This window comes from Phyllobates terribilis, unplaced genomic scaffold (genome assembly GCF_046119375.1).
Source record: "Phyllobates terribilis strain yellow unplaced genomic scaffold, ASM4611937v1 Scaffold_81__1_contigs__length_6697587, whole genome shotgun sequence".
NCBI classification, from domain to species: domain Eukaryota; kingdom Metazoa; phylum Chordata; class Amphibia; order Anura; family Dendrobatidae; genus Phyllobates; species Phyllobates terribilis.
Window position 1 is genome coordinate 3,547,597 of NW_027362841.1, and position 72,089 is coordinate 3,619,685.

The following is a 72,089-nucleotide window of genomic DNA, read 5'->3' on the forward strand; positions in this document are numbered from 1 at the left end:
GGAATGCATGTCATCCCTCATCCCCAATCCTGGTATGCATGGCACCCCTAAGCCCCAATCCTGTTATGCATGGCACCACTCATCCTCAATCCTGGTATGCATGGCTCCCTCACCCCCATCCTGGTATGCATGGCACTCCTCATCCCTATCCTGGTATGCATGGCCCCTCATCCGATTCCTGGTAAGCATGGCACCCCTCATCCCCAATCCTGGTATGCATGCCATCCCTCATCCCTAATCCTGATATGCATGGCACCTCTCTTCCCCAATCCTGGTATGCATGGCACCCTTCATCCCCAATCCTGGTATGCATGGCATCCCTCACCCCCCAATTCTGGTATGCATGGCTCCCTCATCCCCAATCCTGGTATGCATGGCCCCCTCTTCCCCAGTCCTGGTATGCATGGCACCCCTCAACCCCAATCCTGGTATGCATGGCTCCCTCATCCCCAATTCTGGTATTCATGGTACCCCTCATCCCCAATCCTGGTATGCATGGCTCCGTCATCCACAATCCTGATATGCAAGGCACTCCTCATCCCTATCCTGGTATGCATGGCACTCCTCATCCCTATCCTGGTAAGCATGGGCCCCTCATCCCCAAACCTGGTATACATGGTACCCCTCATCACTATCCTGGTATGTATTGCACCCCTCATCCTCGTATGCATGGCACTCCATCACTCATCCTGGTATGCATGGTACCCCTCATCCCTATTCTGGTATGCATGGTACCCCTCATCCTGGTGTGCATGGCACCCCTCATCCCAATTCTGCTATGTATGGCCTCCTCATCCCAGAAACCTGGTATGCATGACACCCAATCCCTCATCCTAGTATGCATGGCACCCCTGATCCTTATCCTGGTATGCATGGTACCACTCATCCCTATTCTGGTATGCATGGTACCCCTCATCCTGGTATGCATGGCACCCCATCCCTCATCCTGGTATGCATGGCACCCCGCATTCCTATTCTGGTATGCATGGCACTCCTCATCCCCTAATCCTGGTATGCATGGTCCCCTCAACCCCCAATCCTGGTATGCATGGTCCTCTCACCCCCCAATCTTGGTATACATGGTCCCCTCACCCCCCAATCCTGATATGCATAGTCCCTTCACCCCCCAATCCTGGTATGTATGGTCCCCTCACCTCGCAATCCTGATATGCATTTTCCCTCACCCCCCAATCCTGGTATGCATGGCACCCCTCATCCCCAATCCTGTTATGCATGGCACCCCTCAACCCCACTCCGGTTATGCATGGCAATACTCATCCCCAATTTGGTATGCATGGCTCCCTCATCCTCAATCCTGGTATGCATGGCATCCCTCATCCCCAATCCTGGTATGCATGGCACCCCTAATCCCCAATCCTGTTATGCATGGCACCAATCATCCTCAATCCTGGTATGCATGGCTCCCTCACCACCATCCTGGTATGCATGGCACTCCTCATCCCTATCCTGGTATGCATGGCCCCTCATCCGAATCCTGGTATGCATAGCATCCCTCATCCTCAATCCTGGTAAGCATGGCATCCCTCATCCCCAATCCTGGTCTGCATGGCCCCCTCTTCCCCAATGCTGGTATGCATGGCTCCCCTCAACCCCAATCGTGGTATGCATGGCTCCCACATCCCCAGTCCTGGTATGCGTGGCTCCCTCATCCCCAATCCTGGTATGCATGGCTCCATCATCCCCAATACTGGTATGCATGGCTCCCTCATCCCCAATCCTGGTATGCATGGCTCCCTCATCCCCAATCCTGGTATGCATGGCTCCCTCATCCCTAATTCTGGTATGCGTGGCACCACTCATCCCCAATCCTGTTATGCATGGCACCACTCATCCCCAGTCCTGGTATGCATGGCTCCCTCATCCCCAATCCTGGTATGCATGGCTCCCTCATCCCCAATCCTGGTATGCATGGCTCCCTCATCCCCAATCCTGGTATGCATGGCACCCCTCATCCCCAATAATGTTATGCATGGCACCACTCATCCCCAATCCTGGTATACATGGCTCCCTTATCCCCAATCCTGGTATGCAAGGCACCCATCATCCCCAATCCTTGTATGCATGGCACCCCTCATCCCCAATCCTATTATGCATAGCACCTCTCATCCTCAATTCTGGTATGCGTGGCCCCCTCATCCCCAATCCTGGTATGCATGGCACCCCTCATCCCCAATCCTGGTATGCATGGTTTCCTCATCCCCAATCCTGGTATTCATGTTACCCCTCATCCCCAATCCTGGTATGTATGGCTCCGTCATCCACAATCCTGATATGCAAGGCACTCCTCATCCCTATCCTGGTATGCATGGCACTCCTCATCCCTATCCTGGTAAGCTTGGTACCCCTCATCCCCCAAATCCTGGTATGTGTGGCCCCCTCACCCCCAATCCTGGTATGTGTGGCCCCCTCACCTCCCAATCCTGGTATGTGTGGGCCCCTCACCCCCCAGTCATGGTATGTTTGGCCACCTCATCCCTTTCACGCTGTACACACATGCAAAAAAATAATCACTTATACTCACCTTTCTTCCCTGTGCTCCAGCGCTGCTGTGCCCTGTTCTGTTGGAGGCTGGGGGAGGAGTGTGGCGCCGGGGTACGTGCATGCCCATACCACACTGTCCGGTGCCATTTTGCTGAAGACAAACTGCAAATGTGTCTTCAGTAAAATGGCGCCAGATAGCACTATGCACATGCGCCTATCCGACGCCTCACTCCTGCCCCGGTCTCTGGTGAAGAGCAACGCTCCTCCTGGTCAGGTAAGTATGTAAGTATGGCACCAGAGATCGCGGTATGCATTCAGTGTCTACGCATACCGCGATCTCCGGCGCCATACACACTCCTCTTACCTGTAACAGCTGGATGCGGCCTTCTGTCTGAAGCCAGACTGTGCGTCGCGCATGCACAGTCTATAAAGGCATCAGACAGAGACACGCATCTCCCGTTATATTATAGATTGTCATGTCATTGACCAAAAACCCAAGCTCAGGACAACAGTATCTATAATATAAAGGCGGATGCGTGTCTCTGTCCGAAGCCTCGATAGACTGCGCATGCGTGACGCGCCTGCAGAGTCTATACCCCCCACAGAGGCACGCATCCCCATCCTAAACGAGGATGTGGATTGTGGCGCCAGAAATCGCGGTACGCATAAGCACTGAACGCATACCGCGATTTCCGGCACCATAACAACTTACCTATCCGGGAGGTCAGTTGCCACGGCATCTCTTCAGGCAGAAGGCCGGGATCCACCGTCGGTACCGGCGCATGCGCATAGCGCACTTCCGGCGCCGTTTTATTGAAGACACATTGCAAGGGTGTCTTCAACAGACACATTGAAGACACACTAGCAGTGTGTCTTCAACAAGATGGCGCCGGAAACCGCGGTCTGCGCAGGCGCTGATCCGGCGTCAGTGCTCTCCCCCGCCCTCTTCTGACATCACTAATCATTTAAATATCTAACGCACCCCCACACTTCGCCGCCATTTTAAAAACAGAAGATTTCTGCGTCACACAGCGCCTCCAGTCTCTAGATTAAAAAAACAAAAACATTTTGTAGTATATATAGATACATATATTACAAATATATCTATATATAAAGAAGATACTATATACAAATATATATATCTATATATACTATATAGAATAGTTATCAGAGTACTCCAACACAGTCAGCGGAGCAATCCCGCACAAAATACGTCAGCGGAGCAATCCCGCACAAAATACGTCAGCGGAGCAATCCCGCACAAAATACGTCAGCGGAGCAATCCCGCACAAAAAACCTCAGCGGAGCAATCCCGCACAAAATACGTCAGCGGAGCAATCCCGCACAAAAAAACCTCAGCGGAGCAATCCCGCACAAAAAACCTCAGCGGAGCAATCCCGCACAAAATACGTCAGCGGAGCAATCCCGCACAAAAAAACCTCAGCGGAGCAATCCCGCACAAAAAACTTCAGCGGAGCAATCCCGCACAAAATACGTCAGCGGAGCAATCCCGCACAAAATACGTCAGCGGACCAATCCCGCACAGAAAAACGTCAGCGGAGCAATCCCGCACAAAATACGTCAGCCGAGCAATCCCGCACAAAATACGTCAGCGGAGCAATCCCGCACAAAATACGTCAGCGGAGCAATCCCGCACAAAATACGTCAGCGGAGAAATGCAGCCACTTTCTACTGAATATAAAAATCTAATAAGTCAGCGGAGCAATCCAGCCACTTTATACTGAATATATACGTCAGGGGAAAAATCCGGCCACTTTCTACTGAATATAAATATATATAATACGTCAGCAGAACAATCCGGACACTTTTTACTGAATATATATATATACAGTTATATGAAAAAGTTTGGGCACCCCTATTAATCTTAAGCTTAATGTTTTATAAAAATTGGTGTTTTTGCAACAGCTATTTCAGTTTGATATATGTAATAACTGTTGGACACAGTAATGTTTCTGCCTTGAAATGAGGTTTATTGTACTAACAGAAAATGTGCAATCTGCATTCAAACAAAATTTGACAGGTGCATAAGTATGGGCACCTCACCAGAAAAGTGACATTAATATTTAGTAGATCCTCCTTTTGCAAAAATAACAGCCTCTAGTCGCTTCCTGTAGCTTTTAATGATTTCCTGGATCCTGGATGAAGGTATTTTTGACCATTCCTCTTTACAAAACAATTCCAGTTCAGTTAAGTTTGATGGTCGCCGAGCATGGACAGCCCTCTTCAAATGATCCCACAGATGTTCAATGATATTCAGGTCTGGGGACCGGGATGGCCATTCCAGAACATTGTAATTGTTCCTCTGCATGAATGCCTGATTAGATTTGGAGCGGTGTTTTGGATCAATGTCTTGCTGAAAGATCCATCCCCTGCGTAACTTCAACTTTATCACTGATTCTTGAACATTATTGTCAAGAATCTGCTGATACTGAGTGGAATCCATGCGTCCCTCAACTTTAACAAGATTCCCGGTGCCGGCATTGGCCACACAGCCCCAAAGCATGATGGAACCTCCACCAAATTTTACTGTGGGTAGCAAGTGTTTTTCTTGGAATGCTGTGTTTTTTTTGCCGCCATGCATAATGCCTTTTTGTATGATCAAACAACTCAATCTTGGTTTCATCAGTCCACAGTACCTTCTTCCAAAAATAAATTGGCTTCTCCAAATGTGCTTTTGCATACCTCAGCCGACTCTATTTGTGGCGTGCTTGCAGAAACGGCTTCTTTCGCATCACTCTCCCATACAGCTTCTCCTTGTGCAAAGTGCGTTGTATAGTTGACCGATGCACAGTGACACCATCTGCAGCAAGTTGATACTGCAGCTCTCTGGAGGTGGTCTGAGGATTGTCCTTGACTGATCTCACCATTCTTCTTCTCTGCCTTTCTGATGTTTTTCTTGGCCTGCCACTTCTGGCCTTAACAAGAACTGTCCCTGTGTTCTTCCATTTCCTTACTATGTTCCTCACAGTGGAAACTGACAGGTTAAATCTCTGAGACAGCTTTTTGTATCCTTCCCCTGAACAACTATGTTGAATAATCTTTGTTTTCAGATCATTTGACAGTTGTTTTGAGGAGCCCATGATGCCACTCTTCAGAGGAGATTCAAACAGGAGAACAACTTGCAAGTGGCCACTTTAAGTAGCTTTTCTCATGATTGCATACACCTGGCTATGAAGTTCAAAGCTCAATGAGGTTACAAAACCAAAAAAAGTGCTTTAGTAAGTCAGTAAAAAGTAGGTAGGAGTATTTAAAACAAGAAAATGATAAGGGTGCCCATACTTATGCACCTGTCAAATTTTGTTTGAATGCAGATTGCACATTTTCTGTTAGTACAATAAACCTCATTTCAAGGTAGAAACATTACTGTGTCCAACAGTTATTACATATATCAAACTGAAATAGCTGTTGCAAAAACACGAATTTTTATAAAACATTAAGCTTAAGATTAATAGGGGTGCCCAAACTTTTTCATATAACTGTATACTACGTCAGCGGAGCAATCCAGCCACTTTCTACTGAATATATATAATACGTCAGCGGAGCAATCCGGCCACTTTCTACTGAATATAAATATATATAATACGTCAGCGGAGCAATCCGGCCACTTTCTACTGAATATATATATATATAATACGTCAGCGGAGCAATCCGGCCACGTTCTACTGAATATAAATATATATAATACGTCAGCGGAGCAATCCAGCCACTTTCCTCTGAATATATATAATACGTCAGCGGAGCAATCCGGCCACTTTCTACTGAATATATATATATATAATACGTCAGCGGAGCAATCCAGCCACTTTCTACTGAATATAAATATATATAATACGTCAGCGGAGCAATCCAGCCACTTTCTACTGAATATATATAATACGTCAGCAGAGCAATCCGGCCACTTTCTACTGAATATAAATATATATAATACGTCAGCGGAGCAATCCAGCCACTTTCCTCTGAATATATATAATACGTCAGCGGAGCGATCCAGCCACTTTCCTCTGAATATATATAATACGTCAGCGGAGCAATCCAGCCACTTTCTACTGAATATAAATATATATAATACGTCAGCGGAGCAATCCAGCCACTTTCTACTGAATATATATAATACGTCAGCAGAGCAATCCGGCCACTTTCTACTGAATATAAATATATATAATACGTCAGCGGAGCAATCCGGCCACTTTCCTCTGAATATATATAATACGTCAGCGGAGCGATCCAGCCACTTTCCTCTGAATATATATAATACGTCAGCGGAGCAATCCAGCCACTTTCCTCTGAATATATATAATACGTCAGCAGAGCAATCCAGCCACTTTCCTCTGAATATATATAATACGTCAGCGGAGCAATCCAGCCACTTTCTACTGAATATATATAATACGTCAGCAGAGCAATCCGGCCACTTTCTACTGAATATAAATATTTATAATACGTCAGCGGAGCAATCCAGCCACTTTCCTCTGAATATATATAATACGTCAGCGGAGCGATCCAGCCACTTTCCTCTGAATATATATAATACGTCAGCGGAGCAATCCAGCCACTTTCTACTGAATATATATAATACGTCAGCAGAGCAATCCGGCCACTTTCTACTGAATATATATAATACGTCAGCGGAGCAATCCAGCCACTTTCTACTGAATATAAATATATATAATACGTCAGAGGAGCGATCCAGCCACTTTCTACTGAATATATATAATACGTCAGCAGAGCAATCCGGCCACTTTCTACTGAATATAAATATATATAATACGTCAGCGGAGCAATCCAGCCACTTTCCTCTGAATATATATAATACGTCAGCGGAGCAATCCAGCCACTTTCTACTGAATATAAATATATATAATACGTCAGCGGAGCAATCCAGCCACTTTCTACTGATTATATATAATACGTCAGCAGAGCAATCCGGCCACTTTCTACTGAATATAAATATATATAATACGTCAGCGGAGCAATCCAGCCACTTTCCTCTGAATATATATAATACGTCAGCGGAGCGATCCAGCCACTTTCCTCTGAATATATATAATACGTCAGCGGAGCAATCCAGCCACTTTCCTCTGAATATATATAATACGTCAGCGGAGCAATCCGGCCACTTTCCTCTGAATATATATAATACGTCAGCAGAGCAATCCAGCCACTTTCCTCTGAATATATATAATACGTCAGAGGAGCGATCCAGCCGCTTTTTTGACTATATCAAACGTCAGCAGAGCTAAATATTTTAATTAAAGTTTACAACCTTATTCGTTCCGTAATTCCATTATAATGGCCCCCAAACGCCAGCAAGTTCTTTCTGAGGAGGAAACTCAGGCAAAAAAATCAAAAAGGGCTGAAGCTCAAAAGGTTGGTAGAAGTAGGGGTAAAAAACAGCACCTTAAATTGCAGCGTGAAAAAAATACTGTCAGAAGAAAGGCTGCCCGTCATAATCTCACCCCAAAAAAGCGTCAACAGATGCGCAACGCTGACGCTGAGAGGCATAGGTCTGCCCCAGAGAGGCATAGGTCTGACCCAGAGAGGCGTAGGTCTGCCCCAGAGAGGCATAGGTCTGCCCCAGAGAGGCATAGGTCTGCCCCAGAGAGGCGTAGGTCTGCCCCAGAGAGGCATAGGTCTGCCCCAGAGAGGCATAGGTCTGCCCCAGAGAGGCGTAGGTCTGCCCCAGAGAGGCATAGGTCTGCCCCAGAGAGGCGTAGGTCTGCCCCAGAGAGGCATAGGTCTGCCCCAGAGAGGCGTAGGTCTGCCCCAGAGAGGCGTAGGTCTGCCCCAGAGAGGCGTAGGTCTGCCCCAGAGAGGCGTAGGTCTGCCCAAGAGAGGCATAGGTCTGCCCCAGAGAGGCGTAGGTCTGCCCCAGAGAGGCATAGGTCTGCCCCAGAGAGGCATAGGTCTGCCCCAGAGAGGCGTAGGTCTGCCCCAGAGAGGCGTAGGTCTGCCCCAGAGAGGCGTAGGTCTGCCCCAGAGAGGCATAGGTCTGCCCCAGATAGTGTGACAGACGCTGAGCTTCAGCAGCATCGCAGCGCCAATGCTGAGAGACACAGAGGAGCCCGTACTAAACAACCTGCCCGCTGGGGTAAAAACGGAAGATCTCGCAACACTGCTTTGCTTACTGAAAACTTCAATGAAGACGACATTGGGGCATGCTATCTTGGCCCAATGAACAACAAATGCTCATTTTGTAATACCAACCATTTGCAAAATGAAATTGCAACAAACTGTTGTCATAGTGGAACCATCAAACTGGAAGAAGTGTGAATGCATCCCTATATTACTAATTGCATGAAGAGATCAGAACCAAACTCCAAGAATTTCATGGAAAACATAAGATCATACAATAGTGCAAACGCTTTTGCATCCATGGGCGCACAAATTGACCAATCAATTAACAGGCGATCAGGTCCTTTCTGTTACAGAATCCATGGGCAAATTTACCATGCAACATCTGCGTTGCACCCTAACCAAGGTGAATCACCAACATACGCCCAGTTATATATTCTGGATTCGGCACAATCCAGCCAACAGTGGATGCATTCGTAATCTTATGGAAAATCTACAAAGAATTCTGGAAGATATCAATCCTTTCTCCAGAGAATACAAAAATATGTTGCAATTTGAACAAGAAGAAATGCTAAAAGCAAATCTAGAAAACCGAATGCCAATTGAATATAGCATGACTTTCGTGAGAGAAAAAGTAAATACTATGCACCCCGGCAGAATCAATGCTCCAACTGCCAGAGGGGAAATTGCTGCCATTTTCCACAGCACAGATGGTGCACCCCCAAAAAACCGTGACATTACCATTCATCCAAAAAGTGGAATTTTACAAAATATATCTATTCTGAGTAGACTCTGTGACCCAATGAGCTACGCTTTGCTTTTCCCTTATGGGGACTCTGGGTGGACTACAGAACTAAAAAAAACAGTTGGTCGAGGAAATGTGACTCCACTTCAATGGTATTCATACCACTTTGCCATTCGTGATGGTACTTTAACCAGTTCCTTAATGCAGGAAAGCTGACACACCAATTTATGGTTGATGCCTATTGCAAAACTGAGGTAAACCGTTTGAATTGGGTGCGCACAAATCAAAGTACTGTAAGAGCTGAAGAATATGACGTCCTTCACCAATTCATGACCAACCACCGTTTCATGAACATAAATATCCTACCTGGAAAAAAAGTCATATTGCCATCGACTTTCCAAGGAAGTCCAAGAAATATGGCACAAAACTACCAAGATGCCATGGCAATGGTCAGGAAATATGGCAAACCAGACCTATTTGTAACAGTAACGTGCAATCCAAAATGGAGGGAAATCAGGGAAAACTTACTTCCCAGTCAGCAACCATGCGACAGGCCCGATTTAGTAGCTCGAGTATTTAACATGAAACTAAAATTGCTACTTGGAGACCCAACCACATACCACAGATTTGGACGTGTTAATGGTATGGTGTATGTAATTGAGTTCCAAAAAAGAGGGCTCCCTCATGGACACATATTGGCATTTATGGCCCCGGAATACAAAGCCTGGGAAAAAGAAAGAATTGACAAAATTGTTTGTGCAGAGCTCCCGCACAAAGACACGCATCCGAAGCTTTATGAAATTGTACAATCTTGCATGATACACGGTCCATGTGGTCCACTTAATCCAAATGCACCATGCATGGACAATGGAAACTGTACAAGGTTTTCCCAAGGATTTCTCTTCCGAAACTAATAGCAATGTAAATGGATCCCCTAAATATCAACGCCGGGATGAGAACAACTTTGTTGAACTTGGTGGAAACAGGGTTGATAATAGATGGGTTGTACCTTACAATCCTTATCTTTCCTTAAAATACAATGCTCACATAAACGTTGAGATTTGCAGTTCTACAAAGTGTAAAATATTTGTTCAAATATGTTTACAAAGGGCATGATTGTGCAAATCTACAGTGTGTTACTGCTGCCACAGAACAAGAAGCCACGGTTGAATGGGATGAAGTAAAAAATGACTTAGAAACTCGATATGTAAGTGCACCTGAAGCATGCTGGAGACTCAGGGAATATAAAATGCACCATCAACCTGACCATGTGGAAAGATGAAATGTCCACCTTGAGGACAAGCATACAATATGCTTTATAGCAGGTAAAGAAGCTGAAGCTGTGCAGCGGAAAAACACCAAGTCTAAACTTCTTGCTGGGTTTAAACTGAATCGGGAAGATCCTAATGCCCAACAATATTTCTACATTGAAATCCCTGAACATTTCACTTGGGATGAAAAAAACGTTAAATGGAAACCACGTTGCAAATGTCATAAAACCACAATTGGCAGAATGTTTAACGTTAGTCCATTAGACAGAGAAAAATACTTTCTCCGAATTCTCCTTCTCAATGTTAGAGGCGCAACATCTTTTGAGGATCTCAGAACAACTGAAGGAAACCGTTTTGCTACTTTCCAAGAAGCCTGTATTGCAAGAGGGTTAACTGATGATGACTCTGAATGGGATACTCGCCTAACAGAAGCTGCCACTTATCAAATGCCAATACAACTTACACAATTGTCTGCATTTATTTGCATCATGTGTGAGCCGTCTAATGCTGCAGCATTGTTTCAAAGGCACAATAAAAATCTTATGGAAGACTATACCAGACGTTTCCCTCATGTAGAAAAGGCCGTCTATATGACATTACATGAAATTGAGCCTGTGTTACGGACACATGGAAAGTCATTACAAGATTTTGGCCTACACCTTCCTGTTGGCAAGTACGATGATCCAATCAATTCTGGCAAATATTACGACCCTGTTGCGGAAAAGGCTTTGAGGAGAAATTCCAAATGTTAAACCCAGGACAACGAATGGCTTTCGAAAAAATCAGAGAAGCTTTTGAGATTCCAACTTGCAACAACGTCTATTTTTTATTGACGGACCTGGTGGAAGTGGTAAGACATTCCTGTATAATACAATCATGCATTACGTTCAGAGCAAAAATGAATTAGTCTTGCCATGTACATTTACAGGCATTGCTGCTACTTTGCTGGAAGGAGGCCGAACTTCCCATAATCTGTTCAAACTGCCTATACCAATTAATGAAACGTCGACGTGCAATATTCGTCATGGCAGCAATACTGCCAATGAGTTGAAAAACACCAAACTCATAATCTGGGACGAAGCTTCTATGGCTCCAGCTCATGCTGTAAATGCAGTTGACACCTTCTACAAAGAACTCATGGCTGAAGATCCAAAAGTTCCCTCCAAAAAAACGTTCGGAGGTGCAGTGTCTGTTTTTGGTGGAGATTTTCGACAAATCCTTCCTGTTGTACCACATGGCACCAGAACCGAAATAATTTCAGCATGCATGAAGAACAGCAATTGTTGGAGGAATATTGAAGTCCTCAAATTGGACCTAAACATGCATACCAATGAGGACAATGTCCCCCAAGAACATCAAGGCTTTTCCCAATGGCTTTTAAACCTTGGAGATGGAAAACTTCAAGAACCAGGACTAGAGGAAGGTATCTTTGAAATTCCTTCTGTCTGCATTGAAAATGGATGTATTGTTGATGCTGTCTTTCCTCAAGTCATACAACCAGAAGGTAAAAGCATTGCAAACCGTGCAATCCTAACTCCAAAAAACCAACATTCACATGAACTGAATGAAAATGTTCTTAGACGAATTCAGTCTGAATTGAAATGCTACACCAGTATTGATTCCATTCAGCAAGATACTGCAAATGCTGAGGAAGCAGCAAACTATCCGATGGAGTTCTTAAACAGCTTAACGCCTGGTGGTATGCCTCCTCATAGATTACATTTGAAAGTTGGAGCAGTAGTCATGCTATTAAGAAACCTTAACTCAAGAAGAGGTCTTTGCAATGGCACCAGAATGGTTGTGAAGCAAATTATGTCAAAAGTCATTGACTGTGAAATCCTCAGCGGATCATTTAAAGGTACAAGGGTATCATTCCCAGAGTTATTCTGCCCCAAGCCATCCTCATCTTCCTTTTACTTTAAAACGAAAACAGTTTCCCTTAAGACTGGCTTATGCTATGACCATCAACAAAAGTCAAGGGCAAACACTGGATTCAGTTGGCATATATTTGCCATCTCCAGCCTTCAGCCATGGCCAACTTTATGTCGCCTCTTCAAGGACAAAATCCTTCCAACAAGTCAAAGTCAAAGTTTTTGCTACTGATCAACGAGGCAACTTAAAGAAAGACCACAGAGTTTACACCAAAAATGTTCTTTACACAGAAGTTTTTGCACAATAATTTTTTTTTCCAGCTAATAGTTTAATAAAATGTAAAATGTTATATATAACAGTGAATGTGTCTTTCTGTTCAAAGTCAAAATGGGTGGCGGCTGTGCAGTGTGGTGCCTGAGTCAGAGCGTGTGCACACTGCACTACGATGCCATTTTACTGAAGACACTGTGTGTGCAAATTCCCAGACACAGTGTCTTCAAGAAAATGGCGCCAGATATTGTGAGATGCGCACACGTTGACTCAGGCACTATTTTATGGGAACAGCACATACCAGGATGGGGGCACAGGATGGCAGCAGCACATACCAGGATGGGGGCACAGGATAGCAGCACATAGTAGGATGGGGGCACAGGATGGCAGCAGCACATACCAGGGTGGGGGCGCAGGATAGCAGCATATACCAGGATAGGGGCACAGGATAGCAGCACATACCAGGATAGGGGCACAGGATCTCAGCAGCACAAGACCGGATTGGAGCACAGGATTAGAGCAGCACATACCAGGATGGGGGCACAGGATGGGGGCAGCACATACCAGGATGGGGGCACAGGATGGGAGCAGCACATACCAGGATAGGGGCACAGGATGGGGGCAGCACATACCAGGATGGGGGCACAGGATGGGGGCAGCACATACCAGGATGGGGGCACAGGATGGGAGCAGCACATACCAGGATGGGGGCACAGGATAGCAGCACATACCAGGATAGGGGCACAGGATGGCAGCAGCACAAGACCGGATTGGAGCACAGGATTAGAGCAGCACATACCAGGATGGGGGCACAGGATGGGGGCAGCACATACCAGGATGGGGGCACAGGATGGGAGCAGCACATACCAGGATAGGGGCACAGGATGGGGGCAGCACATACCAGGATGGGGGCACAGGATAGCAGCAGCACATGACAGGATGGGGGCGCAGGATGGGAGCAGCACATGACAGGATGAGGGCGCAGGATAGCAGCACATACCAGGATGGGGGCGCAGGATGGGGGCAGCACATACCAGGATGGGGGCACAGGATAGCAGCAGCACATGACAGGATGGGGGCGCAGGATGGGAGCAGCACATGACAGGATGGGGGCGCAGGATAGCAGCACATACCAGGATGGGGGCACAGGATGGCAGCAGCACATACCAGGATGGGGGCGCAGGATAGCAGCACATACCAGGATGGGGGCGCAGGATGGCAGCAGCACATACCAGGATGGGGGCACAGGATGGGAGGAGCACATGACAGGATGGAGGCCATATACCAATATAAATGCTCGCCACCCGGGCGTAGAACGGGTGGTTCAATAGCTAGTACATTATAGGTGAAGTAGACTCAAAAGACCAAAGCAGATTCAACCTTAAAGAACGAGTCATTACTTCTTCTTTTACCCATGAGCCCCGCACGTCATGTCCAACTGCCCCAATGCACATTTCGAATCTTCCTCAGGGGGTGCCGGTGCGTGCGTTGGGGCAGTTGGGCATGACGTGCGGACTCACGGGTAAGTGCCTCATTCATTACCAGTATACTTATCTCTAACATTCAAGAAGTTGTCCACTACTTTATGTATCCCCCCCGGGGCCCCTAAGACTTATTGTGAATACCTTCTGTTGCTGATAATGCCTGTGAGCGGCGCTATCGGTTGCCTCTCACAGGCATCACGTGACTCCGCGCTGACGTCATGACAAGTGAGGCGTGACTCAGCACTGGGGTCCCCGCGGTGGCCGCTGGGTTGTGGGTGGGGTTACCCCCGCGTCACACCTTGCATCCACCGCGCGCTTTCCCAATGAATGGAGAGAGGCAGAGCGCGTGGTGGATGCTGGGTGTGACGAGGAGGGGTAACCCCGCCCACAGCCTGGCGTCCACCCTGGAACCTGGAAGACAAAGACCCCCGGCTGCTGCCAGCACTTGTCGTGACATCAGCGGATGTCAGAGCCGGCTGCAGCCGGGGGTCACATGATGCCTGTGAGCGGCCAGTGATAGCGCCACTCACAGGCCGTATATGCAACAGAAGGTATTTACAAGAAGTCTTAGGGGCCCCGGGGGGATACATGGGGGGGATATAAAGTAGTGGACATCCCCTTTCAGCCATGGCGCTCTGTTTTACCACCTGTGTGCCTGTTTTTATGTAATCTCCACCTATATGATGTGTGCTGCTCCTCTTTATTGATTTTGATTTAATTATACTGAGTTAGGACCTAAGCACTATAATACTGTTGTGGGGTCTATGTGATATTGCTATATCTATGTCAGATATGTAATTGGTCTGGCACCCCCACTAAAACCACGTCCCCTCCCCCACCCCCCACCCCCCCGTCCAACTAATCTCATATATGTGTGTCTCTCTTGTGATTAATACAATTGATATTGATATTTACTTTATGATTGAAGTAGTAATGACTCGTTCTTTAAGGCTGAATTTGTCATGTCATTGTATCATAACACAGGATAACAAAAAAAATGGTGGTAGCCCATGCAAGTGCTGCACTCACTCTTCTGCTGGTGCAGTCACTGTGTACATACATTACATTACTGATCCTGAGTTACATCATGTATTATACTCCAGAGCTGCACTCACTATTCTGCTGGTGCAGTCACTGTGTACATACATTACATTACTGATCCGGAGTTATATCCTGTATTATACTCCAGAGCTGCACTCACTATTCTGCTGGTGCAGTCACTGTGCACATACATTACATTACTGATCCTGAGTTACATCCTGTATTATACTCCAGAGCTGCACTCATTATTCTGCTGGTGCAGTCACTGTGTACATACATTACATTACTGATCCTGAGTTACATCCTGTATTATACTCCAGAGCTGTACTCATTATTCTGCTGGTGCAGTCACTGTGTACATACATTACATTACTGATCCGGAGTTATATCCTGTATTATACTCCAGAGCTGCACTCACTATTCTGCTGGTGCAGTCACTGTGTACATACATTACATTACTGATCCTGAGTTACATCCTGTATTATACTCCAGAGCTGCACTCACTATTCTGCTGGTGCAGTCACTGTGTACATACATTACATTACTGATCCTGAGTTACCTCCTGTATTATACTCCAGAGCTGCACTCACTATTCTGCTGGTGCAGTCACTGTGTACATACATTACATTACTGATCCTGCACTGATCCTGAGTTATATCCTGTATTATACTCCAGAGCTGCACTCACTATTCTGCTGGTCCAGCCGCTCCCTCTCTCCTCACACACATATTATACATATATACACAATAATAACTACCTACACCATGACATCTGGTCCGGTTACCAAACAAATAATAACAATATAATAAACAATAACCGACAAATTATATACAAACTAATATATACATTCTTTTTTTTTATTATTATTTTTTTTTATTATAAGTAAAATAAATACTAACTATACAAATATATACAAGACAAAACAAAACACCCCACACTCAAGCCCACCAGTCCCTCCCCGGCACTGACCTGAGAGCTGGTCCTGCGCCTCATGCCTCAGTCCAACGTCCATAGGCCAGATCAGGCAGTGCCAGTTTTTCACCCAAATAACCAGTGTCCCAAAAGATGAACCCACCTCCCCCTTTTCCCTCCACCCAACCTAACACCTACACCCAAACCCATATATACAATATATACAGAAACAAACAATACAATAACCACAACTGACAAAGCCCAAGTTCGGCGCCTGCAGCCCTACATCACTGTCTACTGATCAATAAAACAAAAATCTATGGTGTCAGCAGCAGCCCACCACCAGGAGAGGCGATGACCAGACTAGGGCACACTAAAAGAAAAGCCCCTCCAGAGGAGAGCTGCCCTCCGTGTACCCAGTCTCTCATACTCCAGAGAACGCACCTTCACCAGGTCACCGAGTATGGTCCTAAACACATCGTCCACTGGGAGGATTTTCCGCTGCGTCGATACTAAGCACCGTGCGTTCCACGTGTCATACCTAACCACTGCGCTAACTAGAAATAAGGTGCAGCGGTCCCGACCACCCAGGTCCCCGAATGCTCCATAGGCCCATTCCGCATAAGAGAGACCGACCAGCCGGGGCCAGCCAATGGAGGCGCCCACCCTGTTGTACACTTCTGTGTTAAAGGGACAACTAAGCAGGAAGTGGTCCATGCTTTCAAGCATGGTACCACAATGCTCCCGAGGACAGTTCCTGTCCTCAGAGCTCCTACACTTCAGATTGTTCCTCACACACAGTTTCCCATGGAAGCAGCGCCAAGCCAAGTCCCAAACCTTCGAGGGGATCCTGATAGAATTCAAAAGATGCAGACCCACCCCAAGATTCCGACTTGGGCAATCCCTGAGCGCCAGAGGCCTCTGAAAATAGGTCAACAGAACCCTTTTGTCAAGGAGCTTCCTTGGCAGAGTCCTGACCTCCCACATTCCCAGACCCCACCAGCGAATTACCTTCAGAACCACGGTAGCGTAAGCCGGGAGATGTTCATGCGGTGTGCAGAGATCCTTCACTTGCCCTCCTGTCTCCCATTCCTGGAAGAAAGGCTGAAACCATCCCTTACAGGAGAATACCCACGGAGTAGCCCTCTCTTTCCAGAGGTTTGCAATATTGATCTTAATGAAGGTATTCACAAGGAATACCACAGGGTTGACCATACCCAACCCTCCTAGTCTCCTCGTACGGTAAGTAACCTCCCTCTTGACCAGGTTCAGTCTATTCCCCCATAACAGTTGAAAGAACAAACTGTAGACCCGAGTCCAGAGAGGCTCTGGCAAGATGCACACACTGCCCAGATAGATCAGCAAAGGGAGCAGGTAAGTTTTGATCAGGTTTACCCTCTCCCTTAGGGTCAAAGACCAACCCTTCCATTGGTTCACCTTCTGAGTGGCGATCTCTAGCCTGCTGTCCCAATTTTGTTTGGGGTAATCCCCCTGGCCAAATTCGATGCCAAGAACTTTTGCAGAGACTTTGGGTTCTGGAAGGGTGTCCGGGAGATCAAAACCAGGATCTCCTCCTCCCAGCCAGAGACTCTCACACTTATCCCGGTTGATCTTAGACCCGGATGCCTCCGAGTAGCGATTTACCTCTGACATCAGCCATTCTGCCTCCCCATCAGAGGAAACAAAAACGGTGACGTCATCGGCATACGCCACCACTCTCAGAGTGGCTTCCGGTGCTGCCCGGTCCATCCCGATCCCAGCCAACGGTCCACGCTCCACCCTCCTAAGAAGTGGGTCAATCGCAAACACGTACAGTAGCGGGCTCAAGGGACAACCCTGGCGAACACCACACCCAACCTCAAAAGAGCTGCCAATCCAACCGTTCACAAGCGGGAAACTCTCTGCCCCAGAGTACAAGGTCTTAAGCCAATCAACAAACCCCCCCGGCAGGCCATACCTCAGAAGGACAGACCAGAGGTACTCATGATTAACCCGATCAAACGCTTTTGCCTGGTCCAATGACAGCATGTACCCCTTCCAGTGGCCAGCCCTACCCTGCTCCATCGCCTCTCGGACACAGAGTACAGCACTAATTGCACTGCGGCCCGGAACAGAGCAATGCTGGGCCCCCGAAAGGAGCTGGGGTGCAAATTTCACCAGCCGATTAAACAGCACCTTTGCCAAAACCTTCCTGTCTGCATTCAGAAGCGCTATGGGAGGCCAATTCTCAATGCAAGATGGGTCCTTACCCTTTGACAAGATGATCAGGGCAGACCTCCTCATTGACTTTGGCATAGTGCCCGAGGAAAGACACTCATTGAATACCTCAGTCAAGAGGGGAACCAAGGCGTCCTTAAAGGTCTTATAGAATTCAGATGTTAAGCCATCCGGACCGGGAGATTTCTTCAGGGCAAGCCCTTCAATCGCCAACTTAACTTCCTCTTCCCTGATCATCTCTGTCAAAACGCCAAGAGAGGGGTCTACCCCTGGTTCGGGGACGGCTTCAGCCAGAAAAGCCGACATCTCATCCCAATCCAGATCCCTCTTCCCCAAGAGGTGCGAGTAGAAGGATCTGACGACCTCCAGGATCCCTGATCTGGATCTTTTCAAGGACCCCGCAGTGTCAACCAGTCCTGTAACAACTTTACTATTCACTGACATCTTGCAGTTTCTATAAGGGTCGGGCGAGCGGTACTTCCCGTAATCCCTCTCAAAAACCAAAGATGCGTGTCTATCATACTGACACCTCATTAGCAAAGATTTCACTCTGGAGATCTCCTCGCGGCTACCTCCAGTTGAGACAAGATGCTCTAGTTTCCTCCTCAGGCCCTGATACAGGTGGTACCTGTCCAGGCTCCAGAGTCTCGAGAGCTGGCGGAAGAATCTCGCCACCCTTTTCTTGAACATCTCCCACCACTCTGACTTACTACTACAAAGATCCAGTAAGGGTACCTGGCTCTGAAGAAAATCCTCAAAGGACTGTCTTATCTCCGCTTCTACCAAGAGAGACGAATTGAGCCTCCAAAAGCCTCTTCCTATCCGGGGAGTCTCTGTAACATTCAGAAAAAACAAAATCAAACAGAGATCGGAGAATTCCACCTCAACAGCAGATACTGCTGAAGAGACGGCTTCCTCCTTTAAATAAAACTTGTCTATCCTGGACCTACAGTTACCTCTATGATAGGTGAACCCCTCGTGGACTGCGGTGAGCCGGATGTGGACATCTACCAGGCGAGCTTCACTAGCTACACTATTAAGGGCGACGCCATCATAAGTCAGCTTGTCTCTGGAACCTCCTCTATCTCGGGGCCTCATGACAGTGTTAAAGTCCCCTCCAAAGACGACCTGCCGACTCGTAAAAAGGTAGGGCTTGATCCTCATAAAGAGACACTTCCGGTCCCACTTAGATTGGGGACCATAGATGTTAATGAGCCAGAGCTCTTTTCCCTTCATGAGGACATCTAATATCAGGCACCTCCCCATTTCTAACTCAATAACCCGTCGGCATTCTACCGGTGCGGTAAAAAGGACCGCCACTCCGCTATACGGCTCGGCCGCAAGAGACCAATAGGAGGGCCCAAGTCTCCACTCCCTCTGCCATATTTGGCAGCCTGGTCTCTTGCAAAAAGAAAACGTCAGCTTCAACCCGGCTGAGAAAATCAAAGGCCGCCAATCTAGCCATATTTGACTTAATGCTGGCGACATTAATGGACACCAGCGTCAACGGAGTGGGTACCGCCATCATTGGTGATTGAGTTAGATAGCTTTCTTCTTCCCACTCCCCTTATCCTCTGCCTCAGAGGAGGAATCCTTCCCCCTCTTTAATGATACAGAGGTGTCCATTCCCACATTTTTCCTTCTTTTTTCGTCCTTGTCTCCGGACTCTGGGCCAGTCCCTCCCCCCAAGGACCTTGCATCCCCATGAGAAGGAGACTCGGCGCCCCCTGTAAGCTCCGCCGAAGCCAGAACCTCACCCTCAGCCTCCTCTTCTGAGGAAGAGATGTTATCAAGGGCTTGGAAGCGGTTAGAAAGACCAACTAGAGGGGAGTCAGTTTTACCTTCCTTAGGTACCTTGGTCAGAGCGGGAGAAGATATTTTATCTCCCTTCTTTCTCTTCTTTTTGGTGCCGAGCTTACGCTTGTTCTCTAGCCACCGCTTATTGTCCTCATCCATACTTTCATATTGGGAGGATTCTGAGGCAGAGGGGGTTTCCTCCCTGTGGATCCTCCTGACCTCCTCATCAAACTCATCATCCCTCGGGGCCTCAGCAGCAACACTGGCATCCAGGACAGGGGCCGCCCCCGTAGCCCGGGGCTCGCCCCGCTCCCTCTCCTGTCTGCACTTGTCTAGACGCCTCAGCTGGGCAGGCATCTTTTTATTGTTTTTCTTCCCTGGCCCCTCAGCTCCCCCACCCCTGCTAGTCCTCTCCCCAGCAAAATCGGCCTCATGGCTTTCTCCCACCGGGGTCTCGACTGCATTAGCGAAGGAGCGAGGACAACGGCTGACTGGGTGACCTAACTCACCACACAGGTGGCACCTAATCTCCACACAAGAGGCAGCAAGATGACCGACACCCCCACACAACGCACATTTCTGCACAGTGCAGTTTGCACTGAAGTGTGTAGGGTCGCCGTACCTGTGACAGAGCTTTGGTTGCCCCAGGTAGAAGACCAGGATACGATCCCTACCCAGGAAGGCAGATGATGGAATGTGGGCAACCGTACCACCTGAACACTTAAGTTTTACCATAAACGTCCAGGCCCCTGACCAGATACCAAACTCGTCGTGGTTTTTATTTGGCATCTCCACCACCTCTCCACACTGACCAAGCCATAATCATCAACATTAACAGAAATAAACACTTGAAATAGATCACTCTGTGTGTAATGACTCTACATAATATATGAGTTTCACTTTTTGTATTGAAGAACTGAAATAAACTAACTTTTTGATGATATTCTAATTTAGTGAGATGCACTTGTATATTACCTCTCTTATCTGAGATTCGTGTACAGGAGACCTATATCAGTTGGGATAGCGTTTTACAGGCATCTAGTCAGGGATTATTGCATTGTACTCCGTGCTTGAAAAAAACTATTCCCTATTGAGAACGCTGTTAGCTGCTTTTAAAATAGGGACAGGTGCTAGATGGTATTATCAGCTGGAAATGAGTGTTCATTCTGGATGTGTTTGATCATATCTCACACACCACATGGCCAGATAAGGTAGCAAAATGTTAAAATGACATTTGCGGGTGAATGCATTTTTCACCGTTGAAAAAAATGCAAAAGTGCAAAAACACATCAAAAACGATAAGTGTGAACTTAGCCCAAGGTCTGGAGGTGCATTTTTGCTTTTGGTTATTTATTTGGCTTTATATACAGTGGCAAATCCAACCAAAACAAAGCAACGAAAAAGGAGCCAATGGTTTTAAAGATATGCATCAAAATTTATTAGTACATAGATGATCAGACAAAAGCAGGAATCAGTGTGGAAAACACATGAGGAATAGAAACCCGCAACAACCCTCTCCACATGGCGGACACATGCAGGACCAAACAGTACAATTTAAGTCGGATATAGACTATCTAAGTATTTGAGGAGTAACACCATACATAGATGATATGTCAATACATATTTTCAAGTACAGCACCTATACTGGACTAGAATACCCATGCTGTTCTATACTGCTGAGTGTACGTTCCCTATCATATGCCAGATATAACCATAAGTGACCTGCTAAGTCACTATATATACATACCAGAGATATCAAGCTTCAGCAGAAGACAGTCAGGGAATAGTCAAAGATTTAGAGGTCCGTCTAAGGTCGGCACATGCGGAGCAGAGAAGCCCCGACGCGCGTTTTGGTGGTTCCCTTCGTCAGGGGGCATGTTTGCTGCCTCGCTGTCACTTGCTTATATTGGCGCCAGGCACATTTAAAGACCGGAAGTGATATCAGCGTCACTGCGGAGACCAGGACGCCAGCCGGCATCCGCGTCATGTGACAGCAGAGGGGCGGGGCATAAGCCCTGATGCCACACACCGCTAGAACACAAAGACCGCGGGACCGGAAGTGACGTGTGCGTCACCATGGGGATCCGGACGCCGGCCAGCATCCGCGTCATGTGACAGAAGCGGGGGCTACAGAATAGCCACAACACCTCATGTCACTGGGACACGGAAAGCCGGCCGGCGCACAGACCCACATAGTCAGCACATTTGCCTGACTGTCTCCTTCACTAGACCAGGTATCATCGCATCCCTCTCATTGAAATAACGAGAGTCAGTTCTATAAGGCCATGATGCCACATATCAAAGATTGTCTAAAAGATAAAATAAAGAAAGAGGGGAAAGAAAACATGAACTGGGGGGGGGGTACCCAGAAATGTAGAAATTTTTCCAAATTTATTAAAAAAGAAAAACTTAAATATCACATGGTCATAAGTATTCAGACCCTTTGCTCAGTATTGAGTAGAAGCCCCCTTTAGAGCTAGTACAGCCATGAATCTTCTTGGGAATGATGCAACAAGTTTTTCACACCTGGATTTGGGGATCCTCTGTCATTCTTCCTTTCAGATCCTCTCCAGTTCCGTCAAGTTGGATGGTGAACGTTGGTGGACAGCCATTTTCAGGTCTCTCCAGAGATGCTCAATTGGGTTTAGGTCAGGGCTCTGGCTGGGCCAGTCAAGAATGGTCACAGAGTTGTTCTGAAGCCACTCCTTTGTTATTTTAGCTGTGTGATTAGGGTCATTGTCTTGTTGAAAGGTGAACCTTCGGCCAAGTCTGAGGTCCAGAGCACTCTGGAAGAGGTTTTCATCCAGGATATCTCTGTACTTGGCCGCATTCATGTTTCCTTCAATTGCAACCAGTCATCCTATCCCTGCAACTGAAAAACACCCCCATAGCATGATGCTGCCACCACCATGTTTCACTGTTGGGATTGTATTGGGCAGGTGATGAGCAGTGCCTGGTTTTCTCCACCCATACCGCTTAGAATTATCACCAAAGTTATCAAAAAGTTCTATCTTCATCTCATCAGACCAGAGAATCTTATTTCTCATAGTCTGGTAGTCCTTCATGTGTTTTTGAGCAACTTCTATGCGTGTTTTCATATGTCTTGCACTGAGGAGAGGCTTCCATCGGGCTACTCTGTCATAAAGGCCAAACTGGTGGAGGGCTGCAGTGATAGTTGACTTTGTAAAACTTTCTCCCATCTCCCTACTGCATCTCTGGAGCTCAGACACAGTGATCTTGGGTTTGTTCTTTACCTCTCTCACCAAGGCTCTTCTCCCACGATTGCTCAGTTTGGCTGGACGGCCAAGTCTATGAAGACTTCTGGTGGTCCCAAACTTCTTCCATTTAAGGATTAGGGAGGCCACTGTGCTCTTAGGAACCTTGAGTAATGCAGAAATTATTTTGTAACCTTGGCCAGATCTGTGCCTTGCCACAATTCTGTCTCTGAGCTCCTTGGGCAGTTCCTTTGAGCTCATGATTCTCATTTGGTCTGACATGCACTGTGAGCTGTGAGGTCTTATATAGACAGGTGTGTGCCTTTCCAAATCAAGTCCTATTGACGCGCCCCTGGGCCTGTGTCGCGCTGCGTTGTGCATGCGGGAGCTTACCCGGAGCCGGATCTCTTGAGGGTTGTAGTCTCGTGGCGGTGATCCGGTCCGTGCCCAGGGAGTCAGACTAAGTGGCGCTGTATTAGCGGTAGATGTTGGACGACTACGCCACCCGTTGAGTACAGCTAAGGAGCTGCTGCTGCAGGGCAGACCGCTGAGGCCGGTGGTAGGATTGTGCAGCGTGATAGTATAACCCCCAACGGGAGGGGTATGGCCTCAGGGCAGCCGACGTGGATGATGGGGGTAGCAGGAACCACTCAGAGACGGTACGGTGTAGTTCAGGGTCTTTACTGGTGACAACGATAGACCCTCCCGGAGTACTGGCTAGCGATTGGGGCCTGGTCAGTCCTTGAGCAGATGGGATCTCCCCTGGCCAGGCGGAGTTGTAGGCCTCCCAAACTAACGATACTCTTCTGGCTACCTTGCTAGAAGCGGGTATAAGTAGCCCACGTCCCTGAGTGTACCGTGTGGTGCTCACCCGTATGGCCGGTGACTCGGGGCCTTCTAGTAGCTTCCGCTCCACGACGGCGGTGCTGGTCCCACGCGTGTGACCGTGCCTTCGGGTTTCTTGGCCAGAGGACCTGCAATCCCCTGCCGTTCGGTTTCTGCTGCTGGATAGGAGTTAGTCCCCACAGCCTCGGACTCCGGGTCCGGTGATAACTTCTCAGTCAGGGCGAGCTCTGCAGCTGCCAGCCCCTGACTCCTTGTAGCACTGCTCCCACAGAGCTCCTGATGTTCTTTCCTATATCTGCTTCTCTTCTCTGTCTCTACTTCTTCTCTACTCCTGGCATGGACCAGGAGCTGGGCCCAGCCGGAGCCACAGCTCCCTGTCAGCCCTCCTGGCTGAACTCTCCCTCTGAACTCTCTAACCCTGCCTCAGCCCCAGGTTTATATAGGGGAAGTTCTTCCCCTCCCAGGACTGGGCAGGAGGTGTGGCATGCATAGGATTCCTGACCAAGAGACCTCCCACCTGCTCTCAGACATAACATTGCTGTTACTGTGGAAACCAGACCCCTGGGGTGCCACATTCCCCCCTAGTGAAATTTAGTACTCCGGGACTAAACATATTTTTAGAAAAACATAACAAGGTATAAACAATAATAATACAATAAGAAAAACACATAAAGATGGTTACGGCGTGTCCGCAACCGGGTGCAGTTTTGAAGAAAAGCAAGGTGTCCATTTCACCAAAACAGGGAGACGTAACCAGGTAGGGGTCTGTCCTGCCCCGAGTCCTTAACAGTCTTTAGTCCATTCCTGGGTTACGCTCCAACCATGTACAAAGGATTCCCGGCAAATCCACCAAAGACTCCCATAAATTACTAGAAACACATAATTATTTACAGGATATGGCCGCTCTCAGTCCTCGGCCAGTGGGGATAAGGAATGGCTGCTCACAGTCCTCAGCCTGGTTTAAGATAGGGGCACATGGGGAACAATTCACTAATCCCAACGGGGACCATATTTTAATTAGCAGCAGTCCTTGTACCCTTACGGGTAACTATTTACAGCTCTTTATTCACGCTACTTCCCTTCAGTAGCTATGTCCTCTTTGTGCTCCCTCCTGAGGGTAGTCCTCAGACCCGTCCGGGTCCTCTTGGCTTTCCTCGTATTGGTAGCACTGCAGCTCCTCCTCGGTTAGCTGGGTTAGTATCTCTGCGACAGTCCTCCTCTCAGGTGGCCAGGACTTTACCTCCCTTTGGGCTGCCCCGGTTAATTGGGCCACCAGGATGCTCACTTTTTGCTCCCCTGTGAGGGGATACACCTGGAAGAGGCTATCCAGCTTTTCTCTAAAGTCATGCAGGGTATGTGACTCCCCTGAGTACTGGGGTAGCCAGGCTGCCCCCGGGATATAGGGCATGGTGAAAGGCATGACCGCAACAGCGGTGGCGCTGGCGGGGGTTGAAGCGGTGAAGCTCTCCTCCGTATCCGGCATCCTTCTCCCCCCTAGTGGACCGTGGCCTACCTTGCGATGATCCTCTTCCGTAGGCCGCGGCTCCGCAGTGGATCGTCAGGGTTGAGGACCTTCCGTCGCGCTCCTGTGACGTCGGCGTCTGCTGGGCTCCTTCCAGGACCTTACGCAACGTCCGGACGTGAGGCGGGGCTTCAGTTCTCGCGCGCTTTCGGAGTCCACGCCCCTCTTCTTCCCGCGCGGCGTCCTCAAGATGGCGTCCAATGGCGGGAAAACTCCACGTATGGCGGGAAGAAGGCCGAAGATGGCGCCGGATGGCGGGAAAACTCCACCGATGGCGGGAAGGAAGCGGAAGATGGCGCCGGATGGCGGGAATCTTCACCACAGGTAAGTTTGAACAGTCTTTTTCAGGCACGCAGTACCCGGTGGTTGCGGGCACGAAATCCTGCCGACTACGCCAAAAGTTGACGCGCCCCTGGGCCTGTGTCGCGCTGCGTTGCGCATGCGGGAGCTTACCCGGAGCCGGATCTCTTGAGGGTTGTAGTCTCGTGGCGGTGATCCGGTCCGTGCCCAGGGAGTCAGACTAAGTGGCGCTGTATTAGCGGTAGATGTTGGACGACTACGCCACCCGTTGAGTACAGCTAAGGAGCTGCTGCTGCAGGGCAGACCACTGAGGCCGGTGGTAGGATTGTGCAGCGTGATAGTATAACCCCCAACGGGAGGGGTATGGCCTCAGGGCAGTCGACGTGGATGATGGGGGTAGCAGGAACCACTCAGAGACGGTACGGTGTAGTTCAGGGTCTTTACTGGTGACAACGATAGACCCTCCCGGAGTACTGGCTAGCGATTGGGGCCTGGTCAGTCCTTGAGCAGATGGGATCTCCCCTGGCCAGGCGGAGTTGTAGGCCTCCCAAACTAACGATACTCTTCTGGCTACCTTGCTAGAAGCGGGTATAAGTAGCCCACGTCCCTGAGTGTACCGTGTGGTGCTCACCCGTATGGCCGGTGACTCGGGGCCTTCTAGTAGCTTCCGCTCCACGACGGCGGTGCTGGTCCCACGCGTGTGACCGTGCCTTCGGGTTTCTTGGCCAGAGGACCTGCAATCCCCTGCCGGTTGGTTTCTGCTGCTGGATAGGAGTTAGTCCCCACAGCCTCGGACTCCGGGTCCGGTGATAACTTCTCAGTCAGGGCGAGCTCTGCAGCTGCCAGCCCCTGACTCCTTGTAGCACTGCTCCCACAGAGCTCCTGATGTTCTTTCCTATATCTGCTTCTCTTCTCTGTCTCTACTTCTTCTCTACTCCTGGCATGGACCAGGAGCTGGGCCCAGCCGGAGCCACAGCTCCCTGTCAGCCCTCCTGGCTGAACTCTCCCTCTGAACTCTCTAACCCTGCCTCAGCCCCAGGTTTATATAGGGGAAGTTCTTCCCCTCCCAGGACTGGGCAGGAGGTGTGGCATGCATAGGATTCCTGACCAAGAGACCTCCCACCTGCTCTCAGACATAACATTGCTGTTACTGTGGAAACCAGACCCCTGGGGTGCCACACTATCAGTTTAATTAAACACAGCTGGACACAATGAAGGAGTAGAACCATCTCAAGGAGGATCACAAGGTAATGGACAGCGTGAGACTTAAATATGAGTGTCTGAGCAAAGGGTCTGAATTCTTATGATCTTGTGATATTTCAGTTTTTTTCTTTTTTAATAAATTTGCAAAAATTTCTATATTTCTGTTTTTTTCAGTCAAGATGGGGTGCAGAGTGTACTTTAATGAGAAAAAAGAATGAACTTTTTAGAATTTACAAAATGGCTGCAATGAAACAAAGAGTGAAACATTTAAAGGGGTCTGAATACTTTCCGTACCCACTGTATATATTTATTCAGGATGTGGGGGGGGGCGCGGTCCCGGGCCCATCAGACTATAGTTACCCCACTGTATGTACATATATATACAATATTCATTTTTTAGAGTTAGGCATATAACAATTTTTTTTTTGGTTTTTTGACTTGTTTGCATTCTGTGCAATTTAAGGGTGTGGCATGCCTTTTGTTGAGCTGATTGGTATATATGTAGCTTACCACGGGCCTAGGTGGTCTGGAGTTGGGACCCGGTCCTATTTGTCTACCCTTTTATATGCATTACTTCAACTTTGATATACAGTAAGGTTTTTAATATAGGCAGTATAGGTACCGTCCCAATTTAGGGTCACCTTGCCGCTGGTGGGACGGCTTGTATACTTTTTTTGATCAAAAATAGTTCACTAAGTACCCTATATTTATTATGCAATTTTGCTTTACATTTATATATAATTATGGTAGGGTATGAGATATATTTTTGTCTTGCTTCTTTTTTGCTAGTGTGAACATGCCTCTGTTTCTTGTATGTCTGCCATCTTAGACCTCAGTTCACATTGTCTGGTTTTTTGACTTGTTTGCATTCTGTGCAATTTAAGGGTGTGGCATGCCCTTTGTTGAGCTGATTGGTATATATGTAGCTTACCACGGGCCTAGGTGGTCTGGAGTTGGGACCCGGTCCTATTTGTCTACCCTTTTATATGCATTACTTCAACTTTGATATACAGTAAGGTTTTTAATATAGGCAGTATAGGTACCGTCCCAATTTAGGGTCACCTTGCCGCTGGTGGGACGGCTTGTATACTTTTTTTGATCAAAAATAGTTCACTAAGTACCCTATATTTATTATGCAATTTTGCTTTACATTTATATATAATTATGGTAGGGTATGAGATATATTTTTGTCTTGCTTCTTTTTTGCTAATTTTTAACAACTGCATACCAATTCCGTCTTGTTTCAATGGCACTCTCATACATATACAGCGATGGGTGACATTGATGCCTGTTCCCCAGGTAGCACATTTTAATCCCCCAACTGGGGTTATAAAATCCTTGGGGATTAATTTCATAGTGCTTTTATGAATTTTTTTTTATATAGTACTGTCCACACTGAGTATTTAATTCTCCCCTCTTTTCCTTCCTTTTTTTACTGTCCCATTTTACCATTCTTATTTGAATAAAAATTAATGAAAAACTAAAAATAAATACAATTGTTCACGTCCCCCACTCAGCAACAGCGCTTCCGGCTGGAACATCACTCCGGACGGGCACAGGAGAGGGGCAGATTCGGGATGTTGCTCCCGCAACATTTCCACCTTGCCAGAGGACCCTACCATAGTCATTACCATGGAGTGGGAGCTGGAGGACTGCTAACAAAATTGTATTCATCTGAATGCTGGAACCAACGGTGCTGTACATACCTAGAACAAATTAACTCAGCTGTCTCCCTGCGGTGGATCAGGGGATACCTTGTGTAATATTAAAGATTTTCCTGCAAAAATTGCTGAATATTCACAATTATTTTCTATTAGTCATTATTATAGGTGGAGATTGTCTTACTGACCCCACAGCCCTGGTGAGAAGGGTGGTCTCTAGAATACAGAAGGTCTTATTATGTCACAGTGGGGATGTGACCCCTGGGCTCCCCAGGACGCCCAGCACCGAATCCAATTGGTTCCTGTGCATAAAACTTAGGTCGAGCCACATTTAGGTAAAAGGGTCCGAGTCTATGGATAAAATCTATGGATCAGAACATGTTTTTCCTACATTGACCATCATTTTTAGGTGTAACAGAATCACTGGTCCTCTCCTCCACTTTTGGCCGAAGTCTGGAGGATTACTGGGAGACATGGAACAGATGTTCTCCTGTTTGTAGCCCACCCATCAGACATGTATGTCGTAAACAACTGACACCCCATAAATGTCAGGAGGACTCTATTAAATACAAAGGGACATTAATCAATTTAAAAGTTTTATTTTTAAATTAAGAATTGCATGGAAGGACGAGGAGATGTTCTTGGAGGAGCCTCCTTCTTCAGCAGATGTTCCTTGCTGGTCAGGAGGCCACATGTAGATGGTGCCAGTCCTTCCATACAGGTACAGCATTGATGGTGGATGTGCTGTACTTTCCTCAGGGTGCTAGACGTGGCGGTTTTCTGCCCTCGCGATGTTTATGGAGCCGCGGTGACAGACACCAAATAAGCAGCTTTCTCGGATGGAGTGAGCAGCCCTGGATAGTCCACGCCGGCAGGATGAGATCACCCGGCGGAAGAGAGAACCTATGAGAAGAGACGTAACACTGATGTCAGTAACAGGACTCCATATCAGAGGACACGGCTGTGCGGTCACTGTGGCCGGACGGCAGAGGAATCATCCATACACAGGTACGGGGGGATTGTCCGCCATCATACATGTGACAATCCCACCACTGACTGATCTGCTCCACGGCCGACACCACACAACATGGGGCTTATTGTCACACTCACCTCTTCTCCTTTCCCCTTCTTCTTCTCTCTCTGGTTTTTGTTGTTTTTTCGGTTTTCTTTTCCCCTGAACTGGAAATTCGAATAAAAAACAAGAAAAAGATGTTGATTATAATCTCCTAAGAGATGAGCTTTGTATGGTTCTATAGGATGGTGTTATTCTCGTGGCTTGTAGCCCTGGTAATCGATTATTGCCCCATAATGGGGGAAATATGTCACATATACATAACATCAGCAGAGGGGTGAGAATTAGATTACCCAGAGAACTGATTAATATGAAACCTGCCATGTGGGGTCTCGACAAGGAGCTATGTCCCTTCTTACCATGACATTACTTGTAATGTGCCACAGTGTTGCCTTATAATCAGTTACATAAACCTCAGTGTAACAATGAGGCCATAAAGGGGTCAGTATGGGCCATATGGGGCCGTGGGCGCAGGATTCGGGTCAGTTTGGCAGAAGACTGAACGGCCCCTTAGAACTTTTAACGCATAAAAGAATGGAGATTTTTACAGAATGAACTGCTCATCGCTTTATAGGGAGAAAAAAGTAGTAATTTTCTGATCCTTTATGTGCACATTCACATTACATGTTTTGACCACAAACTGTGATAGGATGTCATATAGACCTGTACACACCTGACAATGGGGAGGACTCGCTGTAATTAGCAGTGAAACACTGCTTGTCTCCATCAGGTTTAGAAGGGGAAGATTCTTGCTGCCTGTTTGGTAGAAGAAAAACATAAATTACAAGCGAAAACAATACAAAATGGACGAACACCCGTCTGCAAGGCCGGTTAGGACATTTGGATAACATGGAGGAGGCACCCTGCTCAGGACCCACTTCTATCAGTAAGAATGGAGAATCGCTAGTAATATTGGCCTGTAATGAACTGGAAATGATTGACTGGTTGCAATGATCGGCTGTTATCGCCGGCGTTATCACAAGCCAGAACCACAGTGATCATCAATCATGGGGTGGTGGCGCTGGATATAGTGCTGAGTTACACTTATCTTACAGTTGATCTTCTGATATATCAGATCCAAACCTGATAATAATAATAATTTACTCACATGTCTGAGTGTTTTGCACTCTCTGGGGAATACACTGGAGGTGGCTTCAGTTCTTCATCGTTCATCACCCTGGTATTGGTGGAACAGAGCTAAAACATAGAGAAAAATAAAATAAATGTATATTTAAACTTTATTTTAATTATAAGTTTTATAGATCTTACCGGTCACACTTACTTTAGAAAGCCTTTGAGACGATGATATAAAGTTCAGGCTTTCTGGCCAGTTATTATCCTCGCTTGTGTCCCCCTCATCTGAATCAATAAGTTCGTAATTGCTACATTGAGCTGAAAAGCACAAGTGTTATTAGAGATTATTAGTATGAGACCCGATCACGGAAAGTCACCATTTTATCACTAAAAATGATTGGGACTGATTGTCACAAAATATGAAAGACAAGACACACAAAAGCTTTCTGCAGATGACGTCTCCTTCTACTTACGGTCAAAGTAGCCAGTGTCCTCTTCTGACTCAAAGTTAGGAATGAAATGTGGCTCTTTACTTAGAAGACTGTCAAAGTCTATGCCACATAGGAATGGATGCATTTTGATCTCTTTCGCTCCTCCTGGGAAAGGAAGACAATAAAAAGTGATCTAGACATTATCAGATAGACAGCTCCATATCTGAATAGTTTATGTTACTCTGAACTAAAGACGTAACAGAGCTGATGTGAAGAAAAGTTGCTGAAAGTAAAGCAGAAAACCTCAGTGCTGATCCTCAGGGGTGTGATCATTTGTCTGCTCACAGATGTGTAATAATTCATTATTAATACTATTATATACATTACCTGTCCCAAGTCTATGTGCCGGATCTTTTCTGAGCAGCTCAGTGATGATGTCCTGAGCATCAGGTGGAGGAGTGCGATTATCAAATGTCCAAGTTATCTCATCTGTTATATTAAAAGAAAATGTTACAGAAAATAAAACCTCTTCATTTACTTTATTAAAACAAAAATCTTTTGGATTAACACAACAAGTAACTAAACCACAGAACCAATCTAAGCAAATAACAATGACACCACACCGCATTCAGATTATTTTACTTACCCCTTAATATACTGCAGTAAGTCTCATATTTGGAATCCCCATGAAATGGTACACGGAATAGAAGGAATTCGTGTAGGATGATCCCTACCGACCACCAGTCCACAGGCCGCCCATAGCCTTCCTGTAAGATGACTTCAGGGGCGATGTATTCAGGGGAGCCAGCAATCTGGAAAGCAACAGAAGAAGGAGATGAGGAGCTGAGAAAATAATTGTGACGAATAACATCAGAGGAAAACGTTTTCTAGATGAGAAGATATCAGAGAAGAAGAAATAGATGAGAAGAGTAAAGAACAAGATCCTGTAAGTAAAGCCGACCTCATCATCACGGAACTCTCTGGTGACGTCCTCGGTTGGAGCCTCGTAGGTTTCTGATGTTGGTCTCATGAGGCCGAGTTTGGAAAGTCCGAAGTCCGTGACTTTAATATGACCAGATGCCGATACCAGGAGGCTGTGAAAAAACAGACGGTGTCAGCCCCAAGTAATAACCCATAGACTTTATGATAATCTCTAACTTTCTTCCTCCTAGAGGGGGCACTTACTTCTCAGGCTTCAGGTCTCGGTGCACCACACCAAAGCTGTGCAGGTATTCCACAGCCAGGACTGTTTCTGCAATGTACTTTCGGGCCAAGGGGACAGGTAAAGGTCCATAGATGTTCATAAGACTGCCACAGTCTACTCCTACAGGAGAAAGCAAATATGACAGGAGAGGGTTTGTTACAATGTAAATTACACCTGATGCGTGTAAATGAGAAATAAGCGGAGACATTGGGGCAGGATGTCACACATAGAGATATACTGTGTAATAATGCAAAAGAAAAACAATGGAGCGTACCCCAATAGTAACTAGGACTGCGCTGAATGTCTATGAAGCAAAACCACAAATGTGCAAAAGCTGCAGAAATAAGTGCAAGGAAACAACGTCCCATATAAAAATGTGAAGCTATACTATGTATATAGATGTGTATGTGCAGTGTGTGTGTATATAGCTGTGTATGTGCAGTATATGTGTATATAGCTGTGTATGTGCAGTATATGTGTATATAGCTGTGTATGTGCAGTGTGTGTGTATATAGCTGTGTATGTGCAGTATATGTGTATATAGCTGTGTATGTGCAGTGTGTGTGTATATAGCTGTGTATGTGCAGTATATGTGTATATAGCTGTGTATGTGCAGTATATGTGTATATAGCTGTGTATGTGCAGTATATGTGTATATAGATGTGTATGTGCAGTATATGTGTATATAGCTGTGTATGTGCAGTATATGTGTATATAGCTGTGTATGTGCAGTATATGTGTATATAGCTGTGTATGTGCAGTGTGTGTGTATATAGCTGTGTATGTGCAGTATATGTGTATATAGCTGTGTATGTGCAGTGTGTGTGTATATAGCTGTGTATGTGCAGTGTGTGTGTATATAGCTGTGTATGTGCAGTATATGTGTATATAGCTGTGTATGTGCAGTGTGTGTGTATATAGCTGTGTATGTGCAGTATATGTGTATATAGCTGTGTATGTGCAGTATATGTGTATATAGCTGTGTATGTGCAGTATATGTGTATATAGCTGTGTATGTGCAGTGTGTGTGTATATAGCTGTGTATGTGCAGTATATGTGTATATAGCTGTGTATGTGCAGTATATGTGTATATAGCTGTGTATGTGCAGTATATGTGTATATAGATGTGTATGTGCAGTATATGTGTATATAGCTGTGTATGTGCAGTGTGTGTGTATATAGCTGTGTATGTGCAGTGTGTGTGTATATAGCTGTGTATGTGCAGTATATGTGTATATAGCTGTGTATGTGCAGTGTGTGTGTATATAGCTGTGTATGTGCAGTATATATGTATATAGCTGTGTATGTGCAGTGTGTGTGTATATAGCTGTGTATGTGCAGTATATGTGTATATAGCTGTGTATGTGCAGTATATGTGTATATAGCTGTGTATGTGCAGTATATGTGTATATAGCTGTGTATGTGCAGTGTGTGTGTATATAGCTGTGTATGTGCAGTATATGTGTATATAGCTGTGTATGTGCAGTATATGTGTATATAGATGTGTATGTGCAGTGTGTGTGTATATAGATGTGTATGTGCAGTATATGTGTATATAGCTGTGTATGTGCAGTATATGTGTATATAGCTGTGTATGTGCAGTGTGTGTGTATATAGCTGTGTATGTGCAGTATATGTGTATATAGCTGTGTATGTGCAGTATATGTGTATATAGCTGTGCATGTGCAGTATATGTGTATATAGCTGTGTATGTGCAGTATATGTGTATATAGCTGTGTATGTTCAGTATATGTGTATATAGATGTGTATGTGCAGTATATGTGTATATAGCTGTGTATGTGCAGTATATGTGTATATAGCTGTGTATGTGCAGTGTGTGTGTATATAGCTGTGTATGTGCAGTGTGTGTGTATATAGCTGTGTATGTGCAGTATATGTGTATATAGCTGTGTATGTGCAGTGTGTGTGTATATAGCTGTGTATGTGCAGTATATGTGTATATAGCTGTGTATGTGCAGTATATGTGTATATAGCTGTGTATGTGCAGTATATGTGTATATAGCTGTGTATGTGCAGTGTGTGTGTATATAGCTGTGTATGTGCAGTATATGTGTATATAGCTGTGTATGTGCAGTATATGTGTATATAGCTGTGTATGTGCAGTATATGTGTATATAGATGTGTATGTGCAGTATATGTGTATATAGCTGTGTATGTGCAGTGTGTGTGTATATAGCTTTGTATGTGCAGTGTGTGTGTATATAGCTGTGTATGTGCAGTATATGTGTATATAGCTGTGTATGTGCAGTGTGTGTGTATATAGCTGTGTATGTGCAGTGTGTGTGTATATAGCTGTGTATGTGCAGTGTGTGTGTATATAGATGTGTATGTGCAGTATATGTGTATATAGCTGTGTATGTGCAGTATATGTGTATATAGCTGTGTATGTGCAGTATATGTGTATATAGCTGTGTATGTGCAGTGTGTGTGTATATAGATGTGTATGTGCAGTATATGTGTATATAGCTGTGTATGTGCAGTATATGTGTATATAGATGTGTATGTGCAGTGTGTGTGTATATAGATGTGTATGTGCAGTATATGTGTATATAGCTGTGTATGTGCAGTATATGTGTATATAGCTGTGTATGTGCAGTATATGTGTATATAGCTGTGTATGTGCAGTGTGTGTGTATATAGCTGTGTATGTGCAGTATATGTGTATATAGCTGTGTATGTGCAGTATATGTGTATAAAGCTGTGTATGTGCAGTATATGTGTATATAGATGTGTATGTGCAGTATATGTGTATATAGCTGTGTATGTGCAGTATATGTGTATATAGCTGTGTATGTGCAGTATATGTGTATATAGCTGTGTATGTGCAGTGTGTGTGTATATAGCTGTGTATGTGCAGTATATGTGTATATAGCTGTGTATGTGCAGTATATGTGTATATAGCTGTGTATGTGCAGTATATGTGTATATAGCTGTGTATGTGCAGTGTGTGTGTATATAGCTGTGTATGTGCAGTATATGTGTATATAGCTGTGTATGTGCAGTATATGTGTATATAGATGTGTATGTGCAGTGTGTGTGTATATAGATGTGTATGTGCAGTATATGTGTATATAGCTGTGTATGTGCAGTATATGTGTATATAGCTGTGTATGTGCAGTGTGTGTGTATATAGCTGTGTATGTGCAGTATATGTGTATATAGCTGTGTATGTGCAGTATATGTGTATATAGCTGTGTATGTGCAGTATATGTGTATATAGCTGTGTATGTGCAGTATATGTGTATATAGCTGTGTATGTGCAGTATATGTGTATATAGCTGTGTATGTGCAGTATATGTGTATATAGCTGTGTATGTGCAGTGTGTGTGTATATAGCTGTCTATGTGCAGTGTGTGTGTATATAGCTGTGTATGTGCAGTATATGTGTATATAGCTGTGTATGTGCAGTATATGTGTATATAGCTGTGTATGTGCAGTATATGTGTATATAGCTGTGTATGTGCAGTATATGTGTATATAGATGTGTATGTGCAGTATATGTGTATATAGCTGTGTATGTGCAGTATATGTGTATATAGCTGTGTATGTGCAGTATATGTGTATATAGCTGTGTATGTGCAGTATATGTGTATATAGATGTGTATGTGCAGTATATGTGTATATAGATGTGTATGTGCAGTATATGTGTATATAGCTGTGTATGTGCAGTATATGTGTATATAGCTGTGTATGTGCAGTATATGTGTATATAGATGTGTATGTGCAGTATATGTGTATATAGCTGTGTATGTGCAGTATATGTGTATATAGTTGTGTATGTGCAGTGTGTGTGTATATAGATGTGTATGTGCAGTATATGTGTATATAGCTGTGTATGTGCAGTATATGTGTATATAGCTGTGTATGTGCAGTATATGTGTATATAGCTGTGTATGTGCAGTATATGTGTATATAGCTGTGTATGTGCAGTATATGTGTATATAGATGTGTATGTGCAGTGTGTGTGTATATAGCTGTGTATGTGCAGTATATGTGTATATAGCTGTGTATGTGCAGTGTGTGTGTATATAGCTGTGTATGTGCAGTATATGTGTATATAGCTGTGTATGTGCAGTATATGTGTATATAGCTGTGTATGTGCAGTATATGTGTATATAGCTGTGTATGTGCAGTGTGTGTGTATATAGCTGTGTATGTGCAGTATATGTGTACATAGCTGTGTATGTGCAGTATATGTGTATATAGCTGTGTATGTGCAGTATATGTGTATATAGCTGTGTATGTGCAGTGTGTGTGTATATAGCTGTGTATGTGCAGTGTGTGTGTATATAGCTGTGTATGTGCAGTATATGTGTATATAGCTGTGTATGTGCAGTATATGTGTATATAGCTGTGTATGTGCAGTATATGTGTATATAGCTGTGTATGTGCAGTATATGTGTATATAGCTGTGTATGTGCAGTATATGTGTATATAGCTGTGTATGTGCAGTATATGTGTATATAGCTGTGTATGTGCAGTATATGTGTATATAGCTGTGTATGTGCAGTATATGTGTATATAGCTGTGTATGTGCAGTATATGTGTATATAGCTGTGTATGTGCAGTGTGTGTGTATATAGCTGTGTATGTGCAGTATATGTGTATATAGCTGTGTATGTGCAGTGTGTGTGTATATAGCTGTGTATGTGCAGTATATGTGTATATAGCTGTGTATGTGCAGTGTGTGTGTCATGACATGATTATATTTAAATATGTCCTTTTTTTTTTTTTAAATAAATGTGTATTGTTGTTCATGAGAAAACAATAAGGCATCCCCTAAAAATAAGCCCTAACCCATCTTTTGGAGCAAAAAATTGATATAAGACCCTGTCTTATTTTTTGGAAAAACCCTGTACAAACTGTAAAAATTCAGTCAAACCCTCCTTTATCTATAGTGAAAATTTCTGCCACATAATCATTTTTCTGGCCTGTTGTTAACAGATAACTTATAGTAAAAGCAGTGTGGACATGTAACCATCTATGTGGTCACATTCTGCTTATGGAGAAGGTCCTAGAGATGAGCAGACCAGCGCTGGATATAGATACGATGGAGATGTCCTACCTGGTACATACTCCATGACCATGCACAGATGACGTGTGGATGGAAAGGAGCACAACATGGAGGCCACGAAGGGACAATCTGCGAATGTTAGGATGTCCCTCTCTAGAAAGGCCCGTTCAAGTCTTACTGGATCTTTCAGCTTCTGCTTGTCCAGTTTCTTCATGGCGTATAACTGTTTGGAGTCTTTTTGGCGCACTAAGTGGACGGTTCTGTAGAGGAAGAAAATCGGTGGTTTATAATGTATTCTTACTAACAGTCTGTCTATAGACCTCATCACATCTCCTGTACTAATGGTGAATACTAGATGAGCTGCCGTCGCTACATAGATGATCTCCACTGGGAGGTCCTCATCCATGCCCCATCGTAAATGAATTGAATAATGACAATTAGATGTGCACAGAAGAGATGAGAGAATAAAATACAATGGATTAGAATTCTACTCAAATTTTACATATATCCGCATTGGCCAAAATGGTGAAATTTTTGTAATTCTCTTCCTCATGGATTCGGCAAAATGGTGAACATTGGCTACTATTTTCTAAACCTTAAAAGTCCGTCAAAATGTTAAAAAATAAACAAACTCTTACACTTACCTCTCTGGCTCCTCTATCTCAACCTTTTGGTCCTCACTGTACTTTCAAAGCTGCTGCCAGTGCTGAAGAACAAGAAAATGTCTAAGGCTGAGACAGGACTTCTGGCATTGATGACGTCTAGGAAGATTCTGCACAAACGCATAAAAGGTCATGGTGGCATGACATTGCAAATCTTCCTGCTCTTGCATAGAATCCTCCTGGACCTTCTCCAAGCTAGAAGTTCTGGCCCAGCGTGAGCGGCAGCAATCTGAAGACGCGGTGAGGATCGGACAGATGAGGCTGAGAAGCGGAGGGGTCGGAGAGCTGAGCAGTAAGGTCAGTATGAGTATTTTTTCCATTTTGTACATCTTACATTTATTAAGATCTGGGGTCTGGAGAGAACCCAGAGCGTAATAAGAGATATTACATTTGCCGAGTGATAACTTCTACGTCAATCACATTTCCCAGGAAAGTCTGCACGAAAGGCGAATGTGAATTATGCCAGATCCGCTCTTCTCTAGAGAACAGGGATGTGGACTCCAATAATTCCTCTATGGTAACACTGTACGGGCACAGAGACAGAGGGATCGTCATAAGGAGCCCTAGAAACCGAATATTATGCCGACATCAAGCTCACCCAAAAGCTCCACAGCTGAACTGTTTGATCTGTTCGTAGTCGCTCTTACAAGGATTTCTCCCTGGGTTCAATGATCCGATCAAGGCCTAGAAATAATAAGAAATGGCATTAAAGCATAAAATCTGCAGAAAGATAACATCTGTGGATGCCGGACCCCCACAGACAACATTATGTATATGGGATATCCCCCATACACAGACATCACTGTACTGCAGGGGAGGAGACAGGAGATCACACAGCGGGGGCAGGAATAATAATGCCGCCATCACACACAATAGATCTGATCTACAAGAAGAATAGGGATATCCCCTCGTCATATGGGGGATAATATTATATGTGTAATTCACCCCCGTTACCTGATCATACACAGACGTCTCCACTGATACTTACACTGACAGATTCCTGGACCTCGGGGGTCTCACATATTCCACCGTCAGTAATTGCCGGCACAGATATTCCTATAATAATGAGGAAACGTTTTGTATTAGACGATATCAGTACATAATATATAACATCCATATTAAGAAGGAGATGAGACGGGCTCTGTACACGGTGTAATACTGGTATATGGGATTCTGCACACAACGCATATATTTATGGCTCCTCCATAGATGGATATTCTGGACCATAAATGGCCATTGTTCAGGATCTGATTCATCCTAGAACAATTACATGATTGGGGACCTAGGAGCCTCCTTGTACATGATGGAGAAGAGCACAGAGGAGAGAAGCAGAATTACCTGCGCCCCCTCCATTATAGTCTATAAGGGGCTCCGGAGCCGTCACCAGCCTCATACAGAGGATGGAGAGTAAATCTACATGTTCTCTGCCGTTCTCTATAATATCTCGATATGTGAATGTAAGAATATTAGATGATTGCTCACCTTCCATCAGATCAGTGTTCAGCCCCTGCTGACTGGTATTAGGGTCCGGGATAGTCAGGTTTTCCCCCTCTTCAGAGTCACCTTCTGATGTTTCCTGTTCGTCACAATATGTACAATTAATGTATCATTTCACAAATACTAAATCACCGTATACAGTCCGTCCTCGACTTAGAAACATCTGACTTACAAACGACTCCAAGATACAAAGGGTTGATGATGAAAAAAAAAGCTAATATTCACCACTCTCCTCTCCGGCCGCCCCGCTGCTCACCACCTATCGTCCAGTCCTCTTCTTTCCAATGTCATGTGCTACTTCTCCGGTCTCTTCACTATAGTGCAGGACTTCTGGCCACATTCAAGACCCAGATTTCACTGCTCATCATAAGGTCATAAGGACGAGACGGGAAGTCCTGCCCCATAGTGAAGAGGCTGGAAATGTGGCACACTATGATGGAATAAGAGGACCGGGTGGCGGACAGCGAGCAAAATATTATTGTTTTTTTTTACTCTTTCCATTTTACATTCAAATTTGGGTTACAAACAAAACTATAGGATATATCTAGTTCATAACCCAAGGACGGCCTGTACATAAGGCAGGAAGGACTAAACCTGGATCTATGGGATAATCTCATTACTGGACGGACTCTACATAAGGCACGAAGTACTAAACCTGGATCTATGGGACAATCTCAGTATTGGACGGACTATACATGGCCGCTCCCTCCAGAAAATCAACATGAATATATAAGGGACTTGTATCTACAACTGTTCTCTAATAACTTGTATTGTCAGAACTGCAGTATTTAGAAGAATGAAGATTGTGATGATGAAGTGAGACAGAGGTGGAAACACAACCTCTGCATCGCTGAGTACAGAATGTCACTACAGAGGGTTGAGCTGCAGAGACAGGCTGCCATAGAACATCCTGCGCCTCTGACATCATAAATCTGCCACTCTGCTATTTGACGGCTAATCTGGAGAAGATTAGACCAGGACGTGTGATATAGAAAGTGATGGATCCTTACCAGACGCTCCAGTGAGCCGGCCGGACGCTCCAGTACATACAGGACATTTTGTGCCAGTTGTATAATAAAGGCCAATTCTCCACTTGTGGATTTTTCTTCAGCCTATAAAGATGGAAATAAATAGAAAAGGAAAATCATGAGAGAACATGGAGGAGGCCGATTATGTCACCACTTTACTCCTGCGATCTGCTCTACAATTACTACATATCTAGTGACTTAGTGCCGGTTATATATTATATTATTATCGGCCTAAAGAACTATTTTATGTGAATAAACTTATATTCTGTTATTATAACTTTTCGATGTTTTATGCAGATTTCTGCCACTTACCTGTTGCACCAATGTCCTGATGTTCTTCTGTAAATGCTCAAGATATGCTGAGCTTATACGACCTTGCTGATATTTGGTCAGGCAGTCTCTCAACAGCTCCATAACCAGCCGGTAAGTGAAGCTGAGGACGCCATCGGGTAGCGGCAGCACAATGTCAGGGGCATAGGTGGTAAGAATCCCCTGCAGCAGTGCCAACACCTGAAAATTGTCTGAAGGAATTTCAGACATTTCAAATAAATCCAAATAAATCCAAATCGCAGTCAGTAAATCACTAGCTATGTAGCTAATCACCAACAACAATGACACCGGAATGTCAAAGTGACACTGGAGCTGTAAACACTGGCACAAGTAATGGTGGTGCATTATGATGTCATAATATCATCACGGAATGTTGAGATGTTACCATATATGGAGCTTCTCTCCATAAAAGGAAGTTGCCTAGCAACACAAGCAGCAACTCTATAGGCTGTCGGCAGTGAGCATTGTCAGAGGTAAAAATAAAGCAAGTGTCAGAGGCAAGCATTAATAAGCTATTAAAAAAAGCCCTGCATCCACTCCTATGTCACTAGGTAAAAAAATAATGACTCTACTTCTTTGGTGAATTATAACCCCCAGAATGCCCTGGAAGCTTCAGAAATTCAAGAAATGCTGTGAGTTGTGGTTCTCTCCAAAGGCAAAAGGATTGTAGTCAACCACATGTGACATAAATGGCCCCTATGGGATCTTCAAGGGTTTGTTCAGCGCCGCTTACTTCCATACTGGGAGGTGACATCACGTCTACAGATACATGATGGGACGGTGTAAGTGTGGCCGCCATCATGCCTGTGACTTGGTAGGTTCCTCAGACGGCAGCTCACTCACCTCCCAATGTGGAAGGAAGCGGCCGGAGAACACTTTTAATCTATAAAAGAAATCAAGATTCCACCAAATCCGTGTAGAATATTTTTTGTTCTTTTCACTACACAAAAAAAAAATGATGAAAACATCTCATGTACCGCGCACTGTTACCCATAAATATTGTAGCTCGTTCCATTAAAAAAAGCTCTTGCCTAAATCTAAGCAGAAAAATGAAAGTTATGGGTCAATGATTAAAAAAGCAAAATAAACTGGATATCTGTGTAATTGTATCAACCTGCAGAATAAAGATAATTTGTCTACAGTGAGCGGCAAAAAAAAGGAAAATAAAAAAGTGATGGAAGATTTATTTATTTATTCATCGTCACTCATATCATACCATTAAAAAAGAAAGAAACTGTAGTGGTGGTGAATTCTGATGTCATAATAGCGGTGATGTCATCATGGAATCTTGTGAGGGAATCTTATATGGAGCTTCTCACCTTATAAGGAAGTTGCCTAGCAACAGTGAAGATGGTAAAACCATAGGGTGAGCATCAGTGCTTGTATGTAAGAGGGAGCTGTGGGCACCGGGCTCTTCTCATCAGTGAGGGGATTTATAAATATATTTATTAATATCTGTATACACAATAAAAATCATAATTACGTATTTATAAGAAATCCGGATTCAGGATCTAAAAGAAATATCTTTACTGAGGGTCCACGGACTGAAAGTCAGAAGCCCACGCCTCACCACCCCCCAACTTCCCAAGATGGGGGTCTCTACAAATATGACCCTGCCTGCACTCCTTATTAAAGAAATAGAAGAACTGGGAGGACTATTGAGTTACACCTTAGATATAGACAAAACTGAGACCTTATTATTAAGAAGCCCTTCAAAGCCACTATGGACAAAGAGATTCCAGTTCTGCTGGATTGAAACAGCGCTGAAATATTTGGGGATATACAGTGACATGTTAAAGTTTGGGCACCCCTGGTCAAAATTAATGTTATAGTGAACAGCTAAGCAAGTTGAAGATGAATTGATCTCTAAAAGGCCTAAAGTTAAAGATGACGCATTTCCTTTGTATTTTAGGCAATATATATATATATATATATATATATATATATATATTGAAGTTGAAAAGAGGATGGCTTCTAAAAATGATAATGATCCTAAGCACATGTCACAATCCACAATAGACTTCAAAAGGAGCAAGCTGAAGGTTTTACAATGGCCCTCACAGTCCTCTGATCTGAACATTATTGAAAATCTTTGGCTCAACCTCAAAATAGCAGTGCATGCAAGACAACCCAGGAATCTCACAGAACTGGAGTAAGGCTATGTGCTCATGATGCAGAAATGCTCCAGATTTTTTCCTGAGCATTTCTGCATCTCCCTGGCAGAAAAAACGCATGCGGATTGTACATGCGGATTGTACATGCGTTTGTTCTGCCAGGGACAAGCGTATGTCCCGCTTTTTTCACATGCGATTTCGCATGCGGAGTAATAAGCGCTTTTCCAACCAATTTTAGCATCACTTGGAAAAGTGCTTGACAACTTGGTCACACTATATAAATCTATGCAACCGTCATGAATTTATATAGTGTGACCAAGTAATAGTTAAAAAGAATGGTAAAAAAGTAAACATTATACTTACCTTCTGATGGCCCCCGGTCTCCTTCTCCGGTGCGTCCAGTGTGTTTGGCAGCTCACAGTGGTCTAAAAGGACCTTTCATGACGTCATTTAGTCATGTGACAGGTCACGCGACCGTCGACGTCAGCGGTCACGTGACCCTTCACATGACTAAATGACGTCATGGAAGGTCCTTTTAGACCATTGCGAGCCGCCGGGGACCCAGGACACACCGCTAAGGAGACAGGGGGCCATCAGAAGGTGAGTATAATGTTTTATTTTTTATTTTAAATTCTTTTTTTTTGCAGGTACCATGGTACCCAGGTCTGGATGAGAGTCTCCTCTTCTCCAGAACAGGGTACCATCCGCACATTGAGTCGCTTAATATCCTCATGTGCACATGTAGTCATGTGGATATTATACGATTCAATTCAAGTCAATGGCGGTACGCAAAATTAATGGTAGTGCTGCGGATTTTTACGCAATGATAATCCGCAGCAGAAATTTCCACAGCACGTGCATAGCACATGCGGATTATCATTTGGGAACATTGCAGACCTTCTACCAAGCGTTTTTTAAGCATTTCCGCGGCGGAATTGCAGCTGTGGAAACGCTTAAAAAACGCATCGTGGGCACACAGCCTTATAATCCAAGGAAGAATGGATGAAAATCCCTCAAATAAGAATTGAAAGACTTTTGTCTGGTTACAAAATGCGTTTACAAGCTGTGATACTTGCAAAAGGGGGCGCTACTAGGTACTAACCACACAAGGCGCCCAAATTGACGAAATTATGGCAAAATATCCAAATATAAGCCAGTTATATCACATCTGTCATCATCATTAATCTAACAAAACAAGACTGGGACCCCAAATCATTCAATGGCTTTCCAAAGTGAATATAATGAAAGGACAAGTATCCTTGAATGATACATTTCTCTATGCCCTTATAGACAATACTAAACACAAACTCCAATGACAAAATATGGAATATGGATGATCCAAATCTAACTCATTCAAACATATTGGATTCTTTAGTTCAAGCACAAAAATATCTTCAATCATCCAGGTATCTAGAAAAGAGGCTAAAAGTTTGTCCCAGGTCGTACCGGACCCCCTCAAGGGGATATAGAATGGGACTATACACAACAAATAACTCCAAGAGCAAATCTTTATCATTGCTTATGGGGATGTCCAAGTATCCAAACTTTCATTTGCAATGACACACTTCACTAATTTTGTACCACAAGGTCATCTATGATTCTATCTTTTGTTACATGAACCCAGAAATGTATCAATATAAGAAAGGGGCGAATAAATTGTTACAGGAGTGAAATCTGTTATTCACACCTAGGTCCAGAAACAACCACAGCCCTTCAAACTGTTTCTGTAAAAAATGTCATCATATCTATTCAAAACGGTCTGGGTAGAAGCTTCATTATCATTACATAAGGAAAATAAGCTTAAATATTAGAACAAATTCATAGACTGCACAAATGTTATTCAGTTTGTTTCTGTTGAAAACTGTTTTTGCTCCCACTTACTGCATAGTGCATTGCATGTTTACAATTTATTGACGCTTTTTTTATTTTAATGTTGTATTCCAATAAAAATATTTCAGGTTCTATAAAAAGAGCTTGATTATTGTATCATAATGATGATTAAAAGCCTGATGTTACCATTTTACTACAGTAAATTTATCACTTAAACATGAGCTATGTATGAGGGAGTTGGACTCTGGGAAATTGAGGAGTCGGACATTTCTCTTATCGACTCCACAGCCCTGCTATAAACACTGGTATAAGTAATGATGGTAAATTCATGGAATCTTGTAGTAATGTCATCATGGAATCTTGAGATGTTGCCTTATATAGAGCACCTCACCTTATAAAGAGGTTGCCTAGCAAGAAATAAGGCAGCAGTACTACAGGCTGAGCATCAGTACCAGATGCAGACATGGAGGAAAGAGCTGTGGGGGCTTTACTCCTCTGACCAGTGGGGGGATTTTTATGTTCTAAGATAAATCATTTATATCTGTTATACACAGTAAAATGTATATTATTACTAGTGATGATCAAGCACTAAAGTGCATGGGAGCTCGTTGCTCGAGTCAAGAAAATCATAATGCTTGGGTGCTCAACCCAAGTAGTGAGCCCAATGTGAGCCAATGGGAAACTTCAGCATTTTTTCGGCACCCCGCCCCCTCCCCGGGGTCTGGAGGGGGCCTATAAATTGGCCATGATATGGGAACAGCATGGGGAAGACCCCTGGAAGCATCTCTGTCTCCCAGGCCACTGCTGTGAACAATATTGTCAGAGTATTATGCCACTTTTTTACGGACTCACAATAAATCATACAATTACGAAACCAAAATGGATTTTCCAACAAAAAATGTTAAGGAACATCCTTTCCAGGGTAATGACTTATATATAAGGCAAAATAAATAACCAAAAACAAAAATGGCTCCTCCACACCTTGGGCTATGTTCACAAGTAGCGTTTTTGATGCATTTTTGCACTTTTGCATTGCTTTCAATGGTGAAAAATACATTTATTAGTAAAAGAAATTTTAACATTTTACTACCTTATCTTGTCATGTGGTGTGTGAGACATGATCGGACAAATCCTGTTATATTTATGAAGGAGGGACTGTCAAAAGTCACAAAGCCTATATTTACAAGGTCATTAGGCGGCTCTTGCTATTGATAGAGGGCCAGCAGTCTATCCTCACTATTGTTAGAGAGCCATCAGCCGGCTATGCTTTGTTGTTCCCATTATAAAGGAGTGGGTCTCCTATACTGTTATTGCATATGCAGTGACTGCAATGGCTGCCAAAAATTAGGACACACTTCAATACCCCTTTGAAGAGACGTAGAGGAGGGCCTTATTAAAAAAATGTTCCCATTATAAAGTAGTGGGTCTCCTATACTGTTATTGCATGAGCAGTGACTGCAAGGGCTTACAAAAATTTGGACGCACTCCAATACCCCCTTTGAACAGACGTAGAAGAGGGCCACATTAAAAAAAATGTTCCCATTATTAAGGAGCGGGTCTCCAACACTGGTAATGCCTATGCACTAAGTGCAAAGGCTGTCAAAATTTAGGACGCAACCAAATACCCGTTTGAAGAGACGTAGAGGAAGTCCTCATTAAAAAAATTGTTCCCATTATTAAGGAGTGGGTCTCCTACACTGGTAATGCCCATGCACTAAGCGCATGGGCTGAAAAACATTTACCCATTGGGGGTATACATGACCATACTGTATAACATACAGAATGTTAGAGGTAGGCCTAAAAATATTTCCTACGGGCAACTTAAACACCTTTTAAAAAAATTATGTGGGTGTTGCATGATGGTCACCCTGTTGATATGGTGATGGTGGATGAGGAGAAGGAGAAGGAGGAGGGTGACATAAAACAGACAAAATCAGGAAGCGTATACCCATGTCTGGGTGTGAAGAGGTGCATGGAAATAGACCCCCCAACAAAAATCACTGAATTTGACTTTATGTTCTGCTGCTATCATCCGGTGGTGTTGAGAAGTCTGGGTTAATCCAGCCCTTGTTCATTTTGATAATAGTCAGCCTGTCAGCATTTTCAGTTGACAGGCTGATGCACTTTTCAGTTATAATACCCCCAGTGGCACAATAAACCCGCTCTGACAAAATGCTGGCGGCAGGGTAGGCCAGGACCTCCAAGGCGTAGAGAGACAGTTCATGCCTCACGTCCAGCTTGGATACCCAATAGTTATAAGGCACAGAGGAATCACCGAAGACGTTGGTACACTTGGCAAGGTACTCCTTCAGCATCTTCCAAAACTTTCTCCTTCTTGTCAGAGTACCCCACGCATCAGGGCAGGGGCACTGGGAGGGTCTGAGAAAACTGTCCCAGACCTTTGACAGTGTTCCCCTACCTCTGCCACATCGTATTTGTGTCTCCCTCACCTGTACTCTTTGGTTGTCCAACAAACTGTGACCTTTGCTGCCAGCATTTTCAGATGGGAATTTTTTTAATAATTCTATAACAAGGGCCTTCTGGTACTGCAACATTTTATTAGACCGCTCTGCCCCGAGAAGGAGAGATAGAAAGATGTCCTTGTAGCATGGGTCTAGAAATGTGACAAACCAGTAATTATTGTTGGCCAAAATGCGTGGGTCACGGGAAAGGCAGTGGAACATAAAGTCAGCTATGTGTGCCAGACTGCCAACAGCCAAGACTTCCCTGTCCTGACCCAGAGGACCACTGTCCATGCTCTCCTCGTCCTCCTCCTTGTTCTCCCGCTCCTCAGGCCATCCACATTGAACAAACGGTATGACTGTTGTGTGCGTAGTACCGTCTGTAGTGCAGGAAAACAGCTCCTGTTCCTCCTCCTCTTCCTCATTATCACCCAATCCATGTTGAGATGAGATGAGGCTGGGCTTTGTGACATCACCTTGTATAGTTCCTTGCTCCATCTCATCGTGCTCCGCCTACAATGACTCCTCTTTAATTGTGAGCACAGAGCATTTCAGTAGACAGAGAGGCAGGATGGTGATGCTAATTATGGCGTCATCGCCGCTCATCATCTTGGTGGAGTCCTCAAAGTTTTAGAGGACTGCACAGATGTCAGACATCCATGCCCACTCATCAGCTCTAATTTGCGGAGGCTGACCTGAATACCGATGGGGATGTTGAAGCTAGAACTCAACAACTGCCACCTGCTGCTCACAAATCCTTCCCAACATATGAAAGCTTGAGTTCCATCGTGTGGTGACATCGCACACGAGTCAGTGAGTTGGTATGGCTAGGGTGGGGGAAGCTGTAAGTGACTTCCTGAAATGGGCACACACGTGGCGTTCTTTCACAAGCAGGTCATGCAGATCCGTGTAGGTTTTGAGAAACCGCTGAACCACTAGATTTATCACATGGGCCAGGCATGGCATGTGTGCGAGTTTGCCAAGCCTCAGAGTCACAACCATGTTCCGGTCATTGTCAAACATGATCTTGCCTGGCTGTAAGTTCAACAGTGACAGCCACAGATCTGCCTGCTCTATTACAGATGTCAACAACTTTGCAGCGGTGTGCAGTTTGTCACCTAAGCATATCAGCTTCAGCAGTGCCTGTTGACACTTGGCCGAAGCAGTGCTATAGTGCTTCCAGTCTCCGACTGAAGTGGTCATTTCGGAGATGGAGGCTGATGAGGAGGAGTTTCAGAAGCTGTAGAATCTGAGGGCAACCCTGGTTGACCCTGGGCCCGCAATCCGTTCTGGCCACAAGCACTTGTCCACGTGCCCGTGGTTAGGTGGACCTTCCCAGTGACTGTGCTGGTAAGGGCACGTGAAATGTTCTGGGACACGTGCTTGTGTAAGGCAGGGACGGCACACCGGGAGAAATAGTGGTGGCTGAGGACCGAGTACCGAGGGGCACCCGCCGCCATGAATTTGCCGAAAGATTCTGTCTCCACGAGCCTAAAAGGCAACATTTCAAGTGCAAGCATTTGAAAAATGTGGCAGTTTAGTATTGTGGCCTGTGGGGCGTTAGCTGCATATTTGCCCTTGCATTCAAAGGACTGGGGTAGGGACAACTGAACACTGCGTTGTGACAAGGACGTGGACGTGGTTACTGATGGTGGTTGTTGCAAGTGTGCAAAAAGAGGCATCTTTGCCTGCGCCATGGACAGGGGATTGGTGTGCACGCACAACAGCAGAACAGGCAGTGGTGTCCCCCACAGAAACTGTTTCTGGACCCTAGCATTTGGTCCTATTAGTCAGGTGCTTTGCTGTCATGTGCCTGATCATGCTGGTGGTGGTCAGGCTGGTAGTTTTGCAGCCCCTGCTGATGCTGGCATGGCAGATGTTGCAAATGGCCTGTTTGGAATTAACTTGACAGTCTTTAAAAAAGTGCCAGACTATGGAAGACCTAACAGTTGGACTGGTAACTTCCCTCGTGTTGGTGTTCCGGAGAACTGTTGCCCGCCTTGTGTCTGTGGCCACCCCACTGCTTGTTCCTGCCTGTTGTGGTGCTTACACCTCCCTCCCCCTGTGTGCTGCTGTCCTCGCTATGCATGTCACCTTGCCAGGTTGGTCAGTGACTTCATTGTCCACCACCTTGTCTTCCAAGTACGCACCCTGGGCCTCCTGATGACTTGCTGGCAATTGTGTCTCATCATCATCCACCTCTTGCGACAGTAATTGCATTTTCCCACCATCGCCTTCATGTGACTGTAGCTGCTCAAATACATGGGCATCGCTACATGTGATCTCCTCTTGCCCCGCTTGAAGCGCGCCGGGCGAGAGTCCTGAATCCCTAAATGGAAATGTGAACAGCTCTTCAGAGTGTCCAAGTGTGGGATCAGTTGTCTCCAGGCACTCGGCATGGGGGGAGAAAGGAGGATCAGAATGAGGAATATGCGGTCCAGGCTCACAGCTACTGAAACTGGACCATATGGAAGACAGGGTGGTGGTGGTGGCAAACTGACTGGAAACATTATCTGCTATCCAACCAACAACCTTTTCACACTGCTTTGGCTTCAATAGTGGTGTTTCGCGGCCCCCTTCAAAGTAGGGCAGGAAGGTAGGTCGACATGATATGGGTGCTTTAGTGCTCCCTCAGCAGGCATAATTTCAGCTTGCCCACGACCTCGGCCTCTGCGTGCACCATCAGCATCATGTCCTCTTTCCAGTCCCTTGCCACGTGCCTTGCCCATTTTAAATGGAGTATAATATTTGTCACGTTCCCAAAAATGTCAGGATTATTACCGCAGTAACATCGTATCACCTGAGATGGACAAGTTTCTCTGCTTCCACAATACAGCAATGCTATTAAAATCAAACAAATCTGGCTGTATGCTGCTAACAAGCAAATGAAGCAGTAAAAGTGGTGTATTATATTGCTTTTCAACCAAATAATTAGGATTAAGCGAAAAAAGAATATTAAACCTGTTATCTAAGGCTGTGGATATGAGTAACAGCAGCAGACAGAAAGTTCAATGGATTTATTGTGCTGTATACTCTCTCCACAAACTCTGCCTAACTCCTGCTATCACCAGTAATATATGCATCTGGATTAGTCCTTAGCAGGACTGTTAGTATAGATGTATATTGCTGTGGAATACCTGACTAAATCAACCGCCAATTCTCTCCCTCGCTCAGCAGCAGCTCTCCCTACTCTGCCTGTCTGAAGGGTAGACTGTGACGAGCATAGGGTCCCGGGTCTGATATAGACCTGATGACGCTGTGCGGCCAGCCAATCACTGTAATGCCACAACCAACATGGCTGCAGCATTACAGTGACGAGTGGCGAGTACCGAGCAGTTGCGAGCACGCTCGCTCATCGCTAATTATTACTCACCACCACACCCAGGTCTCTATTATAAATAACCCTGCCTGACATTAGAGAAATTCTACATTTTAAGTTATTTCTTTTTAATTCTTTCTACAAAACAGAAAAAAGAGTCGAAATCAGTGGAGCTCAGGGATGTTTAGATATTTAGCTAATTTTTTCTGAGCAAGTGACAGATCCTCTATAATCTTGGGGAATGAAACACTTGTCCTAATAAATCTCCTCCTACGTTCTCCGATCACCACCATATTTGTATTCCTAGAGCCTCAAAGCACCGGAAAGAGAAAGTAAGTGAAGAATCAGGCGCATTCTAATCTGTAACCATGGAGACACATAGGCTGCATAAGAGCTGTATACACTACACAAGATTTACAAATTTGTTTCATTTTTTATTTTAAGGAACCAAATAAAAAAAAATACTGTAAAAGATCTTCTAACAACTAGAAATGATTCCAGGATTGTCTTTCCACTATATATACTGTATATACTCACAACACAAAGGTTAACTAATAGTTTTAATGATTTTAATAAATATTTGTAAAAATATGAGAAACATTTATATAAAAATACAACAAATGATAATAAATATTTCAATTATAAAACAAGAAATACGTCTTATAATAATATTACTCAGCGATTTATAAAAGTAACAAAGTTCTTGTCGCTGCTGCTCCTGACGACCAATCAGATTTCTGCCGTTTTGCCTCTTGCAGTGCGGAATCGATGGCTGGAATCTGACTGGTTGCTACGGGCAACACTTTCATTATTCTCTACACTGTATAAATAATCCTTGAACTCTCGTTGCCGATAGCAACCGATTAGAATTCAGCTTTTACATTTGTAATTTACCCGAGATAAATAAACGTGATTTCTGATTGGTCGCTAGGGGTAACAAAGACGCTACATGACAGCTGAGGCTCCGTGACAATGGCGTCTGTTACTCCAGGTACTGGATGATGGGCCGGACACAGGTGCAGCCCACCGTCACCAGCGGCTTCTCCAGCCTATAGGTGGGACACATCCTCTCATCTCACCACGCAGGACCAGGATCTCCTGTCTGATGGGGACTGAGTTCATGCTGAGGTCCACATGACCCTCCGGGTCCAAACATCCGCGGTGGAGACATCGGGCCTCGCTGATGACCGCAGGGAATCTGTTATTGTCCACATTAGAGCTGGTGGAAGGAGATGATAGAAATCAGGACACAGCAGTAACCATGTTTAGTCCCCCATACTCCGGCCTGCTGACCCCCATATATCATTATTATTATTTCTGCCATTACTCCATGTACATTCACCTGTATTCCCATGGAGAGATGGAGCGGCTCCGCACACTGTCCGCCATTACTTGTGCAGAACTCCGACTGCCGACCTTCATATCCACCTTCACACGTGGAGGAAATGTGGTGTCCGGTGTGAAGAGACATCCCCCGCCGGACACTAGAGGGGCCTCCCAGCCATCAGCGCCAGGGACCTGCTCTTCTCCTCCATGGACACAAGAGATGAAGATCAGAAGAAGCAAAGTGGAGAAAACCTGAGGACAGAAGATGTCACACATGTGATAGGGAACATTGTGGAAGTGTCAACATTATGTAGTGGTATAAGTAAGGGTTAAATAATGGATCAATAATATACATTAATAATATTCATACTCGTATGGACCTATCCCAAAGATATGCAACAGCGCTCAAGCCAAGAGCAACCAGATATGACTATATAACACATATAAGAAAGTCCAACATTCTAAGTGGAATTCATTCAACAATATATTATATTGTCATTGTATCATAACAGAGGATAACAAATAAAATGGTGGTGGCCCCAAGCAAGTGCTGCACTCACTATTCTGCTGGTGCAGTCACTATGTACATACATTACATTACTGATCTTGAGTTACATCTTGTATTATACTCCAGAGCTGCGCTCACTATTCTGCTGGTGCAGTCACTGTGTACATACATTACATTACTGATCTTGAGTTACATCCTGTATTATACTCCAGAGCTGCACTCACTATTCTGCTGGTGCAGTCACTGTGTACATACATTACATTACTGATCCTGAGTTACATCCTGTATTATACTCCAGAGCTGCACTCACTATTCTACTGGTGCAGTCACTGTGTACATACATTACATTACTGATCCTGAGTTACCTGCTGTATTATACTACAGAGCTGCACTCACTATTCTGCTGGTGCAGTCACTGTGTACATACATTAAATTACTGATCCTGTGTTGCATCCTGTATTATACTCCAGAGCTGCACTCACTATTCTGCTGGTGCAGTCACTGTGTACATACATTACATTACTGATCCTGTGTTACATCCTGTATTATACTCCAGAGCTGCACTCACTATTCTGCTGGTTCAGTCACTGTGTACATACATTACATTACTGATCCTGAGTTACCTCCTGTATTATACTACAGAGCTGCACTCACTATTCTGCTGGAGCAGTCACTGTGTACATTCATTAAATTACTGATCCTGTGTTACATCCTGTATTATACTACAGAGCTGCACTCACTATTCTGCTGGTGCAGTCACTGTGTACATACATTACATTACTGACCCTGAGTTACCTCCTGTATTATACTACAGAGCTGCACTCACTATTCTGCTGGTGCAGTCACTGTGTACATACATTAAATTACTGATCCTGAGTTACATCCTGTATTATACTCCAGAGCTGCACTCACTATTCTGCTGGTGCAGTCACTGTGTACATACATTATATTACTGATCCTGAGTTACATCCTGTATTATACTCCAGAGCTGCACTCACTATTCTGCTGGTGCAGTCACTGTGTACATACATTACATTACTGATCCTGAGTTACCTCCTGTATTATACTACAGAGCTGCACTCACTATTCTGCTGGTGCAGTCACTGTGTACATACATTACATTCCTGATCCTGAGTTACATCCTGTATTATACTCCAGAGCTGCACTCACTATTCTGCTTGTGCAGTCACTGTGTACATACATTACATTACTGATCCTGTACTGATCCTGAGTTACATCTTGTATTATACTCCAGAGCTGCACTCACTATTCTGCTGGTGCAGTCACTGTGTACATACATTACATCACTGATCCTGTACTGATCCTGAGTTACATCTTGTATTATACTGCAGAGCTGCACTCACTATTCTGCTGGTGGAGTCACTGTGTACATACATTACATTACTGATCCTTTACTGATCCTGAGTTACATCCTGTATTACACTGCAGAGCTGCACTCACTATTCTGCTGCTGCAGTCACTGTGTACATACATTACATTGCTGATCCTCAGTTCCATCCTGTATTATACTCCAGAGCTGCACTCACTTTTCTGCAGGTGCAGTCACTGTGTACATGTAGCACCCTGAGGATTCGGCTGCTACAGGGGTATTACACCTCAAGCCAGAGGTGTGGTATTCCACTCCCGGGTGAGGATGGAATGTGGAACTGAGCTCAGTAGGCTGCATGCACTACATACATCCCATTTCCGGGGGACAGACCAATGGTACTCCCACTAGAGAAATGTGCAGGTACGACAGTGTCTGTCCCTGGCTGGAGTGGGAGGGGGGTGGAACATCCCAGTAGTGTAGGGGCAGATAGGGGGAGCAGTCTGGGTAATGCTAGGAGCTCATTGGGTGCTGGTCACCTGATCTCACACATAGAGGGAGTATATAAGGTGGGAACCATCTTAGATCAGGGTCAGTCTGTCAGAGTTGAGTCAGAGAAGCAGAGCAGCTCAGCCAGCTCCAAGGCCAAGAGAGAGAGAGAGAGGAGAAAGAAGGACCCAGAGGGGGAGAAGAGGGAACTCCAAGAACCCAAAATTAGACCAGAGGGTGAAGAGTTGGCACAAGGGTACCGGATCCCAAGCTGGTGGAGGGCCCTAATCCTTAGCCAGAGACCGGAGGTCGTGGGCAGGATCTGCCACGACCACCCACTAAATCCACCCGGAAGGCAAACCGTGAATAGGGTCAGGGAACCCAGAGACAAGGGTTTTACCAACAAGAGGCCCGAGGGAGCCGGACTTAGGTGGATCCCTGGTGGGGAAGGCCAGAGAGAAGGACAAGTCAGAAAGGGAGCTCGGGACCACGCTCCGGAATCGCCTGGGGGTTGGCCGAGTCCAGGACCTGGTGGACGCAGCACGGCTCGGGCGGTCATTCAAGGCCGGAGTGACCAACACAAAAGCAGTAAGTAAAACCCTGAACTGCACAGCCCGACTCGGAGTCTTATTACTACTCTCACTGCACCACCACAACCACCACCCTCTACAGCTGACCCCCTGAGGCTATACCCCTCCCGTTGGGGGTTATACTACCTGAGCTGCGCACACACCACCAGCTTCAGCGGACCCTGCTGCAGCGGCGGCCGTACTGACCGCAAATCAACGGGTGGCGTAGTCGACACTAAAGAACATCCAGTAACATCTGTAGGACTGCCACACACTGAGCTTGACACCCTGGGCACGGACCGGGTCACCGCCACTCGGAGACTACAATCCCCACCTGATCCGGCTCCGGGTATCCCCCAAACAACACTGGCCCAGGGGGCGCGTCATACATACATTACATTACTGATCCTGAGTTACATCCTGTAGTATACTCCAGAGCTGCACTCACTATTCTGCTGGTGCAGTCACTGTGTACATATTTTACATTACTGATCCTGTACTCATCCTGAGTTATATCCTGTATTATACTCCAGAGCTGCATTCACTATTCTGCTGGTGCAGTCTCTGTGTACATACATTACATTACTGACCCTGTATTGATTCTGCATTACATCCTGTATTATACTCCAGAGCTGCACTCACTATTCTGCTGGTGCAGTCACTGTGTACATACATTACATTACAGATCCTGAGTTCCATCCTGTATTATACTCCAGAGCTGCACTCACTATTCTGCTGCTGCAGTCACTGTGTACATACATTACATTACTGATCCTGAGTTACATCCTGTATTATACTCCAGAGCTGCACTCACTATTCTGCTGGTCCAGCCGCTCCCTCTCTCCTCACACACATATTATACATATATACACAATAATAACTACCTACACCATGACATCTGGTCCGGTTACCAAACAAATAATAACAATATAATAAACAATAACCGACAAATTATATACAAACTAATATATACATTCTTTTTTTTTCTTTTTTTTTTAAATAAATAAAATAAAATAAATTAAAATAAATACTAACTATACAAATATATACAAGACAAAACAAAACCCCCCACACTCAAGCCCACCAGTCCCTCCCCGGCACTGACCTGAGAGCTGGTCCTGCGCCTCAGTCCATGTCCAACGTCCATAGGACAGATCAGGCAGTGCCAGTTTTTCACCCAAATAACCAGTGTCCCAAAAGATGAACCCACCTCCCCCCTTTTCCCTCCACCCAACCTAACACCTACACCCAAACCCATATATACAATATATACAGAAACAAACAATACAATAACCACAACTGACAAAGCCCAAGTTCGGCGCCTGCAGCCCTACATCACTGTCTACTGATCAATAAAACAAAAATCTATGGTGTCAGCAGCAGCCCACCACCAGGAGAGGAGATGACCAGACTAGGGCACACTAAAAGAAAAGCCCCTCCAGAGGAGAGCGGCCCTCCGTGTACCCAGTCTCTCATACTCCAGAGAACGCACCTTCACCAGGTCACCGAGTATGGTCCTAAACACATCGTCCACTGGGAGGATTTTCCGCTGCGTCGATACTAAGCACCGTGCGTTCCACGTGTGATACCTAACCACTGTGCTAACTAGAAATAAGGTGCAACGGTCCCGACCACCCAGGTCCCCGAATGCTCCATAGGCCCATTCCGCATAAGAGAGACCGGCCAGCCAGGGCCAGCCAATGGAGGTGCCCACCCTGTTGTACACCTCTGTGTTAAAGGGACAACGAAGCAGGAAGTGGTCCATGCTTTCAAGCATGGTACCACAATGCTCCCGAGGACAGTTCCTGTCCTCAGAGCTCCTACACTTCAGATTGTCCCTCACACACAGTTTCCCATGGAAGCAGCGCCAAGCCAAGTCCCAAACCTTCGAGGGGATCCTGATAGAATTCAAAAGATGCAGACCCACCCCAAGATTCCGACTTGGGCAATCCCTGAGCGCCAGAGGCCTCTGAAAATGGGTCAACAGAACCCATTTGTCAAGGAGCTTCCTTGGCAGAGTCCTGACCTCCCACATTCCCAGACCCCACCGGCGAATTACCTTCAGAACCACGGTAGCGTAAGCCGGGAGATGTCCATGCGGTGTGCGGAGATCCTTCACTTGCCCTCCTGTCTCCCATTCCTGGAAGAAAAGCTGAAACCATCCCTTACAGGAGAATACCCACAGAGGAGCCCTCTCTTTCCAGAGGTTTGCAATATTGATCTTAATGAAGGTATTCACAAGGAATACCACAGGGTTGACCATACCCAACCCTCCTAGTCTCCTCGTACGGTAAGTAACCTCCCTCTTGACCAGGTTCAGTCTATTCCCCCATAACAGTTGAAAGAACAAACTGTAGACCCGAGTCCAGAGAGGCTCTGGCAAGATGCACACACTGCCCAGATAGATCAGCAAAGGGAGCAGGTAAGTTTTGATCAGGTTTATTCTTTCCCTTAGGGTCAAAGACCAACCCTTCCATTGGTTCACCTTCTGAGTGGCGATCTCTAGCCTGCTGTCCCAATTTTGTTTGGGGTAATCCCCCTGGCCAAATTCGATGCCAAGAACTTTTGCAGAGACTTTGGGTTCTGGAAGGGTGTCCGGGAGATCAAAACCAGGATCTCCTCCTCCCAGCCAGAGACTCTCACACTTATCCCGGTTGATCTTAGACCCGGATGCCTCCGAGTAGCGATTTACCTCTGACATCAGCCATTCTGCCTCCCCATCAGAGGAAACAAAAACGGTGACGTCATCGGCATACGCCACCACTCTCAGAGTGGCTTCCGGTGCTGCCCGGTCCATCCCGATCCCAGCCAACGGTCCACGCTCCACCCTCCTAAGAAGTGGGTCAATCGCAAACACGTACAGTAGCGGGCTCAAGGGACAACCCTGGCGAACACCACACCCAACCTCAAAAGAGCTGCCAATCCAACCGTTCACAAGCGGGAAACTCTCTGCCCCAGAGTACAAGGTCTTAAGCCAATCAACGAACCCCCCCGGCAGGCCATACCTCAGAAGGACAGACCAGAGGTACTCATGATTAACCCGATCAAACGCTTTTGCCTGGTCCAATGACAGCATGTACCCCTTCCAGTGGCCAACCCTCCCCTGCTCCACCGCCTCTCGGACACAGAGTACAGCACTAATTGTACTGCGGCCCGGAACAGAGCAATGCTGGGCTCCCGAAAGGAGCTGGGGTGCAAATTTCACCAGTCGATTAAACAGAACCTTTGCCAAAACCTTCCTGTCTGCATTGAGAAGCGCTATGGGACGCCAATTCTCAATGCAAGATGGGTCCTTACCCTTTGACAAGATGATCAGGGCAGACCTCCTCATTGACTTTGGCAGAGTGCCCGAGGAAAGACACTCATTGAATACCTCAGTCAAGAGGGGAACCAAGGCGCCCTTAAAGGTCTTATAGAATTCAGATGTTAAGCCATCCGGACCGGGAGATTTCTTCAGGGCAAGCCCTTCAATCGCCAACTTAACTTCCTCTTCCCTGATCATCTCTGTCAAAACGCCAAAGAGGGGTCTACCCCTGGTTCGGGGACAGCTTCAGCCAGAAAAGCTGATATCTCATCCCATTCCAGATCCCTCTTCCCCAAGAGGTGCGAGTAGAAGGATCTGACGACCTCCAGGATCCCTGATCTGGATCTTTTCAGGGACCCCGCAGTGTCAACCAGTCCTGTAACAACTTTACTATTCACTGACATCTTGCAGTTTCTGTAAGGGTCGGGCGAGCGGTACTTCCCGTAATCCCTCTCAAAAACCAAAGATGCGTGTCTATCATACTGACACCTCATTAGCAAAGATTTCACTCTGGAGATCTCCTCGCGGCTACCTCCAGTTGAGACAAGATGCTCGAGTTTCCTCCTCAGGCCCTGATACAGGCGGTACCTGTCCAGGCTCCTGAGGCTCGAGAGCTGGCGGAAGAATCTCGCCACCCTTTTCTTAAACATCTCCCACCACTCTGACTTACTACTACAAAGATCCAGTAAGGGTACCTGGCTCTGAAGAAAATCCTTAAAGGACTGTCTTATCTCCGCTTCTTCCAAGAGAGACGAATTGAGCCTCCAAAAGCCTCTTCCCATCCGGGGGGTCTCTGTAACATTCAGGGAAAACAAAATCAAACAGTGATCGGAGAACTCCACCTCAACAACAGATACTGCTGAAGAGACGGCTTCCTCCTTTAAATAAAACCTGTCTATCCTGGACCTACAGTTACCTCTATGATAGGTGAACCCCTCGTGGCCTGCGGTGTGCCGGATGTGGACATCCACCAGGCGAGCCTCACTAGCTATACTATTAAGGGCGACGCTATCATAAGTCAGCTTGTCTCTGGAACCTCCTCTATCCCGGGGCCTCGTGACAGTGTTGAAGTCCCCTCCAAAGACGACCTGCCGACTCGTAAAAAGGTAGGGCTTGATCCTCATAAAGAGACACTTCCGGTCCCATTTAGATTGGGGACCATAGATGTTAATGAGCCGAAGCTCTTGTCCCTTCATGAGGACATCTAATATCAGGCACCTCCCCATTTCTAACTCAATAACCCGTCGGCATTCTACCGGTGCGGTAAAAAGGACCGCCACTCCGCTATACGGCTCAGCCGCAAGAGACCAATAGGAGGGCCCGAGTCTCCACTCCCTCTTAGCTATAAACACCTCTGCCATATTTGGCAGCCTGGTCTCTTGCAAAAAGAAAATGTCAGCTTCAACCCGGCTGAGAAAATCAAAGGCCGCAAATCTAGCCATGTTTGACTTAATGCTGGCGACATTAATGGACGCCAGCGTCAACGGAGTGGGTACCGCCATCATTGGTGATTGAGTTAGATGACTTTCTTCTTCCCACTCCCCTTATCCTCTGCCTCAGAGGAGGAATCCTTCCCCCTCTTTAATGACACAGAGGTGTCCATTCCCACATTTTTCCTTCTTTTTTCGTCCTCGTCTCCGGACTCTGGGCCATTCCCTCCCCCCAAGGACCTTGCATCCCCAGGAGAAGGAGACTCGGCACCCCCTGTAAGCTCCGCTGAAGCCGGATCCTCACCCTCAGCCTCCTCCTCAGAGGAAGAAATGTTATCAAGGGCTTGGAACCGGTTAGAAAGACCAACTAGAGGGGAGTCGGTTTTAACTTCCTTAGGTACCTTGGTCAGAGCGGGAGAAGATGTTTTATCTCCCTTCTTTTTCTTCTTTTTGGTGCCGAGCTTACGCTTGTTCTCTAGCCACCGCTTATTATCCTCATCCATACTTTCATAATGGGAGGATTCTGAAGAAGAGGCAGTTTCCTCCCTGTGGATCCTCCTGACCTCCTCATCCAACTCATCATCCCTCGGGGCCTCAGCAGCAAGACTGGCATCCAGGACAGGGGCTGCCCCGGTAGTCTGGGGCTCGCCCCGCTCCCTCTCCTGTCTGCGCTTGTCTAGACGCCTCAGCTGGGCAGGCGTCTTTTTATTGCTTTTCTTCCCTGGCCCCTCAGCTCCCCCACCCCTGCTAGTCCCCTCCCCAGCAGAATCGGCCTCACGGCTTACTCCCACCGGGGTCTCGACTGCATTAGCAAAGGAGCGAGGACAACGGCTGAATGGGTGACCTAACTCACCACACAGGTGGCACCTAATCTCCACACAAGAGGCGTCAAGATGGCCGACACCCCCACACAACGCGCATTTCTGCACGGTGCAGTTTGCACTGAAGTGTGTGGGGTCGCCGCACCTGTGACAGAGCTTCGGTTGCCCCTGGTAGAAGACCAGGACACGATCCCTACCCAGGAAGGCAGACGATGGAATGTGGGCAACCGTACCACCTGAACGCTTAAGTTTTACCATAAACGTCCAGGCCCCTGACCAGATACCAAACTCGTCGCGGTTTTTCTTTGGCATCTCCACCACCTCTCCATACCGACCAAGCGAAGTCATGATGTCATAGCAAGAAAGCGACTCATTACGAGTCATCACGGTCACTTTCTTGATCTGGTTTTGGCGAGACACTGCCTGAACGGCAAAGTCTCGCCAGCCGGGCTCATTTTTTGCCAACTCATAATTCGCCCAGAAGAGCTCAAGCCCCTCCGGCCGAACAAAGCTGACATCAAACTCAGGCGTGGAATAGGGATGTATCAAGACGTAGATGTCAATCGCCTTGAAGCCCATCCTCAGCAGGAGCTCCTCAACTTTAGACCTTGGAGGACATGCATCACTGCCCCTCCACCGAAGACGGACCACATTCCTACGCACACTGCCTGGCCCGGCTGTTGGGAGGGACCACACTGTATCTCCCCCTTTTTGCTCTCGGAAGGCCCCGAGGCCATGCCTCTCTATCCAGAACGATAGATCAACCTCTCGACCCTCTACCATTAGTGATCTCTCCCCCTTCTTTAGAGCCTCCAGAAGGCGACGTTGCAACATGCCGTCCCCAAAGCCCGGAGACGAGGAGGATGCCCTATTTGCCCCGGAGGTGACACTGGCATAACTCCGGACAGGTGTTGCCACCCCCGGGGGGGCAACCGGACCAGTGACCACGTCAGCCCCAACAGTATCACCATTACCCACCTCCATCTTACCCTCCACCAAACCAGCAACCACACCACCAGACAATGAATTATCCTCATTCACCTCCACCACCACATTCATTCCTGCTGGACCAGTAACAATGGTGGATGACCTTTTGACCTCCGTATCAGGCACAAGGGGCTCAGTCACCTCCATAGAACTGGAGGCGACCTCACCCGCGGTCTTATGTGTGCCCTCCACATCATCGGTCGGTAATTTCCGCTGTTTGGCATTTGGTATAATGTGCCGCTGATCTCTAGCTGCAGTTAGGCGCCGCTGATCTTTAGCATCAGGATCTTCCGGACCAGCAACGCCAACACAAAATAGCACTTTCGTGGGAGGACCGGAGCGCTCAGCCCCAACTGCCCCCTCACACTGCCGCCGCTTCTCAACTAAGTGATCAGCGGCAACAGCATTCAGAGGAGCCGAGGCTACCGGAGCTGCCCCCGACACCGGGCTGCTCCCCCCTCCCACTGAGGAGCGCACCACAGCATCGTGGCCTGATGGAACGCCCGCCGCCGGGCCGCCCTCACTGTCCAGCCTCTCGGCTGATGCACCTCCTGCTACGTCCCCACTACTACAAGCAGAGACGGAGCTCTGCGCCTCACTACCGCGCTCTGTAATCTCCCCGCGCCTTTGCACCGGATCCACAGCAGAACCCGGGCTGGGCTGAGCAACGGGGCTTATACAGTGAGCTGAGCCTGCCGCCGACTCAGGGGGTACAGGGAGGGGGGCATATACGTATCTTACCGCTTCCTGCAGCTTTGGCTTGGTCTTCTTTGCCTTTTTGTGGCCCCCAGGTGCCTCTTCTGGTAGATCGTCACCAAGATGGAAGCTTTGGAGGCACACTGGGGACTCCAGGAGTTTAATCTCCGCCATTAGCGCCCCTCCCTGGCCGCTGCTGTCACTGTCCTCCCCAAAGCCGGCAGAACTGCGACCGGATGTCACTGTCGCCTGTCCTGCAGGGAGCTCGCTGCACGTGGCCTGCGGGTGACTTTGCAGGCTACCAGGTGGGGCTTCCTGCTGGTCATCATCACTCTCATCATCCACCTGGCTCTCAGGCTGCAGCCCCATCTGCCTTTGCTCTCTGGTATCAGCCATTTCTCTAAAGCAGTCTTCATTTATAAGTTTTTCTTTGAAAGGACCACTCTGCTCCCTGATGGTGGCTTTCCTAAGTTCCAGGCGTTGAATTTCACTGCTCAGTCTTTTTACCTTGGCTTGGAGCTTGGCCTTCCTTGGTTTGGAGGCCCCTGCAGCTTTGGCGCTTGTGCAGCGCAGCTCCTCCCGTAGCCTCCTGATGAGCTTACTGGCATCTTCATACTCACGGAGGTGGATCATGACCCGGGAGGCATAGGTGGACACAGACTCCCGGGGTCCCTGCTGCGCCCACCCCCCCTCAGGGAGGTCGGCCTCACCTCCGTGAGCACTCAGCTTTCCTCCGGAAGGAGCGCCATCTTGCACGCCGCTGTCAGGCTTTTCCTCCATGCTGGAAGCCTTGCGGCTTCTGGGGGTCTCCACAATCCCGGGGGGAGTAGGAGCCACATTGCTGTGACTCCTGGTGCAGCGTCTCACCCCCGAGTCCTCTGATGTGCAGGCCGGTTGCTGGTTTCTTCTGCCCCCCGCCGGCCTGGTTCGGGAAGCAGAAGCCTGGGACTTGGCTCCTTCACTCATCCCAGAAACCAGCTCTCCCTCCGGGAAAGAGAGAGAGCAGGTCCCCAGGTGGAGAGGTGTTGGTTCTCAGAGATCAGGAGCTCACAGCAGGATCTGCAGCCACCACACCCGTAATCAACACACTGACTAGCAGCTGATCAGAGCTGCACCCAGTATGCTGCTGGTGGAGTCACTGTGTACATACATTACATTACTGATCCTGAGTTACATCCTGTATTATACTCCAGAGCTGCACTCACTATTCTGCTGGTGCAGTCAATGTGTACATACATTACATTATTGATCCTGTACTGATCCTGAGTTACGTCCTGTATTATACTCCAGAGCTGCACTCACTATTCTGCTGGTGCAGTCACTGTGTACATACATTACATTACTGATCCTGAGTTACATCTTGTATTATACTCCAGAGCTGCGCTCACTATTCTGCTGGTGCAGTCACTATGTACATACATTACATTACTGATCCTGTACTGATCCTGAGTTACATCCTGTATTATACTCCAGAGCTGCACTCACTATTCTGCTGGTGCAGTCAATGTGTACATACATTACATTATTGATCCTGTACTGATCCTGAGTTACGTCCTGTATTATACTCCAGAGCTGCACTCACTATTCTGCTGGTGCAGTCACTGTGCACATACATTACATTACTGATCCTCTACTCATCCTCAGTTACTTCCTTTATTATACTCCAGAGCTGCACTCACTATTCTGCTGGTGGAGTTACTGTGTACATACATTACATTACTGACCATGAGATACATCCTGCATTATACTCCGGAGCTGCACTCACTATTCTGCTGGTACATTCAATGTGTACATAAATTACATTACTGATCCTGAGTTACATCCTGTATTATAATCCAGAGCTGCACTCACTATTCTGCTGGTGCAGTCACTGTGTAAATATATTACATTACTGATCCTGTACTGATCCTGACTTACATCCTGCATTATACTCCAGAGCTGCACTCACTATTCTGCTGGTGCAGTCACTGTGCACATATATTACATTACTGATTCTCTACTCATCCTCAGTTACATCCTTTATTATACTCCAGAGCTGCACACACTATTCTGCTGGTGTAGTCACTGTGTACATTCATTACATTACTGATCCTCAGTTACATCCTGTATAATACTCCAGGGCTGCACTCACTATTCTGCTGGTGGAGTCACTGTCTACATTCATTACATTACTGATCCTGAGTTACATCCTGTATTATAATTCAGAGCTGCACTCACTATTCTGCTGGTGCAGTCACTGTCTACATTCATTACATTACTGATCCTGACTTACATCCTGCATTATACTCCAGAGCTGCACTCACTATTCTGCTGGTGCAGTCACTGTGCACATATATTACATTACTGATTCTCTAGTCATCCTCAGTTACATCCTTTATTATACTCCAGAGCTGCACTCACTATTCTGCTGGTGGAGTCACTGTGTACATTCATTACATTACTGATCCTGAGTTACATCCTGTATTATAATCCAGAGCTGCACTCACTATTCTGCTGGTGTAGTCACTGTGTACATACATTACATTACTGATCCTGTACTGTTCCTGAGTTACATCCTGTATTATACTCCAGAGCTGAACTCACTATTGTGCTGGTGCAGTCACTGTGTACATACATTACATTACTGATCCTGTATTGATCATGAGTTACATCCTGTATTATACTCCAGAGCTGCACTCACTTTTCTGCTGGTGCTGTCACTGTGTACATATATTACATTACTGATCCTGTACTGATCCTTAGTTACATCCTGTATTATACTCCAGAGCTGCACTCACTATTGTGCTGGTGCAGTCACTGTGTACATACATTACATTACTGATCCTCTACTCATCCTCAGTTAATTCCTTTATTATACTCCAGAGCTGCACTCACTATTCTGCTGGTGGAGTCACTGTGTACATACATTACATTACTGATCCTGAGTTCCATCCTGTATTATAATCCAGAGCTGCACTCACTATTCTGCTAGTGCAGTCACTGTGTACATACATTACATTACTGATCCTGAGTTCCATCCTGTATTATACTCCAGAGCTGCACTCACTATTCTGCTGGTGCAGTCACTGTGCACATACATTACATTACTGATCCGGTTCTGATCCTGAGTTACATCCTGTATTATACTCCAGAGCTGAACTCACTATTCTGCTGGTGCAGTCACTGTGTACATACATTACATTACTGATCCTGTACTGATCCTGAGTTACATCCTGTATTATACTCCAGAGCTGCACTCACTATTCTGCTAGTGCAGTCACTGTGTACATACATTACATTACTGATCCTGAGTTCCATCCTGTATTATACTCCAGAGCTGCACTCACTATTCTGCTGGTGCAGTCACTGTGCACATACATTACATTACTGATCCGGTTCTGATCCTGAGCTACATCCTGTATTATACTCCAGAGATGCACTCACTATTCTGCTGGTGCAGTCACTGTGTGCATACATTACATTACTGATCCTGTACTGATCCTGAGTTACATCCCTTATTATACCCCAGAGCTGCACTCACTATTCTGCTAGTGCAGTCACTGTGTACATACATTACATTACTGATCCTGAGTTCCATCCTGTATTATACTCCAGAGCTGCACTCACTATTCTGCTGGTACAGTCACTGTGTACATACATTACATTACTGATCCTGTACTGATCCTTAGTTACATCCTATATTATACTCCAGAGCTGCAGTCACTATTCTGCTGGTGCAGTCACTGTGTGCATACATTACATTACTGATCCTGAGTTACATCCTGTATTATAATCCTGAGCTGTACTCACTATTCTGCTGGTGCAGTCACTGTGTACATACATTACATTACTCATCCTGAGTTACATCTTGTATTATAATCCAGAGCTGCACTCACTATTCTGCTGGTGCAGTCACTGTGCACATATATTACATTACTGATTCTCTACTCATCCTCAGTTACATCCTTTATTATACTTCAGAGCTGCACACACTATTCTGCTGGTGGAGTCACTGCCTACATTCATTACATTACTGATCCTGAGTTACATCCTGTATTATAATTCAGAGCTGCACTCACTATTCTGCTGGTGCAGTCACTGTCTACATTCATTACATTACTGATCCTGACTTACATCCTGCATTATACTCCAGAGCTGCACTCACTATTCTGCTGGTGCAGTCACTGTGCACATATATTACATTACTGATTCTCTAGTCATCCTCAGTTACATCCTTTATTATACTCCAGAGCTGCACACACTATTCTGCTGGTGGAGTCACTGTGTACATACATTACATTACTGATCCTGAGTTACATCCTGTATTATAATCCAGAGCTGCACACACTATTCTGCTGGTGGAGTCACTGTGTACATTCATTACATTACTGATCCTGAGTTACATCCTGTATTATAATCCAGAGCTGCACACACTATTCTGCTGGTGGAGTCACTGTGTACATTCATTACATTACTGATCCTGAGTTACATCCTGTATTATAATCCAGAGCTGCACACACTATTCTGCTGGTGGAGTCACTGTGTACATTCATTATATTACTGATCCTGAGTTACATCCTGTATTACACTCCAGAGCTGCACTCACTATTCTGCTGGTGCAGTCACTGTGTACATACATTACATTACTGATCCTGAGTTACATCCTGTATTATAATCCAGAGCTGCACTCACTATTCTGCTGGTGTAGTCACTGTGTACATACATTACATTACTGATCCTGTACTGATCCTGAGTTACATCCTGTATTATACTCCAGAGCTGAACTCACTATTGTGCTGGTGCAGTCACTGTGTACATACATTACATTACTGTTCCTGTACTGATCATGAGTTACATCCTGTATTATACTCCAGAGCTGCACTCACTTTTCTGCTGGTGCTGTCACTGTGTACATATATTACATTACTGATCCTGTACTGATCCTTAGTTACATCCTGTATTATACTCCAGAGCTGAACTCACTATTGTGCTGGTGCAGTCACTGTGTACATACATTACATTACTGATCCTCTACTCATCCTCAGTTAATTCCTTTATTATACTCCAGAGCTGCACTCACTATTCTGCTGGTGGAGTCACTGTGTACATACATTACATTACTGATCCTGAGTTCCATCCTGTATTATACTCCAGAGCTGCACTCACTATTCTGCTAGTGCAGTCACTGTGTACATACATTACATTACTGATCCTGAGTTCCATCCTGTATTATACTCCAGAGCTGCACTCACTATTCTGCTGGTGCAGTCACTGTGCACATACATTACATTACTGATCCGGTTCTGATCCTGAGTTACATCCTGTATTATACTCCAGAGCTGAACTCACTATTCTGCTGGTGCAGTCACTGTGTACATACATTACATTACTGATCCTGTACTGATCCTGAGTTACATCCTGTATTATACTCCAGAGCTGCACTCACTATTCTGCTGGTGCAGCCACTGTGTACATATATTACATTACTGATCCTGTACTGATCCTGAGTTACATCCTGTATTATACTCCAGAGCTGCACTCACTATTCTGCTAGTGCAGTCACTGTGTACATACATTACATTACTGATCCTGAGTTCCATCCTGTATTATACTCCAGAACTGCACTCACTATTCTGCTAGTGCAGTCGCTGTGTACATACATTACATTACTGATCCTGAGTTCCATCCTGTATTATACTCCAGAGCTGCACTCACTATTCTGCTGGTGCAGTCACTGTGCACATACATTACATTTCTGATCCGGTTCTGATCCTGAGTTATATCCTGTATTATACTCCAGAGCTGCACTCACTATTCTGCTGGTGCAGTCACTGTGTACATACATTACATTACTGATCCTCTACTGATCCTGAGTTACATCCTGTATTATACTCCAGAGCTGCACTCACTATTCTGCTGGTGCACCACTGTGTACATATATTACATTACTGATCCTGTACTGATCCTGAGTTACATCCCTTATTATACCCCAGAGCTGCACTCACTATTCTGCTAGTGCAGTCACTGTGTACATACATTACATTACTGATCCTGAGTTCCATCCTGTATTATACTCCAGAGCTGCACTCACTATTCTGCTGGTACAATCACTGTGTACATACATTACATTACTGATCCTGTACTGATCCTTAGTTACATCCTATATTATACTCCAGAGCTGCACTCACTATTCTGCTGGTGCAGTCACTGTGTGCATACATTACATTACTGATCCTGAGTTACATCCTGTATTATAATCCTGAGCTGTACTCACTATTCTGCTGGTGCAGTCACTGTGTACATATATTACATTACTAATCTTGTACTTATCCTGACTTGCATCCTGTATTATACTCCAGAGCTGCACTCACTATTCTGCTTGTGCAGTCACTGTGCACATACATTACATTACTGATCCTCTACTGATCCTCAGTTACATCCTGTATTATACTCCAGAGCTGCACTCACTATTCTGCTGGTGGAGTCACTGTGTACATACATTACATTACTGATCCTGCACTGATCCTGAGTTATATACTGTATTATACTCCAGAGCTGCTCTCACTATTCTGCTGGTGCAGTCACTGTGTACATACATTACATTACTGATCCTGAGTTACATCCTGTATTATACTCCAGAGCTGTACTCACTATTCTGCTGGTGCAGTCACTGTGTACATACATTACATTACTCATCCTGAGTTACATCTTGTATTATAATCCAGAGCTGCACTCACTATTCTGCTGGTGCAGTCACTGTGTACATACATTACATTATTGATCCTGTACTGATCCTGAGTTACATCCTGTATTATACTCCAGAGCAGCACTCACTATTCTGCTGGTTCAGTCACTGTGTACATACATTACATTACTGATCCTGAGTTACATCTTGTATTATAATCCAGAGCTGCACTCTCTATTCTGCTGGTGCAGTCACTGTGCACATACATTACATTACTGATCCTGTACTGATCCTGACTTACATACTGTATTATACTGCAGAGCTGCACTCACTATTCTGCTGGTGCAGTCACTGTGCACATACATTACATTACTGATCCTCTACTCATCCTCAGTTACTTCTTTATTATACTCCAGAGCTGCACTCACTATTCTGCTCGTGGGGTCACTGTGTACATACATAATATTACTGATCCTGAGTTACATCCTCTATTATAATCCAGAGCTGCACACACTATTCTGCTGGTGCAGTCACTGTGTACATACATTACATTACTGATCCTGAGATACATCCTGTATTATACTCCAGAGCTGCACTCACTATTCTGCTGGTGCAGTCACTGTGTACATACATTACTGATCCTGAGTTCCATCCTGTATTATACTCGAGAGCTGAACTCACTATTCTGCTCGTGCAGTCACTGTGTACATACATTACATTACTGATCCTGAGTTCCATCCTGTATTATACTCCAGAGCTGTACTCACTATTCTGCTGGTGCAGTCACTGTGTACATACATTACATTACTGATCCTGTACTGATCCTGAGTTACATCCTATATTATACTCCAGAACTGCACTCACTATTCTGCTGGTGCAGTCACTGTGTACATACATTACATTACTGATCCTGAGTTACATCCTGTTTTATAATCCAGAGCTGCACTCACAATTCTGCTTGTGCAGTCACTGTGTACATATATTACATTACTGATCCTGTACTGATCCTGACTTACATCCTGTATTATACTCCAGAGCTGCACTCACTATTCTGCTGGTGCAGTCACTGTGCACATACATTACATTACTGACCCTCTACTGATCCTCAGATACATCCTGTATTATACTTCAGAGCTGCACTCACTATTCTGCTGGTGGAGTCACTGTGTACATACATTACATTACTGATGCTGCACTGATCCTGAGTTCCATCCTGTATTATACTCCAGAGCTGCACTCACTATTCTGCTGGTGCAGTCACTGTGTACATAAATTACATTACTGATCCTGTACTGATCCTGAGTTCCATCCTGTATTATACTCCAGAGCTGCACTCACTATTCTGCTAGTGCAGTCACTGTGTACATACATTACATTACTGATCCTGTACTGATCCTGAGTTCCATCCTGTATTATACTGCAGACCTGCACTCACTATTCTGCTGGTGCAGTCACTGTGTACATACATTACATTACTGATCCGGTTCTGATCCTGAGTTACATCCTGTATTATATTCCAGAGCTGCACTCACTATTCTGCTGGTGCAGTCACTGTGTACATACATTACATTACTGATCCTGTACTGATCCTGAGTTACATCATGTATTATACTCCAGAGCTGCACTCACTATTCTGCTGGTGCAGCCACTGTGTACATATATTACATTACTGATCCTGTACTGATCCTGAGTTACATCCCTTATTATACCCCAGAGCTGCACTCACTATTCTGCTAGTGCTGTCACTGTGCACATACATTACACTACTGATCCTGAGTTCCATCCTGTATTATACTCCAGAGCTGCACTCACTATTCTGCTGCTGCAGTCACTGTGTACATACATTACATTACTCATCCTGAGTTACATCTTGTATTATAATCCAGAGCTGCACTCACTATTCTGCTGGTGCAGTCACTGTGTACATACATTACATTACTGATCCTGAGTTACATCTTGTATTATAATCCAGAGCTGCACTCTCTATTCTGCTGGTGCAGTCACTGTGCACATACATTACATTACTGATCCGGTTCTGATCCTGAGTTACATCCTGTATTATATTCCAGAGCTGCACTCACTATTCTGCTGGTGCAGTCACTGTGTACATACATTACATTACTGATCCTGAGTTCCATCCTGTATTATACTCCAGAGCTGCACTCACTATTCTGCTGGTACAATCACTGTGTACATACATTACATTACTGATCCTGTACTGATCCTTAGTTACATCCTATATTATACTCCAGAGCTGCACTCACTATTCTGCTGGTGCAGTCACTGTGTGCATACATTACATTACTGATCCTGAGTTACATCCTGTATTATAATCCTGAGCTGTACTCACTATTCTGCTGGTGCAGTCACTGTGTACATATATTACATTACTAATCTTGTACTTATCCTGACTTGCATCCTGTATTATACTCCAGAGCTGCACTCACTATTCTGCTTGTGCAGTCACTGTGCACATACATTACATTACTGATCCTCTACTGATCCTCAGTTACATCCTGTATTATACTCCAGAGCTGCACTCACTATTCTGCTGGTGGAGTCACTGTGTACATACATTACATTACTGATCCTGCACTGATCCTGAGTTATATACTGTATTATACTCCAGAGCTGCTCTCACTATTCTGCTGGTGCAGTCACTGTGTACATACATTACATTACTGATCCTGAGTTACATCCTGTATTATACTCCAGAGCTGTACTCACTATTCTGCTGGTGCAGTCACTGTGTACATACATTACATTACTCATCCTGAGTTACATCTTGTATTATAATCCAGAGCTGCACTCACTATTCTGCTGGTGCAGTCACTGTGTACATACATTACATTATTGATCCTGTACTGATCCTGAGTTACATCCTGTATTATACTCCAGAGCAGCACTCACTATTCTGCTGGTTCAGTCACTGTGTACATACATTACATTACTGATCCTG